Here is a 72089-nt window from a genome sequence, read left to right as displayed (position 1 = left end):
CCCCCACTCATGTCCCACTCATGTCCCCCAGCACCCCCACCCCCCAGCAGTGAGGGACACCTGCCAGCAGGCCCCCACCCATGTCCCCCAGCACCCCCACCCCCCAGCAGTGAGGGGCACCTGCCAGCAGGCCCCTACTCATGTCCCACTCATGTCCCCCAGCACCCCCTGCACCCCCATCCCCCAGCAGAGAGGCGCACCTGCCAGCAGGCCCCCATGCATGTCCCATTCATGTTCCCCAGCACCCCCACCCCCCAGCAGTGAGGGACACCTGCCAGCAGGCCCCCACTCATGTCTTACCCATGTCCCCCTGCACCCCCACCCCCTAGCAGTGAGGGGCACCTGCCAGCAGGCCCCACTCATGTCCCACTCATGTCCCCCAGCACCCCACACCCCAGCAGTGAGGGGCACTTGCCAGCAGGCCTCCACTCATGTCCCACTCATGTCCCCCTGCACCCCCTGTACCCCCACCCCCCAGCAGGGAGGGGCACCTGCCAGCAGGCCTCCACTCATGTCCCCCAGCACCCCCTGAACCCCCACCCCCCAGCAGTGAGGTGCACCTGCCAGCAGGCCCCCACTCATGTCCCACTCATGTCCCCCTGCACCCCCTGCACCCCCACCCACCAGCAGGGAGGGGCACCTGCCAGCAGGCCTCCACTCATGTCCCCCAGCACCCCCACCCCCCAGCAGTGAGGGGCACCTGCCAGCAGGCCCCCACTCATGTCCCCCAGCACCCCCACCCCCCAACAGTGAGGGGCAACTGCCAGCAGGCCCCTACTCATGTCCCACTTATGTCCACCAGCATCCCCACCCCCCAGCAGTGAGGGACCCCTGCCAGCAGGCCCCCACTCATGTTCTACTCATGTCCCCCTGCACCCCAACCCCCCAGCAGTGAGGGGCACCTGCCAGCAGGCCCCACTCATGTCCCACTCATGTCCCCCAGCACCCCCACCCCCCAGCAGTGAGGGGCACTTGCCAGCAGGCCCCCACTCATGTCCCCCAGCACCCCCACCCCCCAGCAGTGAGGGCACCTGCCAGCAGGCCCCCACTCATGTCCACCAGCACCCCCACGCCCCAGCAGTGAGGGGCACCTGCCAGCAGGCCCCCACTCATGTCCCACTCATGCCCCCCCTTACCCTTACCCCCCAGCCGTGAGGGGCACCTGCCAGCAGGCCTCCACTCATGTCCCACTCATGTCCCCCAGCACCCCCTGCACCCCCACCCCCCAGCAGTGAGGGGCACCAGCCAGCAGGCCCCCACTTATATCCCCCAGCACCCCCACCCCCCAGCAGTGAGGGGCACCTGCCAGCAGGCCCCCACTCATGTCCCACTCATGTCCCCCAGCACCCCCGGCACCTCCACCCCCCAGCAGTGAGGGGCACCTGCCAGCAGGCCCCCACTCATGTTCCACTCATGTCCCCTTGCACCCCCTGCACCCCCTGCACCCCCACCCCCCAGCAGTGAGGGGCACCTGCCAGCAGGCTCCCACTCATGTCCCCCAGCACCCCCAACCCCCAGCAGTGAGGGGCACCTGCCAGCAGGCCCCCACTCATGTCCCCCAGCACCCCACCCCCCAGCAGAGATGGGCACCTGCCAGCAGGCCTCCACTCATGTCCCCCTGCACCCTGACCCCCCAGCAGTGAGGGGCGCCTTCCAGCAGGCTCCCACTCATGTCCCACTCATGTCCCCCAGCACCCCCTGCATCCCCAACCCCTAGCAGTGAGGGGCACGTGCCAGCAGGCCCCCACTCATGTCCCACTCATGTCCCCCAGCACCCCCACCCCCCTGAAGTGAGGGGTACCTGCCAGAAGGCCCCACTCATGTCCCCCTGCACCCCCACCCCCCAGAAGTGAGGGGCACCTGCCAGCAGGCCCCCCTCATGTCCCCCAGCACCCCCACCCCCCCAGCAGTGATTGGGCACCTGCCAGTAGGCCCACACTCATGTGCCCCAGCATCCCACCCCCCAGCAGGCACCTGCCAGCAGGCCCCCACTCATGTCCCCCTGCACCCCTACCACCCAGCAGTAAGGGGCACCTGCCAGCAGGCCCCCACTCATGTCCCCCAGCATCCCCTGCACCCCCACCCCCCAGCAGTGAGGGGCACCTGCTAGCAGGCCCCCACTCATGTCCCACTCATGTCCCCCAGCACCCCCATCCCCCAGCAATGAGGGCACCTGCTAGCAGGCCCCCACTCATGTCCCCCTGCACCCCCACCCCCCAGCAGTGAGGGACACCTGCCAGAAGGCCCCTACTCATGTCCCACTCACGTCCCCCAGCACCCCCACCCCGTGAAGTGAGGGGTAACCTGCCAGAAGGCCCCACTCATGTCCACCTGCACCCCCACACCCCAGAAGTGAGGGGCACCTGCCAGCAGGCCCCCCTCATGTCCCCCAGCACCCCCACCCCTCAGCAGTGAGGGGAACCAGCCAGCAGGCCCCCACTCATGTCCCCCAGCACCCCCACCCCACAGCAGTGAGGGGCACCTGCCAGCAGGCCCCCACTCATGTCCCCCAGCACCCCCGGCACCTCCACCCCCCAGCAGTGAGGGGCACCTGCCAGCAGGCCCCCACTCATGTTCCACTCATGTCCCCTTGCACCCCCTGCACCCCCTGCACCCCCACCCCCCAGCAGTGAGGGGCACCTGCCAGCAGGCTCCCACTCATGTCCCCCAGCACCCCCACCCCCCAGCAGTGAGGGGCACCTGCCAGCAGGCCCCCACTCATGTCCCCCAGCACCCCACCCCCCAGCAGAGATGGGCACCTGCCAGCCAGGCCTCCACTCATGTCCCCCTGCACCCTGACCCCAGCAGTGAGGGGCGCCTTCCAGCAGGCTCCCACTCATGTCCCACTCATGTCCCCCAGCACCCCCTGCATCCCCAACCCCTAGCAGTGAGGGGCACATGCCAGCAGGCCCCCACTCATGTCCCACTCATGTCCCCCAGCACCCCCACCCCCCTGAAGTGAGGGGTACCTGCCAGAAGGCCCCACTCATGTCCCCCTGCACCCCCCACCCCCCAGAAGTGAGGGGCACCTGCCAGCAGGCCCCCCTCATGTCCCCCAGCACCCCCACCCCCCAGCAGTGAATGGGCACCTGCCAGTAGGCCCACACTCATGTGCCCCAGCATCCCACCCCCCAGCAGGCACCTGCCAGCAGGCCCCCACTCATGTCCCCCTGCACCCCTACCACCCAGCAGTGAGGGGCACCTGCCAGCAGGCCCCCACTCATGTCCCCCAGCATCCCCTGCACCCCACCCCCCAGCAGTGAGGGGCACCTGCTAGCAGGCCCCCACTCATGTCCCACTCATGTCCCCCAGCACCCCCATCCCCCAGCAGTGAGGGCACCTGCTAGCAGGCCCCCACTCATGTCCCCCTGCACCCCCACCCCCCAGCAGTGAGGGACACCTGCCAGAAGGCCCCTACTCATGTCCCACTCACGTCCCCCAGCACCCCCACCCCGTGAAGTGAGGGGTACCTGCCAGAAGGCCCCACTCATGTCCCCCTGCACCCCCACACCCCAGAAGTGAGGGGCACCTGCCAGCAGGCCCCCCTCATGTCCCCCAGCACCCCCACCCCTCAGCAGTGAGGGGAACCAGCCAGCAGGCCCCCACTCATGTCCCCCAGCACCCCCACCCCACAGCAGTGAGGGGCACCTGCCAGCAGGCCCCCACTCATGTCCCACTCATGTCCCCCAGCACCCCCGGCACCTCCACCCCCCAGCAGTGAGGGGCACCTGCCAGCAGGCCCCCACTCATGTTCCACTCATGTCCCCTTGCACCCCCTGCACCCCCTGCACCCGCACCCCCCAGCAGTGAGGGGCACCTGCCAGCAGGCTCCCACTCATGTCCCCCAGCACCCCCACCCTCCAGCAGTGAGGGGCACCTGCCAGCAGGCCCCCACTCATGTCCCCCAGCACCCCACCCCCCAGCAGAGATGGGCACCTGCCAGCAGGCCTCCACTTATGTCCCCCTGCACCCTGACCCCCAGCAGTGAGGGGCGCCTTCCAGCAGGCTCCCACTCATGTCCCACTCATGTCCCCCAGCACCCCCTGCATCCCCAACCCCTAGCAGTGAGGGGCACGTGCCAGCAGGCCCCCACTCATGTCCCACTCATGTCCCCCAGCACCCCCACCCCCCTGAAGTGAGGGGTACCTGCCAGAAGGCCCCACTCATGTCCCCCGGCACCCCCACCCCCCAGAAGTGAGGGGCACCTGCCAGCAGGCCCCCCTCATGTCCCCCAGCACCCCCACCCCCCAGCAGTGAATGGGCACCTGCCAGTAGGCCCACACTCATGTGCCCCAGCATCCCACCCCCCAGCAGGCACCTGCCAGCAGGCCCCCACTCATGTCCCCCTGCACCCCTACCACCCAGCAGTGAGGGGCACCTGCCAGCAGGCCCCCACTCATGTCCCCCAGCATCCCCTGCACCCCCACCCCCCAGCAGTGAGGGGCACCTGCTAGCAGGCCCCCACTCATGTCCCACTCATGTCCCCCAGCACCCCCATCCCCCAGCAGTGAGGGCACCTGCTAGCAGGCCCCCACTCATGTCCCCCTGCACCCCCACCCCCCAGCAGTGAGGGACACCTGCCAGAAGGCCCCTACTCATGTCCCACTCACGTCCCCCAGCACCCCCACCCCGTGAAGTGAGGGGTACCTGCCAGAAGGCCCCACTCATGTCCCCCTGCACCCCCACACCCCAGAAGTGAGGGGCACCTGCCAGCAGGCCCCCCTCATGTCCCCCAGCACCCCCACCCCTCAGCAGTGAGGGGCACCTGCCAGCAGGCCCCCACTCATGTCCACCAGCACCCCCACACCCCAGCAGTGAGGGGCACCTGCCAGCAGGCCCCCACTCATGTCCCACTCATGTCCCCCCCTTACCCCTACCCCCCAGCCATGAGGGGCACCTGCCAGCGGGCCTCCACTCATGTCTCACTCATGTCCCCCAGCACCTCCTGCACCCCCACCCCCCAGCAGTGAGGGGCACCAGCCAGCAGGCCCCCACTCATGTCCCCAGCACCCCCACCCCCCAGCAGTGAGGGGCACCTGCCAGCAGGCCCCCACTCATGTCCCACTCATGTCCCCCAGCACCCCAGCACCTCCACCCCCCAGCAGTGAGGGGCACGTGCCAGCAGGCCCCCACTCATGTCCCCTTGCACCCCCTGCACCCCCTGCACCCCCACCCCCCAGCAGTGAGGGGCACCTGCCAGCAGGCTCCCACTCATGTCCCCCAGCACCCCCACCCCCCAGCAGTGAGGGGCACCTGCCAGCAGGCCCCCACTCATGTCCCCCAGCACCCCACCCCCCAGCAGAGATGGGCACCTGCCAGCAGGCCCCCACTCATGTCCCCCTGCACCCTGACCCCCCAGCAGTGAGGGGCGCCTTCCAGCAGGCCCCCACTCATGTCCCACTCATGTCCCCCAGCACCCCCTGCATCCCCACCCCCTAGCAGTGAGGGGCACGTGCCAGCAGGCCCCCACTCATGTCTCACTCATGTCCCCCAGCACCCCCACCCCCCTGAAGTGAGGGGTACCTGCCAGAAGGCCCCACCCATGTCCCCCTGCGCCCCCACCCCCCAGAAGTGAGGGGCACCTGCCAGCAGGCCCCCCTCATGTCCCCCAGCACCCACACCCCCCAGCAGTGAATGGGCACCTGCCAGTAGGCCCACACTCATGTGCCCCAGCATCCCACCCCCCAGCAGGCACCTGCCAGCAGGCCCCCACTCATGTCCCCCTGCACCCCTACCACCCAGCAGTGAGGGGCACCTGCCAGCAGGCCCCCACTCATGTCCCCCAGCATCCCCTGCACCCCCACCCCCCAGCAGTGAGGGGCACCTGCCAGCAGGCCCCCACTCATGTCCCACTCATGTCCCCCAGTACCCCCATCCCCCAGCAGTGAGGGGCACCTGCTAGCAGGCCCCCACTCATGTCCCCCTGCACCCCCACCCCCCAGCAGTGAGGGGCACCTTCCAGAAGGCCCCTACTCATGTCCCACTCACGTCCCCCAGCACCCCCACCCCGTGAAGTGAGGGGTACCTGCCAGAAGGCCCCACTCATGTCCCCCTGCACCCCCACCCCCCCAGAAGTGAGGGGCACCTGCCAGCAGGCCCCCCTCATGTCCCCCAGCACCCCCACCCCCCAGCAGTGAATGGGCACCTGCCAGTAGGCCCCCACTCATGTGCCCCAGCACCCCATCCCCCAGCAGGCACCTGCCAGCAGGCCTCCACTCATGTCCCCCTGCACCCCTACCACCCAGCAGTGAGGGGCACCTGCCAGCAGGCCCCCACTCATGTCCCCCAGCATCCCCTGCACCCCCACCCCCCAGCAGTGAGGGGCACCTGCCAGCAGGCCCCCACTCATGTCCCACTCATGTCCCCCAGCACCCCCATCCCCCAGCAGTGAGGGGCACCTGCTAGCAGGCCCCCACTCATGTCCCCCTGCACCCCCACCCCCCAGCAGTGAGGGGCACCTGCCAGAAGGCCCCCACTCACATCCCACTCATGTCCCCCCACCCACTCACCCACCCAGCAGTGACATGCCCATCTCATGACACAAACCAAAAGTCAACTATGTACATCAACACATGTCCGTCACACACACACTCAGGTTGCCATTGATTGAGTAAACCCACATGTCGACATGCATGAACCCAATGAGCGAATCCCACACATTGAAGTAAAACATCAAAATGTATTAACATTAAAATCAATTTAAAGTAATTAAAGCATAAAATAATGGCAAACATGAAATGAAATGCATGTCCAAATAAAATAAAAAAATCCTCAAAAAATCCCAAGTAATCCAAAAGAAAAATGGCCAAAACTCTCTGTCCACCAAACCAAATCCAAATGAAACACAAAAAGGTAAATCCATTGACCCGCGGTGAAATGAAATTAAAATGTCAAAATAAATCTAACGTCCAACTATGTACAATCCAATTTGCAAGGGTCCATGAGCCCAACGAAATAAATGAAACCTATCTAATAACCTACCTAACAAAAAAACTATATACAAAAGTGTGGGGCATAGTACAAAAGCCCCAAAATAAAAAAAGAAAAGGAAACCTAACACTATAAACTATTTACAATGGCGGTGGGCAAGTCCTGCGGCTCATTCAGTGATGTTTTCGGCCAGGGAATCATCGAACTCCATGTCTATTTGCTGGAGGCGGGCCTCTGTCCTGGTGTAACATTCACCTGGTTCCCACGGGGGCGCTGGCCTAGTCTGGATTGCTGTGGCCTCTTCTAGCGTAATGCGCAGGACCAAGAACACCGATTGGACAGGACCTCCAAATCGTGCTTGCCTGGCCCGTAGGAATATCCTTCTGCAGATGAGAAAGGGGATTAACAGTCTGCAGAATAGTGTGCTAGCTCCCCCCATTCCCGCTTCCCCCTTCGTTCCTCTCTAACTTCCTCCAGACCCCGGTTTAAGCTCACCTTATGGTTTGGAAGGATGAACTCTCCATCCTGCTTCTGGTGCAGGGGCGCGTGTTCGTCCAGTTACTTCACTGGTTTTCAGAATGGCGCTGGCAAAATCCACTTGACTTTCCTGAGCGATGCGCCGTAAGTATGAAAGTTCAAAGTTCAAGTGAGGCCCCCTTTATGTTGTCTTTCTAACCTGTGATCTGTCCTTTATTTCAGGTGAAGAATGAAGGCGATGCGTCGAGGGGTTAAACTGCAGAGGTGAGTAGCGATGAGGGCGATCCCTCTAAATGTCCTTATCATTCCCCAGAAATGTCTCTTGTCCTTTCCCCATAGGGGCCGGGGTACGGTACCTGCCAACGGGGTGGCGCCGACCCGAAATGTGGAAGAAAAGCCGGTAAGTATTATGGCTGTTAATCAGGCTTTCCTTCTGTGTTCCTTCTGCTCACCTTTTGTTTCTTCCTCTCTCCCCTAGGTGCAGAGATATGGCGTCCGATGCTGACAGCCGCGATGGAGCCGGGAGATGTCTCGAGGACAGGTGAGTGAAGCGTGGCGCTGCAGCGAGCAACGCGATGCTTTTAAATGGAAGTCTTTCTTCAGGGATGCTGGCGAGAAGATTCCGGATGCAGGTAAGAAGTTTGAAATAGTCCTTGGTTTTCACCTTTCTCTTCTCTTCCTTCCTTGCAGGTCTTCCAGGTTCGAGGCGGGCATGGCTGGAGTCCAGGAGCAGGAGCAGACACGGTGTGCGTTAAGCGGCAGGAAGCAGAACAACGCGAAGCATGAGCTGCTGTCTGGGCGTGGCTTAAATAGCCTCCAAAGAAGTCCCAGGTATGTATCCTTCCCCAACTAGGTATGTATCCTTCCCTGGCCACGCCCGAGTGAAAAAATAGTCCCTATGAAAAAATAGTCCCTTTCAGGTCTCAGGGAGGCCTGAAGCATGCAGCATGGTCTGCATCAGGTAAGTGCACAAAACACCTCCCTTTATGACTGATGTCCAACATGAGCCTGGCACCAAAGGCGCCAGGACTGAGTCCAAAGAGCCCCTATAAGGGGCCGCTGGGCTTTTACCCGAGGGCATGATGCCTGCTTCTGGGGGTGCTGGGCCTGGCCTGGTGCTCCGGGGGTAGGCATCATGACAGCACTCCCCCCCAAGGTCCCTCCCAAGGTCGTTCCTTCTGGAGGTTTCGGTTTCTTTGGGAAATTCCGATGGAACCTTTTTACCAGCCGAGGTGCATGTACGTGATCACTGGGTTCCCAAGACCTTTCCTGAGGCCCGTACCCTTTCCAATCAATTAGATAGAAAAGTTTTGATTTTGAGATCTTAGAATCCAAAATGTTCTTCACCTCGAATTCAGGCTCCTCATCTATCTGAATCGGTTCTGGTGGCTTTGTTAATCTGGTTCCTGGGTGCACTGGTTTCAAAAGTGACACATGAAAAACGGGGTGAATCCGCATGTTAGCTTGTAGATCGAGCTTGACTGCCACTGGGTTGATTATAGCTTTGATCGAGTAAGGGCCTAAATACCTTGGATTAAAAGTTTGAGGCCCCTTGAGTGATAGGTGTTTGGTAGCCAACCATACTTGATCCCCTATTTGGTATGGAGGCGCCTCTCTTCGATGCAGATCTGCATTCTTTTTGTATTTCCCTTTCGCATGTTGCAAATGTGCAGTTGTATCCTTGAAGGCTTGAGTTTTCGTAGAATGAAAATGGTCCACTGCGGGCATTTCAAGGCTCAGAGGTGAATCCAAGTCTGAAGTACGAGGGTGATGTCCATATAGGGTATAAAAGGGGCTCTGACCAGTTCCAGAGTGTATCGAGTTATTGTATGCATATTCTGCCACCCATAAAATGTCCTTCCAATTACCCTCCGATTGGTGCAACATACATCGTAGATATTGTTCAAGGGTCTGGTTCGTTCTCTCCGTCTGACCATCGGTCTGTGGGTGGTGGCTGGTCGAGAGTCTTACGTCGATTTGTGCCAGTTGACAACACTTTTTCCAAAAATGAGAAATAAACTGGCTTCCCCGATCGGAGACTAGTATGGACGGGAATCCATGCAAACGGATGATATTTTCGAGGAATTCTTTGGCAAGAACAAAGGCTGAAGGTAATCCTTTCAACGGAATAAAGTGGCCCATTTTGGAAAATAAATCCACCACGACCAGAATAGTATTGTAACCATTACAAGAGGGCAGGTCCGTGATAAAATCTAGTGACAGGGTGTGCCAAGGTGCTGGTGGAATGTCTAAGGGCTGAAGAAGACCGGCGGGTCTTGTCTTTTGACCTTTGTTTTGGGCACAAACTCCACAGGACATCACGAAAGATTTAATATCCTTTCGCCAGGAAGGCCACCAGAATTGTCGTTTAACCTTTTCCTCTGTTTTGGCAATGCCAGGATGTCCTTCCATCAGGGTATCATGATGACGGGAAATAACCAGTTCTTGCAATTCCTTTTCTTGCAAAAATAAGCGTCCTTGGAAGTAAGGTAAGCCATCCTTGACTGAAAAGTTAGACCCCCTTTTGATCCAATCCTGCAAGGCTGAAGAGTCCATGAATTGTTTCACTCGTGCTTGAATGTCTTCAAGGGTTTGTAAAGTGGTTATCCCCAAAATTCTTTGTCCGGGAATTATCGGCACAGGTTCTGAGTTTGTGTCTATTTCTTCCATTCCAATTCGGGATAGAGCCTCCGCCTTACCATTCTTATAGCCGGGGCGGTAGGTGATTACAAAATCGAACTCAGCAAAGAACAAAGCCCATCGGAGCTGTCGAGACGATTGAGCCTTGGTAGTTTTTAAATATTGTAAATTTCGGTGATCAGTGATCACGGTAATGGTATGCCGGGCGCCGAGTAGATAATGCCGCCAAGCCTTGAAGGCGGACTTAATGGCTAATAGTTCCTTATCGGTGATCGCATTATTTATCTCCGGCGGCGGGAACTTTCTGGACCAAAATGCTACAGGGTGCAGTTGGTTGGTTTCACGGTCTCTCTGAGACAGGACAGCTCCCATGGCTAAGATGGACGCGTCGGTTTCGACTATATATGGGAGATCGGGACGCTGGTGCTTCAAAATAGGTGCAGACGTGAACTTAGCTTTCAACTCCTGAAAGGCCTGTTCTGCTTCCTCGGTCCATTCAAAACGTTTATTTTTTCGCAAGAGTGCAGTGATGGGTTGCACAACACGTGAAAACTCCGGGATAAACCTGCGATAAAGGTTGGCAAAACCAAGCATGCTTTGGACACCTTTCACCGAACTAGGTGATGGCCATTTGAGGATGGCATCCACTTTCTGTGAATCCATTCGGACCCCTTGAATCCGAGAAACTCAACCTCAGTGGTATGGAAAACACATTTTTCCAGTTTGGCAAACAGTTTGTGCTGGCGCAGTTTCTCTAGGACGGCCCTGACATGCTTTCTGTGATCAGATTCCAAAGAGGAGTACACAAGAATGTCATCGATATACACGACAACACAGACATCGATGAGTTCCCGAAGGACATCGTTCATGAAGAATTGGAAGGCTGCAGGCGCGTTGCACAACCCGAAAGGCATCACCTGGTATTCGAATAGTCCATATTTTGTACGGAAGGCCGTTTTCCATTTGTCGCCTTCTTTTACTCGTACCAGATGATAAGCCCCCCGGAGATCTAACTTGGTGTATACGCACGCGTCCTTCACCTGGTCAAGGAGTTCAGGGATCAGAGGCAGAGGGTAACGATTTTTAACAGTTATCTGGTTCAATGCGCGGTAATCGATACAAGTTCTAAGGTCGCCTTCTTTTTTAGGCACGAAGAACAAAGCTGAGGATGCCGGGGACTTTGACGGGCGAATGAAACCATTGGCGAGGTATTGATCTAAATATTGTCTCAAAAATCAGAACCATTGGCGAGGTATTGATCTAAATATTGTCTCAAATGCAGATTCTCTGGTTCAGTAAGGGCGTAAATCCTGCTACAAGGGGGTTGTGCACCGGGCACCAGATCGATTTGGCAATCGTACGATCTGTGGGGAGGTAACGTGTTGGCCTGTTCCTTTTGGAAGACGTCCTGAAAGTCTTGGTACTCTGGAGGTAGTTGCACGGGGACAGAGGTTACTGATGCTAGATTAATCTTTGGATTTTCTGGGTAGCAGGTTTGTGCACAATCCGGGAAGGTTATTCTCTTCACTCGCCAATCAATTTGAGGATTATGTGTCTCTAACCAAGGGATTCCGAGAATAAGCTGAAACTGTGGAGCCTTGATTACATCAAACACAACTGCCTCCCGATGGCCATCCGGACCTACAAGTGCCACCTCAGCTGTGGAATGTGTTACCGGTCCAGAGGCAATTTCGGTTCCATCTACTGTGGTGATGACATCTTTGTTGGTTTTAGGACGCAGAGCGAGGTTTATCCTAGAGACCAATTCTTGATCCACATAGTTTCCTATAGCCCCGCTATCGATGTATGCCTTTATAGCATGCAACCGTTTAGGCTGTTCCGGATCTACGAGGACCATTGGCACAATGAAATGCGAGGTCTGAGAGTTAGTTTTCAAGCTCGGCAAGCGGACCCCTACGCTTGCCGGGCGTGGTCGTTTCCCGATACAGAGTTTCCATGGATTTTATCAGCAGCTCCTACCACCTTCTTGGGCGGCTTAACCGGGCAATCTCGTAGAAAGTGTCCATAGGACCCACAATAAAGGCATAATTGCATCTGTCGTCTTCTTTCCCGTTCTTTTTGAGTTAGGGGTCCTTTAACACCTCCAATTTGCATAGGCTCCAAGGCATCAGCCCCCTTGGGGTTAGCGTGGGTCTTGGCCAACACCCGGGTTTCAAACTTGGACCGATCTGCTTTTATGTTTTGCAGCCTGTGATCCAATTGGACCACTAAGTCTATATATTCAGTGCATTCTTGGGGCGGATATACAACTTGTGCCAGGACATCTTTAAGTTCTCCACGTAGACCTCGATAGAATAACGTGATTCTTTTATCCTCTGGCCAAACAGTTTCCACAATTAGTCTATTGAAGGTTGCAATGTAGGATAGATGGTCTTGATTGCCCTGTCGCAGAGATAGAAGTTCGTCATCCAGAGCCTGTCCCTGGGAGCGTTGAGCAAATAACCTTTCCATGCTTGTTTGAAATCCTTCAAAATCACGAAGAATCGGGTCATCTTGAGTTACCAGTGGGACTGACCAATCGGCAGCACAGCCGCTGAGATATGGCAACACAAAGGCTACCTTGGTCTGATCATTAGGGAAGGCCCCAGGTCTGCATAGGAAGTGCAAACGACACTGATTCATGAATACGGCGAATCGTTTGGGGTCCCCAGCAAAGCGTTCAGGTGGGGCCAGCGCCATGTTTCCAGGTAGATTAATCTGCACCGGGTTACTGGAAACCACAGGAGCGGGGTTCCCCCCGGAACTGGGTAAAGGAGTTTGTCCAGCTTGACCTTGCAAAAGCTGTCTAGCCAGGTCATCAGCTCTATCCTTTATTACAATCACTTCCCTACTGAGGGCACTAGTCTCTTGATGAGCAGCGTGTACTTCGGCCCGTAATTCCCCCAGCAATTGGGCCAACTGGTCAGTTTCGGAAGTTTCCATAGAGCCTGGATGGGAATTTGTAGGAAGGCTTCGCATTCTGTAACGCTCACCTGGTTCCCACGGGGCGCTGGTCTAGTCTGCATTGCTGTGGCCTCTTCTAGCGTAATGCGCAGGACCAAGAACACCGATTGGACAGGACCTCCAAATCGTGCTTGCCCTACCCGTAGGAATATCCTTCTGCAGATGAGAAAGGGGATTAACAGTCTGCAGAATAGTGTGCTAGCTCCCCCCTTTCCCCCTTCCCCCTTCGTTCCTCTCTAACTTCCTCCAAACCCCGGTTTAAGCTCACCTTATGGTTTGGAAGGATGAACTCTCCATCCTGCTTCTGGTGCAGGGGCGCGTGTTCGTCCAGTTACTTCACTGGTTTTCAGAATGGCGCTGGCAAAATCCACTTGACTTTCCTGAGCGTTGCGTCGTAAGTATGAAAGTTCAAAGTTCAAGTGAGGCCCCCTTTATGTTGTCTTTCTAACCTGTGATCTGTCCTTTATTTCAGGTGCAGAATGAAGGTGATGCGTCGAGGGGTTAAACTGCCGAGGTGAGTAGTGATGAGGGCGATCCCTCTAAATGTCCATATCATTCCCCAGAAATGTCTCTTGTCCTTTCCCCATAGGGGCCGGGGTACGGTACCTGCCAACGGGGCGGCGCCGACCCGAAATGTGGAAGAAAAGCCGGTAAGTATTATGGCTGTTAATCAGGCTTTCCTTCTGTGTTCCTTCTGCTCACCTTTTGTTTCTTCCTCTCTCCCCTAGGTGCAGAGATATGGCGTCCGATGCTGACAGCCGCGATGGAGCCGGGAGATGTCTCGAGGACAGGTGAGTGAAGCGTGGCGCTGCAGCGAGCAACGCAATGCTTTTAAATGGAAGTCTTTCTTCAGGGATGCTGGCGAGAAGATTCCGGATGCAGGTAAGAAGTTTGAAATAGTCCTTGGTTTTCACCTTTCTCTTTTCTTCCTTCCTTGCAGGTCTTCGAGGTTCGAGGCAGGCGTGGCTGGAGTCCAGGAGCAGGAGCAGACACGGTGAGCGTTAAGCGGCAGGAAGCAGAACAACGCGAAGCATGAGCTGCTGTCTGGGCGTGGCTTAAATAGCCTCCAAAGAAGTCCCAGGTATTTATCCATCCCCAACTAGGTATGTATCCTTCCCTGGCCACGCCTGAGTGAAAAAATAGTCCCTATGAAAAAATAGTCCCTTCCAGGTCTCAGGGAGGCCTGAAGCATGCAGCATGGTCTGCATCAGGTAAGTGCACAAAACACCTCCCTTTATGAGCCTGGCGCCTATGGCGCCAGGACTGATGTCCAACATGAGCCTGGCACCAAAGGCGCCAGGACTGAGTCCAAAGAGCCCCTATAAGGGGCCGCTGGGCTTTTACCCGAGGGCATGATGCCTGCTTCCGGGGGTGCTGGGCCTGTCCTGGTGCTCCGGGGGTAGGCATCATGACACCTGGCCCCGAGGTCTCGCAGGGAGGCACTCATGGCCTGTTCCAACTCCCTGCGAGTCACCTTGAGGCACTCTGCCTGCCTCAGTGCCCAACGCATGGAGAACTCCGCCCTGACCATGATGAGCCGCGCCTCTTCCGCCCGCCGCCGCTCTGCACCTATACGCTGGCCCAACCGCAGCCACACGGAAGACACACCTATTCCAGGGTCCTCCTTTCCTCTGGCCAATGCCTGCACCCCTGATGTCGATGGCCCCGAGCCATCATTGCTCCCACCTAGAGCCTGACCTGCTGCTGCTGCTGCTACAGCTGCTGCTGCTGCTGTCCATGTGCCCTGTCCGATGATGCCTGCACATCCTCCATCAGCTGGTCTCCAGTTGTGGTGTCCACCCCTGCGAGACCGCCGACTCCCGACTGTGGCCGGGATGGGATCTCCACCAAGCTGGCTGTGTTGGTCAGGCCAGGTCCACAGGGGGCCCTGGTGGATTCTGGGCCAGAAGACGGCAGGAAGAACGACTGGCGCATAATCTCCACAGAGGAGGAGAGGTCCGCCAGAGTGCGCGTCATATGTAGGAACCTACCAACCAGGGCCCCTCACAACAGTGCCACGTTGCGACGCTGCTGTTCGTGATGGCATGCGTTCTCCGTCCAGGAAGAATGCACGTCATCACGAATGTCATGCGTGCGCAACGCGACACCAATCAGGACAGAGCCTATACGTTCATGGGACCCCTCGTCTGCAGGTAGTGGAGAGGCAGATGACATGGCACTCTCCCCTACCTGCGGACGGGCCTGGGACGGGGCATCCCTGTTGGTGCATGGTGGTGCAGTCACAGGGTCAAGGACAGCGACATGCACAGGCCCCTCTGTGGTGACCTGTGCTGCCTCGTGACCCTGGCCCTGGACTGCACCACTTGCACCAGTGGTACTACCACCACCAGGCCCCATGTGCGGCTCAGTAGCGGGCTCCTCCTCCTCTATGGAGACCACCAACTTGGATGTCTCCACACCATCTTCTGTCATTGCAAGCCCCTGTGGGGGCTCACCCGGCCCTTCTGCAAAAGCCGTAGTGGCAGATGCAGCACCAGCCCCCTCGCTCCCGGATAGGGCAAGTCCTGGGAGGGTGGCTGGGCCTTGCGTTGCCACCCGGTGGAGGCGTCCCCGCCGCTTGGCTCCACAGCGCAGTCTCCGCCCTCTTCTTCACTTGACGCTGCGTAGAGGGAGACATAGAACACAAGCATCAGGGTACAGTACAATATTCCCCTAGACAGGAAGCAATAACACATGATTGGCAGTGTCAAACGTCACTTCCATCCTGTCCCTCCACAACACATGGGTGAATGCACGCAACACACATGCAGAAACAGGCACAGCGCCTGCAATCAACATCAGCATCCATCTACAAGGGCCTCTATTAATGTTACCTTCAAACTCACATGCATAATGGCTCACACTAATCGCATGCACACACATCACTGGAGGGTCATGCATCATGGCTTGTACACCACAGACACAGTGGATAGACACAGTGCATACAACAGTGACCGCACTGTATGAGTGAATGTACACATCATCACAGACATATGTCATGCATCTATGGCGTTTCAAAGTCACACACACACTTCTCAGACTCACACACATGTGCACCATACATGTACATGACAGCAGCACCCAACCCTCACACCCCCTCCATGTCCAAGAACAGAGACTGGCATGCTTTCATGTGTGCATTTGGCATACAGCTCCCCATGTTGCATTGTAACAAATGCACCAACCATGTGGTTCACACATTACTGGTCTCACATGCATGACCATGATGTCCCTGCACACACACATCCATACATGGCCTATGTCACACATACAGGCAAGTATCAGACTACCAGTACACTGCAACATGCCCTGTCTCACACACCAATGCTTGGCCACTTACCGCTCAACTCCAGACGGGTCTTCCTCCTTAGGATCTGGGCATGGAGCGCTGGGCATACGCATTCCAGGACCCTCATCTGGATGTCACTCATGCTGACCCGGCCCCCCTCTGCGAGGCGCCGGGCCTTGTAGAGGGTCCTGGACCTGAAGTCCTCCCAGAGCTTCTTGACATGCTTGATGTCGCGGGTTGTCACTCCCTCCGTGTTGATCGCAACCACTACGTCATCCCAGATCCTCTCCCGTCCTTCCTTGTTGGCGCGTGATGTTCCAAAGAGGGCATCAAAATGCCCCAGGACATGCTCCACCAGGACACTAACTTCCTTCACACTGAAGCTGGTGGCCCTCTGCCTCTCTGGCTGGGGGTCGCCAGTGGTCTCAGATGGTGTTTGCCCCAACATGGCGACCCCTGAGGCAGGCGTGGGTGGGCAACTGGGTCCTGGGCTGTGGAGCGATGGTATCCCAGTCGGGAGTCTTCTGTTCCAGCAGGGGTGGGCACAGCAACTGGAACCCTGGCTGACGTGCAGGAACCAAATAGCAGGGCACGTGGGCAGCAGGCAGGCAGCAGCAGATAGCAGGTGGGAGCGTGCTCAGGGCTCTGGGGCGCAGTAATTCGGCCTTCTGGGCAGGAGCGTGGTCTTCCGTGTGTTGTTGTGTGGCCAGCTTGATACGGAGTGATTTGGCACGTGAAAATCGTGCACATCTGCGTAATTCGAGGAAAGGCCCTTAGCGCGTAAGCGAATCTGTGACGTTAAGTGCGCAGGCGTTTCCCTCGTGACGTGGGCATAGTGGTTCAGCGTGCATGAAAAAACTTCACGTCCGCGTGTGAATGCGTGTAATCCGAGGAAAGGGCCTACGCGCGTCTGTGACGTTATTCACGCGGGCGTTTCCCTCAACACGGGTGCATGTTCATCGTACATGTGCAAAAACTGCACGTCCGAGTGTCAGCTCATGTAATTGGAGGAAAGGGCCTTAGCGCGTACACGGGTAAGTGACGTTGTACGTGTGGGCCGGTTTAAAAGGTACGTGAAGGATGCCATTTACTTGTACGTGCTTTTTGTGGAGAGCGAGTGGGTGAATTTTGTACTTCTTGTCGGTTCACACGCGATTACTTCACAGCGTTTCAAGTTCGTACTCCCTGTTACCTCTGACAGCGTTCCATTTTTTGGTTGGCCCTGTTTCCTCAAACAGCGTTCACTTCTTCTTTTGTCCTGTTTCCTCAGACAGCGTACATTTCTTCTTTTGGCGGGGGTGTTGCCAAAGCGCACACGCGTGTCTTTTTCACGTTTTTTTTCCAGGCATACGGTGAGTCGCGCATGTATTTACCAACTGTGCTTGCCCCATGTGTCGCGTACCCCTTTAGAGGTCATTGTAGGCTATGTGCGTTACCCGTACGCTTATTTTTGTGTTTCTGGGTGCCACAGCGTAGTGCGGGTTCATTTTTCCATGCACGTGGTCTACGAGGGGTTGTGTGCACGTTCATTTTTGTTTTCAGGGTGCCTGTGCGTTGCGTGACCCGTCATCTTCCCCCAGGGGTCACAGACAGCCTTGCTAGAGCACTAGGGTACGAATTCCATCTATTACCCTACCCCTTTCACCCACAATTGCCCAGGACAATAGTTTACTGCTACTCCCATATGCACAACAACATCAGTGCCATGGTTGGGAGGCGACCAAGCGGTAAGGGAGGCAAAGGTGGCCGACCTTCAAAAGGTGGGCACGGTATGGGACGTGGCCAGGATTTGAAGGGTGCCCCTAGACCCCATGTGTGGAGGACCCATCAGGGACACCCATGCCCCACCCCCCCATGGTTGTGGGAAACGTAGCTGACACCATCCCAGCTCAGCCCTTGTTGGACCGGCCCATTGTGGCACCTGAACCGGCACAGGAAGACTCCCAGGCTGACTTCCAGGTCAGCAAGTCTAAGCCACGTGTGGCGGTGCAAGTTGTTGTCACCAGGCTACGTGGATCTGGGGCAGCAATGTCATCTGCTGCCCCAAGTAGACAGGGTGGGGAGGCTGCAGGGGCAGCTGCAGCTCTATCCACCCCAGCTCTGAGTCTCCCAGCCGGGACAGTGTCTGTCCAGGTCCATCAGACCGACCTTGCCCCTGCCAACATCACCCTGCAGCCAATGCCTGCACCAAGACCTATGGTCATTGTGCCTTCGCACACTCCTAGTACACAGTCCACCGGCGCTTCTGCCCCTACTGACCAGAGCGGCGTAAGCCACACAGGATCCGCACCACCTTTGAAAAAGAAGAAGAAGGGTGCTCTGGCACTACAGGCTGAGACCCCAGACACGGCTACACACTCTGGCACGTCGAGGAAGCCTAGCTTTAATGACGCCGAACTTGATGCACTTGTGGTCTATGTGTCGGAACATAGCCGCAAAATGGTGGTGACTGCAGGGTGCAAGACCACACCTGGTCAATGTAGGGCACACTGGCAGACCATCGCGGACCACATTAGTGCCCTTGGATTTGTGAGGCGCACATCTGATGATTGCTACAAGCGGTGGGATGGCCTGAAACGCAGAACAAAGAACAAGCTGGCCTCAAATCATGCCTCTACTCTGGTGACTGGTGGTGGGTCTCCACCAGAGGACAACCAAATCACTGAACATGAGTCTGTTGCTGGAATCTTCGTCACAGAGGAACAGATCCAAGGCGTGGGAGACCTACCTGATTACGACGCATTGTCCGGTGAGTGCCCATGCATGTGTGTGTAATCCATGTGTATGTTGTTTGGGTGACGGGTTCTGATTGAGTGCCAGGTGAGGGTGTGTACTCCAGAGTGGTATGGGTCACCCATGTGCTTCCTCCAATACATTCACGTGCCTTGGATTTGGGTATGACAGTATCCCTTCTGCCCACAGTACCCAATTAGCGCCACATTACTGCAGTTGCCCTTGACCTGTCATCTTGCAACAACATTGTTCAGATTTTTTCAGTGTTCATTCTGGCTGATTGTTTCAATTCTCCCATTTTTGCTACGCATTTTCCCACACTAATGCCACATATGTGACATGCTTCTGTCATTGATTACACCCCACATTGGCCCACATTTGTTGCCTTGTTATGTGAATGATTAGACCATTCAGGCTGATTGAGTATTGGCCTGCTCACATTAATTTTTGGGGCCTGTTTGAATGTGGAACATGATAGTTGTTTGTTGTCATGTTAAAGTGACCAACCATTGATGTGTACATCTGCCTACAATCACTGTATTATTGTACACTGGATGTGTTTCAGTGTGTGGCACATGCATCTTTTGCCACACTATTTAGCATTTTTCATCTCATCATGTCCATCTCACATGGATGGGTGACAGTACTCATTCACTGACATATCGCTGTAGTTGTGTAATGTACCATGGCTATGCTACATGCCATCTGTGTGCTGGCATGTGTCATGTATGTGTATTGGACATGCCACTCACAGGCTAATGTGTGATGCCAGTTCTACCCACCATGCAGCAAGTGTGTTGCTTTTCCATCTTGGTGTCCTCAGTGTCTGCTTTTTGCCTCCCCTTCCAACTCATTGACAGTGCATGCATGCCAGGGTTATAGTCATGTGGGACATGTGTAAATCATGTACAGGATCTCTGTCTTGTCAGGCCTATGTATGTGCTATGGTGCTCATGTCTGTTTGCATTTGTTGTATTTCATGTTTTTGCAGGTGATGACGCACTTGATGCTGGTGAGGTTGAGGAGATGGTGCAGACCCAGGAGGGATCTCAGCCACAATCTTACTGCAGACCATTCTGTACAGGGGTGCCTCTGGGTGCACCTCCCCAGACCTCTATTCAGGTGCTGAATCGGATGATGAGACTTATGTGCTGTCGCAGGTGAGTGCTTCTGGCATTGATTCTGTTCTGTCCAACCAACCTGCACCAGGGGTAGAACCCTCTATGGGGATATCAGTGTTGGTAGGTCTGCCTTTGGCGGTTACGGATGCAGGGTCACACTCCACAACATCTGATCCTGTTCCTGGGCCAGCAGATCAGAGGGGGAACGCAGTCCTGCAGCCTCAGGCAGTGCCAGCACAGCAAGGTGCAGATCGCCTTGCCCCAAACAGGAGTGGTGCCCGCCGACGCGGTGGCCGTGCGCCACCAGGCAATACTGTACGGGAAAACTCCATGTACGGTATGGCAACCCAACAGGCAGCATCAGTTGAAATGATGGCTCAGGCAATGGAGAAGGTGGCCACTTCCATTATCCCCCCTGAAAGGCAGATGGAGCAACAACAGCAGGCAACAGACTCCATTTGCCAATCACACAGGGAAGACATGTTGGCATGCAACAGGGACCGACGGGCGGCACTGGAGACTCTGCGCGAAGCCATATCAATAGAGTCACAGGGCCACAGGGGAGCCCTGAGGGTAGAACTCCATAACATCAGGGAGACTCTGCTTGAACTTGAGGCTTCCCGAAATTTTAGGGCAGAACAGCAGCTGGAGTAGCTCACACGTTTGCTCTCAGCTGAGCTGCAGGCAACCCGTGAGGAGATCCGGGCATCACGCGAGGCCATGCGTGCAGGAATGCAGGCAACCCATGAGGTGCTGCATGGGGATCTCCGCACTATCATCCTCCAGAATCAGACCTTCCAGACCCGCATGCTTGCTGCCATGGAGGACCATACCAGGGCTTTGTGTGGGCTGCCTCCCATTGCACCACCACCTCCTGATGCATCAGCAGAGGGTGAAGAGATCGACAGCAGTTCTCCCACAATGGCATAGCCGTGCAGGCCATGAGCCCCTGGAGTTATTTCCTTTCCCCAACATCCACGCAGGTGGTTGTCGGTGTGCACCCTGTCCTCGAACCTCCTGGGTGCACCCCCCCTGGCCTCCTACATGGGCATTTTTTTTAAATATTTTTTTTTACAGTGTGTTGCCTTGTGTGGCTCCTGTGGGCATAAACTGTGTATTCCGGCTGGGCACATGCAGGCTTGTGTCCTGAGTTTGGGTTAGATGCTTGGGTTCGTGACACACACACCCCTCCTGCGTCCTGTTTCCATGGGCTTGCAAAGGGTGTGACCAAGTGACAGTGACTTACACAGTGACATTGGGCTCCCATGAGCTGTTTAGGCAGTCTGTAGTCAATACTGTGTGGACATCCCTAGTGTGTATTGTTGTTGTATTTAACACTACATGGTGTATTGATATGTGCTTGTGCATCCATGTCTTCCTCAAAATTTGCAGGTACTTTCTTCATGTCTTCACAAGCCGTCTCCTTTGCAGATGGAGTTCATGTTGTATGCAGTACACTGACACATTTGCGTGGCAGCAACACTCTGCAGTTGGAAGGTGTCGATGTGCTAGCTTATTCAGGTTGTAAGACTACCACTACTTTGGCTTTGTACTGTCATGTTTTTGCAATGTTTCATGCTGTGTTGATGTATTGTGTTGGTGGTAAGTATGTGGTCATGTGTGCTGTTTGTTATTGATTACTGGGAGCATATTGTCTGTGGGCTGTTTCCATTTGGGACAGTGCACTTTGTGATACTTGTGTCAGGTCTTGTGCATTGCTTTGTTTGCTTTCACATTGCATGACATGCCATGGTGTGTTGGGTGGCGGAGATGGGGAGGGGTTGTGTGACATGGCACTATTTACATATTGGCCCTCATTATGACCCTGGCGGAAAGGGTTTTACGCCGGCGTAAAGCATGGCGTACCTTTCCGCCAGACTACGAGTTCCCGTAGCGCCATGGTGATTTTTTCGCCTGCTTTTCGCAGGCGGAAAAATCCATGGCGCTACGGGACTTGTTGTTAATTACGCCACCGTAATTTACGGTGGCGTAATTAACGCCTTCCCCACTCCCATTATACCCTATGGGGCAAAAATGGGAATGGGGAAGGGTAAATGGGGATTGGGGACTTACCGCCCCGCCAACCTCGGAATGGGGCGGTAAGTCCGCCAACCCCCATGGCGGAGTTGGCAGCTTTGCGCCATGGACCATGGTGCTAATTGCACCATGGTCCTCCGCCAGGGTCGTAATGAGGCCCATTGTATTTTGCTAGGGGGTAGTCAATCATGCTGCATGAATGTATGTCTTTTAATGACACAGCATTGGTTGCCTTTGGGTAGGTAGGGATGCACAAAATGTAACACTTCCAGGTGACCAATCTCAGGCTAGTATGGTTGTGACAGTTGACTGTCCCTTATGTCATCATCATTGATTGTCAGCTGGTATGTGCCAGGGCTGTGTGCACTCCACAGGGGTGTGATTTAGGTGAAGTAATTAGCCACCAGCTGCGTACGGGCTGCCTCACCACGTGCCCTTTCCCCTCCCATGCGCAGCAGGCGTGCATGTGGTTGGGGACGTGGGGGCACCACCATGTCCACCGGCAGGCCCCGGCGTGTTGCAACATTGTGCAGGACACATGCTGCCACTATGATCCTGCACACTACTGGGGAAGCGTATAGCAGCTGCCCACCAGAACGTTCAAGGGAGCGAAAGCGTGACTTGAGCACTCCGAATGTGCGCTCCACTATGCCAAGGGTTGCAATATGGGCTGTGTTGTATCTTACCTCGGGTGGTGTGGTGGGGTTCCGAATTGGCGTCATCATGTGGGTGCTCAGAGGGTAGGCACTGTCCCCTGGGGAGATGATGATGGGTATCATTAGTGGGGTTGTGACATTACTCAGTATCTGACATGCAGGCATGTGCAGTGGCATTTATACTCACCAAGCAGCCATGTATCGCCATGCCGCCCAGCTTCTAGGTCCCGGTTCATGGTTGACATTCTGTATATGAAACTGTCATGGGTGGACCCTGGATAGTTGGCATATACTGAGGTGATGATTCCCTTGGCATCACATACTACCTGCACGTTGATGGAATGCCAGTGCTTGCGGTTTCTATAGATGTGCTCTGATGCCCTGGGAGGACGTAGAGCCACATGGGTGCAATCAATGGCACCTAGCACTTTGGGGAAGTGTGCCACCCCATAAAAATCCTGGGCAACAGCCTGCCTTTCTGCAGGTGTTCTTGGCAGGTATATGGACCTGCAGACTGAGGGGCGTGCAGTCATGATGGCCAAGACCTGGTGTAGGCAGCGTGACTGCGTGGCCTGTGACACCCCCACCACTATGGCACTTGTCCGCCGAAATGACCCAGTAGCCAAGAAGTGCAGTACAATGAGCACCTTTTCCAAGGGGCTCAGTGCTTGGGAGCACAGGGTGGGTGATGTGAGGTCATCCTCCCACTCACTCACCAGGTCGAGTATTATGTGAGGTGGAAACCTGTACCTCCCATACATCTGGTCATCAGGCATCCCAAAAAGGCTGGATCTGGGTGTAAAAATTCTGGCCCTGACTATCCTCCTCCTCCTCCTGTGGTATCCCACGACCACTGCTGCGAGGAACTGTATATTCATCGTAGCGTCTGAGCTTGTTTGTTGTTTGTGCGCACTTTTATGCTGCACGGGTCCACGTACGCCTGCTTCCTGCTGGCGTACGTGTTTCTGGATTAGCGCGTCTTTTTTGGCGCACGCGTTAGCCCCGTTCGATTCCATGAATACGTGTTGTAGGCGCACCTGTGGGCGTTCCGCGCATTTGCCTCCTGTACTTCCCCCGTAACATCCACATTTTCATGCGTTGTTCCCCATTCCGCATGTTACGCCCCGTGTTCCGCCTACTTTTGTTGTGTGCGCTGCGCTAAGTGCGTTTTTGCTGTGCACGTAGCGCACGCTGTTTGATGACGTGTGCGCCTGTGTGCGCCACGCAGGATTTTTGCGCACATCCATGGATTTACACGCGCACGGACTTCCATGAATCGCTGTGCGTTGGTTTTTCTGCGATTTTCGCACTTGTGCTGCGATTCGCACGCTTTCGCACGCTTGCGTGGGAATTTCCAGCGCACATTAAATCCATGAATCGGCCTGTAAATAATCTGATTCTGGGATGTGGATTAAAACTAATCAAACACCTCTTTTATAGACAGATTGTTGAGAGCTGTGTCAGACAAGACATTTTTTATGAATATGTTTGACACATAAAAAATTGAATTAATGCTAAATTTCATTTAACTATGTGTATTCACAATCTGTCAATCCACTTCTGATTTATAAGCAAATTCATTGAGAAGTACCCGCATATTTGCCCACCTGATTTATAATGATGCTTGTATCATTTAGCAGAGCTGTAATCGCTCTATGTTGAAAATTAGTAAGATTATGGAAGAAAGTTTATAAATAGGGGATAGTTTATTGAAATCTGCCTCAACACTGCTTGTGAAAGGAATCAATTATTCTTTAACTGACATTTTTTCTTGAAATTATTTCCAGGACTTCGGGTATTGTTTGTGTTCCTATGATATCTTCAAGTTCCAATCATACAACATTCACAGTGAAAAATATATCCCTCTCATGAATGGTACAATCAATCTAAATGTGTGTCAGAGCAGCCGATAACATGACCTAGCTCTTAAAATATTTCTTTGATGCTTGCAATTCCTCACAGATTTATATAGATAATTGCATCTTCTGGTACATTGGAATGATTTTCGTACTGACTAAGATTGTCCCAAATTCAAGAGACATTCATCATCTAAGGTCAAACCCTTTGATGAAATATAGTTTGCAGTGGATTCTCTGGAGTTAGTGTGATTTCCTTCATGGTGACCGTGTTGTACATCTAATGTCATAATTTCTTTATGTGGCACCTTTAATCATTACCGCCAAACCCGCTTACCATTACTGCAAATCGCTCTAGCAGAATTACAGCCAGGTTATGGGTGCCGTGTACATTACTTTTCGTGTCATCCACAGGACTCCAAGTCTCAGTGTTACTGATTTCTAACACCTCTGCTTCTGGGGAAATGCAGTGGTATTATTCTATACCATACTGTCTCACAGCTGTTCCGATTTACTGATGTTATCAAATTCACTGGTTTAGCACGGGTACCCACTGCCCTCATGCTGGGGGGGAAGCTTGCCATCTATGTCTAGGGTGGGGACCTCTCAGACTTCGGAAATAACCCATTTCTTTCTCAAGTCACTCTGACTTAAGAAAGAAATGTTTCCCATCGGAAACAATTGCTTTCTGGAAGAAAAAAAACATATTTATTTGTTAACTGGGCTTTCTATCCTGCAAAACAGCAAGCCCTTCATCTCAGAAAACAACTTCAGATATGGTGTCCGATCATTGGTCCTCTACCACCTGGATGGTGGCAATGCCCTTTTGGGAGACCTTTTGCCAACAACAGTGGCTCTGCTGAGATATGTTAAAAAACTAAAGGGCTCCTGGCACTTCCCTGATCCGTCCAGGCAAACAAAGGTCAACACAAAAACTAATTATCAGGGACGAGCCTGAATATATTCTGCTCTAGAAGAATTTTCGATTGAGTTTGCCTAATTTGGAAATAGTAAACATCAAAATTCACTTCATGAGTCTAATGTGAGTCAATCAAATACAGTTATTGAGCAAAGCGCAAACTGGAAAACAATATACATCAAAAATACGGTGCAAACATAGACAAGTAATGGTAGAATCTGCAGGGATTTGTTTATACAAATGCAAGGTGGTCCCTTTACAATTGTCTTGGAACCAAATAACATGTTTCTGCTGAATAAGCCAGCTTGGTGAGCAGTGTGATCAATCAAAACTATATAGAAATTTGGTTGTTGACACAACTGTGTTTTCACCACAGGGAGCAGTTGAAATGTGCTGTGGATGGAACGCCCTTAATCAGGATGGACTAATTAGATGAGTATTCACTAAATGAGTTCTCCTGTGCAAGTCGTGCAAGGAAATTTGTGCACGACAGACAGTGATTCACTAGTGCTTATTATCGAGGATCTGGAAGGTGTGGGTGGCTGAATGACGGTTTGAAACCTTGTTTTCAACAAGATGTTGCTTAATAGGCCACTGCTAGAATGTATCCCCACCTGGGTAGGGGATGACTTGATCAATACACGTGGTGCCGCAGTGACTGGGACAGTGAAAGCTGAGATATGTCCTGCATGCAGCAAAACTCATCACCCCAACCCTCATTGAACTGCACTAATTCCTGCTGCAAGCCCGTATCATTTTCATATTCTGCTGCATCTTATGCATGGTTGCTACCCTGAAGTCCCCAAGATACCTCCCTGAAACACTCAGCATCTACGATCCACCCACTGTGAAGACATGTGGAGACTTGAACTCTGTCAGTGAAGGAAGGAAACAACAGAACAAAGGCCTTCTCTGTCTATGCCCAATGATGCTGGAACCTCCTCTGCATCAACACCTGACTTACCCCATCGCTTCTTCAGTTCAGGAAGGAGCTCAAGATCCTCCTCTTCAAGCAATGGCTCCCCTCTAACACCTATGTTCATACAACCTCCACTCCCCATCTTACCTGAGACTGAGTGATCTACTCACCACTGTTTCCTCCCTTTTTTACTTGTAGGTCCATTGCTGACTATTTCCCTTCCTCCCCTGTTGTTAAATCCCAACTCTGTTGTTTCTATGCTCCCTAACCATATTCTTCACCCTATGCTTGTAAAGCAATCTGTTGCTTCCAGAAGCTATGTCTGCGCTTAAAAAATACACTAACAATAATTATGATAGTAATATTAATAGCTCAAAACGAAATAATTTCTTTCTGAAGTCAGAGTGACTTAAAAAAAACATTTCCATTCCGGTTGGTGCGATATATAGGCGCTCCGGCTCCCCTGCACATGACAGGAAGCACGAAACCTGCTTCCACAGGAGCTGGAGGCCTGCGCTGGAGTCATGACAGAGAGACGTCCCTTCAAGTTATTGATTCAGCAAATAGGGCAATACAAAAAGGTTTTTTTCTAAATGTGTACGTGCATTCGTGCAAGAGTGTTGCATGTTCATGGTGTATGTATGTGTGCATGCAAGGGTGTGTTTATGTATTATGCAATGTGTGAGTGAATAAGTGAGCGATGTGAGTAATGTATGGTAGGCTGGGTGCGCCTATGAATGAGTGATTGTAGGGTGAACAGTTGTTCATGTAAATGAGGCAGTGAATTGCATGTAAATGTGTGTGTGCTTGTGTCTACTGCTGGGCAAAAGAGGTGATTTGGGGAGTTGGGAGTCGGGGAGGGGGTGATAGGGAGAGGGGCCCGGTTGGGGACAGCTGGGGGTGCACTAAAACATAATTTGTAAAGGGCATCCATGATAAAACAAGCATAATACGTTATTTGTGGCCAGACTGCCATTTTGGTGCAGCCAGTCTAGTAATTCTTTACTGTGGCATGACATTTTTACTGGGCATCTATAATAAAGTCATTTTTATTTATTTATTGGGTATTTACAATGGGCCCGTATACATCGAGGCGCAAGCATGGTACATGTTATCATGTGGCGAGACTGGAAGTTTAGTGCAGCCAGACTAGCCACTTCGTACAATGGCATGACATTTTGTACCGGGCATCTAAGATAAAGCAAGCATGATAAGCATAATTTTCATGATTTCACCATTAACCTATTTTCACCTAACATCCCCACTCCATGCAACCATTTGATGTCTGTGGCGCAATTACCCAAGCATTTTCTGGTCTTCCAATATAATTTGATGAGGAGAGAGGTGCCATTCAGAACACATCATCATTGCATTGAAAGCAAATCTTATTAGTCTGAGAATGTGGGTGTGTACATGGTTAGTTATTTGATTTTGTTTGGCTCAAACTGCAGACTCTGCAAACAAAAGTTAATGAAAGATTGACTGTAAAGGAGAAATTGCAGTCGTTGGTGCACATCCTCTGGACACATCAGAAAGGCAATGCCTTGAGTGAGACGGATCGTTTTCTGTCAACATTCATTACTTTAGCTGTGAATGATCAACTGCGAAATGACAATTCATTCTTCTAGGGTGGCCTGTTTTCTAAACAGTGCTCACATTTCAAAAGAAATATGACATTTTTTGAACACGCCTCATTCACTTTTCCGAATACGATTTCCAGCGTATTACTTTTATTTCAGCCTTTTAGCCCCTTTGACCTTTGAATGCCATACCGGTTCTTTATAATGTGCTGCAGAATGTTGAAAGTTAACCCACCAAAAGCCGTGACAGCAAAAAAGGAGACACTAATAAGTACCATACACGTCGAACGTGTGGATTACATAAAATGTGGTATACATGTCCTGTCTTGTCATGCTTTGCTACGTGAGAGGAAGTTTATATAGTGCTTCAGAAGCTGCAATGCAGCTTCAAAGCACTTTTAGCATGGATCCGTCCGTGTAGTCGGCAAAGGATGAAGTTAAAGGGATTATTTAGAGAAAGCTTAATGGACAATCTTGGACTTCATGGCTGTTTCTGCCCACTTAACAAGGCTGTTTTGGCGACATACATATAATATTAGCTCAGAAGCAATCAACCATGCGTTTATAGTCCACCACAGGATTCTGAGACACATCTGATAGGCAACAAGAGCAAAGCTGTGTTTGTCTATGATGTGACCTGGACGCGCAAGGGATATACCTCCGTTTTATTTATTTATGATGTATATTTTGCCCATTGTTTGGGCACCAAGGTGACATAGTGTGTGGTGGGGCGAGGGGTGATGGGGTTTGAAAGCTCAGAGAGAGGTGGTGTGTATGCCGGACATCCAGATATATTGTGTGCATTATGTGGCTACGTCCTGCTGGTATAATACAGTTTGATACATGTTGCTTATCAGGCACAATCAATATTGAATTTCGCATACATTATTCGACAATCCTTTCATGTTATGTGCATTAAGGAAAGTGGGGGAGAAGGGTGTATGACTGTAGCTAGGTTCATAGCTGATTGACACACTATCTACCCATCTGCAATTGTATGTTGTTCCTGTAATGTGCATCTTTTCTACCCTTCTAAAGTGGATTACAGGAATGTAATTTATGGTCCTAATATTACAATAAGGAGCGTTCATGCCAGAAATATGCCTATCCGTCTGGTGGAAGTCAGTCACATGATAAACTCGTATGAGTCAGCATTTGATCTCTTTGACATTTATTTAATTAGACAGTTCATGTTCCAATGCAATGAGTTCATGGCATCCCTCTACCAGTGCACTAGAACTCCACAACAAGTACTTTTTTTTAGGATTACACTGTTTGCCTGCTTTCTATTTTAGGCAAGCTGCCTGCCACAGAAACTGCAAGTAATTAGTTAAAGGCATGGTCTAGTAAACATTTTTATTTAAAAAATAGGCAACATAAAAAAATAAATACTAGCATTCTCTTTTTTAAAACTTCCTATGTAAACTTTTGAGCTATTCAAGCTCAAAATTCGCAAAAGCAAGCACATGGGCGCATCCATTTTGTGAAATGGATGCCCTCCTGTGCTGGCTTTTGCTTTTGCGGCACTAATGAAGGAAAAGCCAGCCAGCTGTAGTAAACAAAAGCTACCGCCTTCATTAGTGCTGTACGCGGAGGACGGGGAGCGGAGACCAGAGCAGGAAAGCTGCAGCTGAATCTCGGTAAGTGCTATTTATTTTTTTTTAAAAAATAAGCTCTAGCTGCGGTTTTTTTTCTAAGTTTTCCGGGCTGGAGGAGCCCGGAAAACTTAGAAATAAAACTGCAGCTTTAAAAACGTTGTATTTATGTTTGCGGTTGCTTTTGAAGCGACCGAAAACATAAATACAACGTTATTGTGTTGGAAAACGCTGCGGTTTTTCTTTCCAAGTTTCTCAGGCTCCTCCGGCTCGGATAAAGTTACCACTGTGATAAAGTTACCACTGTTACTTAAATACTACCTATGAGGTGATTTCCTGTTTTGGCTAATTGGGTAAGTCTCTCGTAACCAGGACTAATGTCTGGCAGAGGGACTCCCAGGACCCCCCTTGTTAATTTGCATATTTAAGTAACTTTGGGTCTCACCCTAAGTTACTAGGGGAATCCAGACGTGGACCCCTTGCTCACTATTCTTAGAGAGGCACAGATCCACCCTACTGATGAGGTCCAACCAGACCGAAACACGTGTCTGGGGTTTCTGTTGGTTCTCTTGTTCAGAGGAGAATTGCCTAGCATTTCGGTGCTGGACCGCCCCAGGGCAGGACAAAGACTGATATGTTTGGGATATTTCTTCTCTGTGAAAGATAGTGAGCTGAAGACTCTGGGTAAGTCTCGTGTAACCAGGACTAATGTCTGGCAGAGGGACTCCCAGGACCCCCCTTGTTAATTTGCATATTTAAGTAACTTTGGGTCTCACCCTAAAATACTAGGGGAATCCAGACGTGGACCCCTTGCTCACTATTCTTAGAGAGGCACAGATCCACCCTACTGATGAGGTCCAACCAGACCGAAACGCGTGTCTGGGGTTTCTGTTGGTACTCTTGTTCAGAGGAGAATTGCCTAGCATTTCGGTGCTGGACTGCCCCAGGGCAGGACAAAGACTGATATGTTTGGGATATTTTTTCTCTGTGAAAGATAGTGAGCTAAAGACTCTGGGTAAGTCTCTCATAACCAGGACTAATGTCTGGCAGAGGGACTCCCAGGACCCCCCTTGATAATTTGCATGCTTTAAAGATTACATGTTAACACAAAGCATACACCTGTCTCCCCAATGTATCAGATATTCCACAAACACATTTTTGGCGTAATTGGAATCAGTAATGATGACACGTTCCTGGTTTACAGCAATGAGGACGTCTTGATAAATGGCCTTCAGATCTACCACATGAATGAAATGGGGATCGATTTCTTCTCAATATCCACTCTGGGATTTAAATATTTCTCTTTATTTGCTCTGGGGTGTAGTTTGCTTCTCACTCCCCACCCTGGGGTCTTATTTCTTTTTGCTCCCCACTCTGGGGTTTCATTCTTTCCCTCTCTCCACTATACAAAATGTCCATCTTTCTGCTTCCCCATGCTGGTGTTTCTCTCTCTCCAAGTTGATCGCTTATCTCCCTCTATGGTTGTGCGACTGCGTACCTGACTTCCACTGGCAATGCTCCTCGGGAGGGCCACCGAGTTTCCCCTTCTCCTCTTCTGGAACAGCGCCACTTACGCAACTCTTACACTGGGTGCTGCACCACCATTCTTGGGCTTCTCTCATACTTTATGGCATCCGTTTGGTGCTGCTCTCAACAGGTGTCTGCTGCATGCTATTGAGCAACTAAATACCAGGCGTACTGCGGGAGTGTACTGCAGGAGTGTTCTTCGGGAGGGCCGTTGGGTCTCTCCTCTTCATCTGCCAAAGCAGAGACACTTACGTGACTCTTTCTATGGGGACAGTGTCGGTCATCTAGTTGCGCCTCACTACACTCTCCTGCAGCAATGTCTTGCCCCAGCACGACAACGCTGGTCTTTGATCTCTGTTCCCAGCCACACCCTCTTTTGTCTATATTGCACTTCAAAACTCAGTGATTGGTCATCTCAAAGACACGCCTCCAGGGGTATGGCTCACTCATCTGCTCTCATTCTTTGTGGGAACGTGGGCATATCTATAGTCAGAAGCCAAGTCTGCCATGAGTAAAGAGTGTAAACGGTTATTACAAAACGTAGCCCATGTACCCCAATAAAGTTGTTGGTAAGAGGGGATGGAGGTGATAGTGTATACTCCTATTAGGTTATTTATCCCATAATTGGGGAGTTACCTCCTCAGGGAGCCCACTTACCCTGTTCTCTAGGGGTTGTTATGCATAGCAGGCTCACCTCCCCACTCCCAAATGGGATGGCTCCCACTTGAGGAGAGGTGACTATCTCCCTGGATTTGATACACCAGGTGCAGCACATTAAGGAGCAGGTGCAGCAAATTGGTTACTAAAAAGTATCAAAACCTCCCAAAGAGACTTCAAAGCAAAACAGAGCCCCCTACTAGATCTCAACTATCGCCTTGACAACCTACCCATGTACATTGACCTGCACAAGTGCATAGCGGCCAAGGAGCCCAGCACACTCAAGGCAGAGGAGACACGTGTTGAAGACTCTTCCCATTCCTTGAGTTAAACTATCCCCCAGGGCATTCACTGAATGCCAGGTGATCCATTTGTATTGCCTCAACTATATGTCCACTTGGATCAGAAGGTCTCGAATGATGTAAAAGTGGGATAAACATTAGGACAGAATCTCTCTTCTGTTAAACTGTATTCATTCTGCACTTCTTTGTCACTGACACATTTCAGCATACCATCGGCATGCTGCATGGCATGTCACAACCAACATTCTGCAAACTACTAGGAGAGGCGCATCCTTCACTTATGCATTATGCACACTACCGCCTCTCCCTTCCCACCACATTGACTGAGACATTTTCCACAAAAGGCAGAACCAGTGCAGTACACCACCTGCCCAATGTTTTTTCAGTATTGTATTGTTTGAATGTGGATTTGGTTCCACCCAAGCAGTGGATCAGGTGTACATTAACAAAAAAACAATGCATTCACTGAATGTACAGATGACATGCAATCCAACGTGTGAAACTGCCATGCAGGAGTCCAAGGTTCAACTCATTATGCAATTGTGCCACGGAACAGCACCTTTCTAGGACACACAGAAAGCTCAACTACAGGGAACAGTGTTGCTGGATTTTTGGTATGTAGGCAAACTGAAATTGTAATAGTCATAGTTAGTAATTGAAGGTAGAGGGAATGGGAAGAGAACAGAGAAAAAAGATAGCATACATTTCAGATATACAGACCTACACCCTGCATTGTGCATGATGCATATGGCTACATGGATACAACCTACCATGGCCCACACCTTCCAACCACAGTGTGCATTTCAGTTGCAGTAGTCACCCGATGACCCATGCACACTTGTGCATGATAGCACTACATGTACCATCCATTCATTAACTCACTGTGATCTGCTTGGCCTCCATCTCTGACTTCTGATCCACATCCACCTTCCAGGTAAGCCATGTGGAGGATGGAGCTGCCTATCTCCTTCCATGGGGTTACCTTGAGAGGCTTAACTGTGCTTCCTCCTACCACTTCTGCCTCCAGGCTTTTGTGTGCTTCCAGTGTGTGTAACTAGACTTAAGGTTGTTTCACCTCTTTCTACTATTGTCAGTTTCCCAGCTAGTCTACCATCTTGTCCCACACCACATTCTAGATAGATGTCTTCCTGCGGTGTGTGGTTTTCCTACTCTGAGTCTGAAAGAGTTCTTTGGAATGGGCCACTACCTCCTCTGATATTATTATCGGGTCTGCATCAATAAACTTTGCCTTCTTGACCCTCATTTCAGGCACTTTGCTGCTCACGTTTTCCCTTGACATGATTGCACCGCACTTCACCCTTGGATGGCAGCAGAAAATTGATGATTTGCAATTGATTCCGATTTTAAAGATGGTCTCTGCTCAGCTACCCATTTTCTATATGGTGCTGTTTTCACCAAATGTGACTGGCAGTAATGATAAACCCCCCAAACTTTGGCAGGATTAATGCTTTGTAAGGTTTTTCGATGGTAAGTCCTCCAGTCTGAATTACTGTTATGCCTGTCTGATTGGGGCACATCAATGGGTTTGTAGTATAGCAGTAATTGCCTGAAACACACTGCCATTAACAATGGCACCACGTGGATAAATTACCACTATATTTGATCACAAAACACTTAATGAGGCCCATTGGGCCTCATTACGATCCTGGCGGTGACGGTATGAATGGTGCTAGTAAGGCAGCGGCACCGTTCATAACGTCCCGCCCCATTACGAGTTCTGCTTGCGGGTTCCTGACAGCCCGCCAGGTCTTTCAATTGTCTTTGTCCAACTGAAACTTAGATTACCCCTGATAATTCTGTTACTCCAGTCTCCGTTCATACTGCTTTCACTTCGTTTTCCCAGAGCGCTCACCCATCCAGGCGCAGTGGGGCTACTGGGATTCTCTATAACTCTTCTGTGACCCTTTTAACTACCCCTCACAGTCTCCGAATCTTTCCCTTTTTCGACTATAATTTTGCTTCTTTTTCCAACCCTTTACAGTTTCACTTCTTGTTATCTACTGTCCTCCTGGTCTAGCTATTGATGTTCTTGAACATTTTGATCTCCTCTTATCGGTCCTTCTTCCTCACTTCTTTTTCTTTTTGGAGACTTGAATCTCCCTTCATCTAATTCGTCTTTCCCCTTGCTGCTTTCACTCACCGATTCTTACAATCTACATTTTCTTTCTTCTCCACTTTCTCATCAGTCTTGTTCTTGTATTGATCTAATATTTTCCTTTTTCCCTTTTCTTTTCCCATGTCTTCTGCCCCTTTTGTTCTTCTGATCATTTACTTGTCTCTTTTTTTCTCTCTCTTCCTGGAGCTAATAGTGGTCAAAGGGACGCCCTAACCAATTTCCACTAGGACGTAAAATAAAAATAATAAAATGCAAGGGTATGAAATGGGTGGATGTCAATGGGGTACCATTTCCTTAACCTGGAAAAATAAAACCCTCACTCCCACCCTGCTTTCTGTCGTATGCCCAACATTTCATTTATTTGTTTTATGAACTTAGGTCTGTGTTTTTCTTCCATGCTGTTGCATCCTTCCGCTCATCACAGATTTGTCCATGCTCTCCTCTGCTTCTATCTGCAAACCTCCTATTAGATCAGCCTCAGGGTCAGGGAAATGCTGCATTTGGATCCCCTTTGATAAGGAAGGCAGTATAATGACTTCAGGTTGGATGTTGTGCACTCTTCTAGTTTTGCATCTTTAGGTCTTTAACTAACCCAGTTCAGGCTATGGCTCGCTGCAGAACTGAAGCCCCAGCTCTCAGAGATGATGGGATCAATGGGATCTTGCATGAACCTCAGGCCCTTATGAGAAACATGTGTGATAACATGACCCTTATTCACTGGGAGGGGTTGTTTTAAAAAATGCAATATCAAGATGTGTTGCCTTCTTGGGATGTTTCGATAAATCCTGTTAGAGTTTTATTAAAATGAATATCTCCTTTAACCAACATGTGAGGAGAATACTATTGCTTTCAGTGAATGCTGTTGAAGTTTGTATTCTTATAGATATATAATGTACACTGCATGCTATGAGGAGAATACCTATTGCACTCATTATTTTGTGTACAAGTTAGGTCTGGAACATTTTCAATTACAGACTACTGGCATAAAAAGAAAATTCCTTTTGAAAAAGTGTCCAGTTCTCATGTTTCCTACATTTATAAATGTAATCAAATTAATATATCTGAGCATATATTAATTCTGAATTTTCCTTAATTGAGGGAACCCAGGCCCTACTGTGAGTGTCGTATGCCGATGAATGATTTTAGCTATGTGCCGGACCAGTGCAGCTGTATCATCTGTCACCCTTACTGCACTGGTCCAGATCATTGTGCAGGTAGAGATATTGAAAGATCCCTCTACCCCTTGGGCTATCGGCCTTTCCTCCATGGTTGCCACTTTGGCATGTAAATGTTGTTTTCCCGCATTGGCATTGTTCAGTGAGTCCTTCAGAGGGTGATTGTCAATCTCCTTATGTTGAGCTGGTTTACACAAATGTCTCAGCTCTCCAATCATTTCTCATGGTCTGCAGTCTTAGATTCACCAATTTTGTTCATGTCAAAAAGTCTAAACATTCTGTCAGTACTCACCACCCGTTTTTCTTGGTGCCAAACTTGTAAAAGTTTATTCAGTAAGCAAATCAGGCAACTTACAGAACTCCAGATCTGGCCAGTACATGAAGAAATTCTTTGAACTACATCTGGCCCTGATCTGCAAACTCCCACAGGCTATCATGGCAGTTAACACTTGGTAGGCCACTTCTGTCATTTGTACCACACTTCAGGCCTAGTTAGAAAAATATAAATATGATTGGTGCCTGCAACTGGTGAAGGTGGATGTGTCTGGAGCTGGTAATGTCTGATGGTGAGAATATATTTCTGCTGTCAGCAATATGTTATGGTCTGCCTCTTGCTCAGGCCCTCATAGAATGTTCACAGCTATATAATGACCTTCCATCCTTAACCATATTTAAATGACCCCAGCAAAGACTGAGATTCGCTGGAATCAACCTGGAGCCAAAACCCATCAACTAAGTCTGACACCCAGCCTCATTTTTACTGACACATTGCCTTTCATTAGGCTCTTTGGTAGATATTGGGCCAGCCTAGACATGAACCTGTTCCCCATTCACCACTGTTAGGGTGTAGAAGAAGGATACTGACAAGGAGAGATCCTCTTGTGGGCTACACACTTTTATTAAATCAATACAGAAACCTTTCCCTCCCTACTTCTAAGGGGCTTGCCCTACCTCAACCTAGGAAAACTTTAGTGAGTTATCAGAATGTCAATAAAAGTTAAGTGTTTTCCATCCTCTTTCAGAAAGCAACTAATCCAACACTACAACTATAAACATAAGTCTTTAACTAAAATTAAGTTTGTGTTTCCTTCACCAGGAGAATTACTCCCTTCCCCTTGTTTCTTGCTTCTGTTTTATAGTGTTCCATCACAAAGGACCAGGGGAATGACTCCCTCCTCCCGGTCCTCCTATAAACGTTCTCCATAGTGGTCTTTGAGCACTCTTGCAGAAAACATGGATTAGACTTTTTAACTCCCAGGAAGTAGAAAAACTCAAAGCATTATTTGGCTTCCATGTACCACTCTGATGAGTGAGATGGATACCATTCCACTCTACTTGGGCATTCGTATTGGGTAGACCACTGCAATGAGGGAGATGGCTCATGGCACAGTCTGCTTGCTCAGTGTCATTGGGTTGATGACTGTGTTGAGGGGGATGACTCCCGTGCCATCTGCTTGGGCAGTGCTGTTTGGCGAACCACTGCAACTAGGGGGATGACTCCCAATACACTCTTCTTGGGCAGTGGCGTTTGGCTGACCACTGCAATGAGGGAGATGATTCCCAATACACTGTGCTTGAGTAGTGGTATTTGGCTGACTACTGCAACAGGGGAGATGACCCCTGATGCACTGTGCTTGGGCATTGGTATTTGGTGGACCACTGCAATGAGGGAGAAGACTCCCGATGCACTCTGCATGAGCAGTGGTATTGGTTTGGCCACTCCGATGAGGGAGATTACTCCGAAACACTCTGCTTAAGCAGCGGCATTGATTTGGCCACTGCAATGATAGAGCTAACTCCTGATGCACTCTGTCTCAACGGTATGGTTTAGGTTGTCACCACTGTGATGAAGGAGATACCTCTTGATGCACTATGGATTCTTGGTTTGGCTTCTCGGACCCCCCCGCCCGGTCTTCCGACCATTCCTGTTACCTTGTTCCCCATTAGGACAGGGCTCTGGTTCTTCCCGGGTCGCAGATTCCCTCCTCCATGATTTCCGACACCTGCACAGCTCACAGCAGGCTCCAGCTGGTGGTCTCTGCACTGTTTCCAGAGCTTATGGTCCACCTGTCTGTGGGCATGCCACCACCTTCATTGCTTCTTCCTTCTGTTGAGTCAACTCCCAGCCTGATCCTGGGGCATTGTTACAGCATCCCGTTCTTTGGGTCCTCTGCCTGGAGGAACAGTTTCTACGTGTCTCTGGTCCTCCCAGTTTAAATCTCCCTGGCAGGACTTGCTTGATGCTGGCTTCAATGATGAGAGCTCTCTAGTCTGTTCTTACTTTCTGCTTTATATTGTTGACTCTGCCCTTGCGTAACTTCAGCACCATCTTGGAAAGTCTCTTTGGCACTCTTCATACCTCCATTGAGCCACATCGGTGCAGTAGTTGGCTGGCTTTGGATATGGCTTCTCATGTTCTTCTTTCATTCCAGTATGTTCTACATTTGTCGGATTCATGGCTTTACAATAACACATGGTTCCAATATCAATGGTGGGAGAAAAGGATGCCCATGAGAGTAGGGGGTTCTGTGAGAGGGCTGTAGTGAGGCTTTTCTCCAGGTGGACGGCCTTATCCCCGGGAGCGAGTCCCTCCCTATGAGATCCTCTCAAATATTACTACCCCTAGGGGGACTATTAGGTAGCAGCCTCTCCTCCCTAGCCTCATAGGAAAGGGCTCCCCTCTGGGGACGAGTAGCGAGACCTGGTGAATCGTCAAACTACTGAGACATTGCTGTGCAGAGGCCTTACCAGGCTTCCCCATTCCTGCTCTAAATGCCATAAGAACTGACAAATGGCATAACCCTGTGGCTCTGTATCATGCTTAACATCCCAGGGCTGTTGCCATTTAGCTCTTCCTTCTGCTTGCACAGTTTTAAAGCCAGCCACCTCCATGCTCCATTTTCTTAACATCAGATATTATAGAAAGCCACATGGTGGCTTTTCTTTAGTCATCGTGGTGTCCCCCAACCTTCCTTGCATGTAACGACTTAAAAACTTTGGTGGACCTTTTGGTGGCATATTATATAGCCTTGACTAAGAGGTATTAGATGTAATGGAAACTATCAAAGCTATCAAACGAGGCCTCAGCACGCCAGTGCAATACATAAAGAGAGCAATACCCCAATAGCCTGAATTGTCTGTGGTGCGCTTCCACTGAGTAGAACGTTAGCATGGCTGCTGATTAATGTGGCTATATGTTGTCTACTCTATGGTAGAATTCTAGTGCAATGCCAATGCCAATAGCGCTACAGGAGATGAAAATAACAATTAGAAATGGTTAAAAATGTCACAAATACAAATAAATTCTCTGGCAGTGTCCTGCCATGACAGTGGGTTCAAGATGATGGACTGTTATACATCATGTGGCCATAGCAATATATCAGGCCCTAAGCTCTCAGCCCAACTCACCGGTCATCGAAAGTGTTGAAGCATGTAGCATCTCCCTGCCTAGGCGTTGGCCCTGTTTGAATCTCAAGGAATACAGGGCAGTGGGAAAAGTGCGGCGCATTACAGAGAATAGGGCCAAAAGAAAGAGTGAGTGACTGACTAGCACTGGAGGGCTGTTGTAAATCCCAAAAGACTGTGCAATATTGAGTATTGAACAACAGCTCAACGAGATCTTGATGCCAGAAGCAGACAAACTAGCATACGCTGCACTTCAGCAGAAGCCTGCACTGGCGCAGGCCGCATCCCTCACCCCGCCATTGGAACAAACAGAGGCGGGGCCTTCTTTTTCCCAAGCGCAGCAACTCAATGAAAACAATAGGTACGTGTTCTTGCATTGTACCAATAAACCTAACAAAGAATATGAAGTGGTTCTTCAAAGTATTATTAAAAACAACTCATTATTGCATTGGGGTTGATTGTAGACAGACCTCTTTTTTTACAAAGAGCAAGGCGAAGATTTATATTACACCTCTTTAATGCAATTCAGGGTATTTGGATCGAAATAACTGAATCATTTGATCGTTATTGAACACAGGGCAACTTAAGTTGCAGCAATCGGTGTCCAGACATTTGGTCGACCGAAAACTGGTCGAAAGACATTTGGTCGATGCAATTTCGTCAAAAACCAAATGGTCGATTTTTATTTTAATTATATATTTCTTTTTTGGGTTTTCGTTTTTTTAAAAAAAGGGGGGTTTTAGCAAAAAAAGGGGGTTGGGGGGGGCTTGGGGGGGGCCCCGACCCCAACAAAAAAAACGGTGAAAATAAAAAAATTAAAAAATTCGACCATTTGGTTTTCGACCAAATTGGTTCGACCATTTGTCTGGTCGACCAATTTTTTTCGACCAAATGTCTGGTAATCGCAGCAATCAAACACATGGTTAACTGTCAAGCCTTCTCCAGCAGCCAATAGTATAAAGCTTCTATTTTCCTGTCGTAGTTCCTCAGATTTTCAGAGAGATTCACCCTATTTTCTTTAGTGGACCAATTAAATTCTCAAATGAAAAATTGCTTTCTACAGTCAGACACAGTGACCACTGCTGCAAGTCAAGGCAGCACATACCACACTTGTCAATATGGAATGATTTCCATCAGTAGAGCAAGGAGCAAATGTACCCAGGTAATAAGCTATATTAGTCAGCATGCAAGTTAGCAACTATTTCCACCTGTGCTGAAATCGTTTGACAGAAAGATGCTAGCATTCTTGTGCCCAAACACTGCACTGGCATATATTGGGTACAACAAAATGAAAGTTTGCTCATACAAAGGCAAAACTGGCATATATGTGCACAGCCAGCATAAAAAAAGTTTTACAATAGCAATACTGGTCTATACTAAGTGCAGCGAGCAGGAGAGTGGGTTCTTGTTCTGGCAATACTGCTATATATTAGGCACAACCGGCATGGACATGTTTTACTGTGCCAATATAAAGATTTATTGGGAAACACCAGCATGAACATTTTCTTACAATGACATGCTGGCATATATTGGACAGTCAGCATAAACATGTTTTACAGTGGAAATAACGGAATACAAATGGGATAGAGCATGAAGATGTGTTTTGCCCAGCAATTCAAGTATATCATATATGGTTGAGAAAGGTCCCTTGGTTTATCATTGGAAACAGCCATTGAAAATTTGTTTTGCGACATACTTTTGTGTACTGTTCGTGACCTGGCAGGTATTGCAGTTAAAAAGCACCATCTCAACCAATTATTTATGACCTTTTCTCACGGGGATAGCAGACAACACAAAGCCCCCAAAATGTTTCAGGCTCATGCAGCATTGTGCTCGGTTGATCCCATACCATTACTACCCCTTGACTTGGACATTTCCAAGCTGCCACTTATGTGTGTCCTCCCTCTCCATCTGGAACCTGGCAAAAGAGTCAATTGGGTTTGCAGTGTTCACAATACAAAATATAATGGAAATAAACAATATTATGACATTGTCATTTACACAGGGTATGGCTGCATCCTTCCGACTACTCATCGGTTCATCTGTAGCATTCCTATCATATTTCCATGAAGACGTTCAAACAAATAACACCTGCTTGATTCTTCAAAAGTGCATGGTAATACCTTCAGCCATCGTCGTCTCGGGAGAATAGGTCAGGGGTACGTGCTTGCCTTGTAAAGCAAGACAACACGGAACAACACGGGTTCGATCCCCGGGCCGGTGCTTACACATCTCTGTGTTAAGATCGTTCTAAATAACCAATTACAATTCCTTTTGCACTTTGTTTTGAAAAGAACAGCACCGTTTGCAGGAACCATCTCGCGTTGAGTTTGCTTTCTGTAACCCCAAAGAGCCTTCTTATGACACCGTGCATACTTTTATTTGACCAAATCATTTTTTTTTCTAAATCTGCTCGAACTGTGTTTGCTTATTGGAGCAGTAAAACCCCAACTTCCACAACAGTGCATGGCTCGACTGGAAACCTATATCTGTTTACTCACACGATTACATCTTATTTTATAAGGAAAAAAAGATCATGTATTATAAATGCAATGCAATCTAGCAGGAGTTGCATGTGTCAGTCAGAATCGAATTTCCAGGGGGTGGAAGCCACTAACTAGGCCCTGTGACCTCATGCCTCATAGCACCTCGAGGCAATGTATAATTGGTAACAAGTATACATTTTGGTGACACCTCATTGGACAACACCCGTAGCACATTAAAATAAGTGTTTGAAATTAACTGTCAAAAAAGATGCTTATTAATAACCGGTACATTGCTTGAGACAATGGATTGCCGTTTGGACAACACTTTTGCATATTCTGACGCCAGCACTTTAAAAACATAAGGTAAATATGGTGACTGAGGATAAAAGGTACAGTTTAAACAATGAACGAATCAGTGGTAGAAGGGCTGGGATTATTTTTTCCTTCTCACGCCGTACGTCCGTTTCCATGACAGACAAGACATACTAATATAGAGCTGCTAAAGCAACCGTGAGATCCACGGGGGCCTGCCGCTCGTCAAAGCTGATGATTCTTGTCTCCTGATACCCACCGTCGATGCAGGATGATTCGGTGACTTCCCGAACTCTGTCTGATTGGCGTTCTCGCGGAAAAAGGATAACGTTCACGCTCCAAAACTGCCTGTCTCACTGTGATAAATCCCGCCAGAAAAGCGGAGGACGCTTGAGGACAAGGAGAGCAATATGTGTGATGTGTATGTAACTGTGCAGCTGTTGAGCATATACGCGTTCTCTTTTAAATAGCGGCCTTTGCTTTATTGAATCCCTATACGTGTTGGAAATAATTGCAACTGAAAAGATGGAGACATGTATCTATCGACATTCCAGTAATATGCGCACAGTGGAAAAAATATTTCCCATTTGTCACTTGAAATCCTACTGCATATCTGCTGAGTGCTAACGCATTTTACTGTGAAATTGTTCAAGCATTAATTGAGAAATTTTAAAATTGAAATTAAAATGGCGGCACTATTGCTTACTTATCCTGTTGAATGTACAGTGCAGCTGGACATACCATGGGTGATACAGTACAAAGATGAATAGCGTTTTGTGTTTGTCATTTTGATCTGGAGTCAATGGTGTTATATTGCTTTAACGAGAATGACGCATGCAGAAGATTCCCTTCAGTGGTCTAAAATCAGATGCTAATGGATCACAAATACACATTACCATTCTTGCCAGAGCCCATATGTATAAAGAGGGTCTTCACATACATATGGCCACTAGGACAAGGACGTTAAGGGCTCAGTTTAATGATATGTACTGGTAATTAATCAGGACAATACTTACAGTGATTATCTTCTTCTGACAGATTAAAATTGTCTACATTTTCTTATTTCTAAGACAAATCCAACAAGAGAAAGAATTTATTTCCCAAAGCCTGTTATTGTCTATTTCCAAAAAATGCTATCAACTGAGGTGAACAGCAGCTTTTCTGTAGTCTGTTGGATTCTGAAGTCAATAACCTTATGTTATTTTGATTTATACTGCGCACCGCTGCCATTTTCTGGTCTCCAGGCACGCATGCGGACCTGAAAAGGAAAGGGGGTTTGGGTGGGTTTGTTTGTGGGAATGAGAGGGAAAAGCACAAGATAGCTTTGATGTGCTGTTGGTAGCTTCAGTTTGGAAAAACTGGTCACTGTGCTTTTTTGTTTGTAGTAGATCAGCGTTGTGTAGTGTTTCATGCGTGGTTGTGTATGGGTGATAAATATGCATCTTGGGTTTGTGGAGTATCAGTGGATTTCTTTTATTTTTAGTGGCAGAGGCATGTGTTTTGTTTCTTCAGTGTTGGGGGATGGGTATGCACAGTATTAGAGATTTGTTAGTCGGGTTAGTCGCCGGTTGTCGAAGTCTTTTTCTGTGGGTTGAGTTGATCCGTCGGATTATTATTGTGCAGTGTTGGGGGTTGGATGTATTATTGCTCTGAGTGATCCGGTTTCAGAGTTTCTAATTGTTTTGTGTTGGTTATTTTCCTTTGCTGATATTATCCCTTTAGCTTGGGGAGTTAAAGAGCCATGTTTATAACAGTTTCCTGAAATTCAGGTGCCCTTCTGTTGTGTGTATTTCCTTTGCGATCGAGTTCCAAAGTTTAATCGCTATGAAGGAGAATGCTTATCTACCGAATTTGTGCTTTGCGTATTGTTTTAGTTCCAGACGGATGTTGTTGCTGGACCTTAGTGTTTGTGTTTGTGTTGGTTTGTAGATGGAGATTTATTTACTGTATGAATTCCGCTCGTTGGCCGTGGATTACTTTGTGTGTTATGCAGAGTGTTTTGATGAAGATTCTTTTTTGACTGATAACCAATGTAGTGTTCTCAGTGCTAGTGTGATGTGTACTGTCTTTGTGAGTCTTAGGAGTATTCATGCTGCTGCATTATGTTTTCATTGTATTTCCCTCATAAGGTATTCTCGCATTCAGAGGTAGATGCTGTTGGTGTAATCTATTTTTGGCATGATGAGAGCGATGACAGGTCCTGTTCTGTGTGGGAAGTTGAAGAAGGGAAGCAGCCTCTTGATTGTGTGCAAGTGAAAGAAGCATTTCTTAACTATTGCGTTGACTTGTGAATCTAGTGTTAGTTTGTTGTCCATTAGCATTCCGAGATTTTTTACCACTTTGGATAATAGCAATTTCAACATCCTGAACTGCACGTCCTGTTTGTCTTTGCAAACATATACTAAAATCATTATGAGTTCCGTGGTGTCATTTGCTTTTCCTCCACTCTGTTTAACAACATTTGAGGTGAAGAACGTAAGTAGATGACTTGTAATGAAGACTACTGTCTTTATTTTTACTGTGAATCATACATTGAAAAACATGAAGCCATATGTAATGTGATTTATATTTCAAAGAAACTTCTAGTAAAGGGATAATTAGAGGTGTTGGGCAGAGCCAACCTTATGATCTGTGATGTGCAGAGAATATCTTGTGCTCTGGCACTCAGGAGCAAGTCAGGCCAGTCAGAAGAGTCTGGGGACCAAAGGTAAAAACAAATTGTGGGGGCCAGCTCTACTCCCACCTTTGTCGTACCTGGGTGAATAAACAATAAAAATCCTATCTCTATCACCAGCAAATAGTTCACTTCAGAATATGTGAAAGCTAAAATGAACGAGCTGCTTAAAGAAGAAAGAAAACGTATCCAACTGTGAACTTTCAAATATATTTCATATTTTATTTTTCTCACCCTTTTCAATTTCTGACATCCTGTTGCCATCTTTATCATTGCTAGTGGAATTTGGTACAAGTTTGACATATATAAATTCACTGAAAACTAACGAGTTAAGGTGCACTTAAGGTGATCAGATTTCTCATCTTGAAATTCAACGGATGTGGGAAGTCATGATCATCTTAAGTCGGTGCATTACTGTTGATGTCCCTCATTTTGCACATCATTGTGAATCCCTTCTCTTATAATAATTATTTGCTCATGGGCTTTGCAACGGGAGAGCACAAGTTAAGATGGTCATGACCACCCATCCGCTGAATTTCAGGGGTTTTGTTACGTTAAATCTGATCACCTTAACTGCACCTTAACTAGTGTGATTCCAAATTGCCCAGGCGGCTGGTGTACGTCAAAAGCGGCCAGTTCATGAATGTTCTGCTCTGCGAACGTGAGCTCTGAACTCTGGTGCGGATTGACGAGTAGGAGAGGTGCCGTTTCCCGGAGCTGATTGAGGAACCGTATTGAGGAGCTGAGGAATCGGAGGGGCCGGCGGTCTGCCCTGCCTTGCGGGAAAGCTGCGGGTGCCGCTGCCTTGGTGTCCTGGTGTCTTGTGCTGCTTGGGCAGCGGGGGAGGAGTGGCCCCGAATATATGAGGCTCGCCTTTCCCTGCCTTTTCCTGCCTATGGGAATGAGCACTGCTGCAACCGGAGAAAATCTACTAACCAGGTAATTTGGCAGCCGGCAGCCGCCTGCAGGCAGCCTGAGGCCATAGCACCCAGGTGGGTCCATTAAGAGGAGGGAACACAGAGGATTGCAATGGGAAAAGGGGATAGGGGGCCTTCTCTATTTGCCTCCTTTCTGTCACTTCCCTACTACCTTCCCTCCCTGCCCTCCTCTCTGCCCCCCTCCTCCCCCCGTCCATTTGCCTCACCAAGCGACCAAATGTCTGGCTAACTGGCACCACATAAGCATACATTCTTATCTATTCGTCTGTCTATGGTGTTACCACAGGCACCTGGGTGGAGAGCCTAGTAAAGCAGACAGTATCAACGTTGGCGGAATAGCGACAAACTGTATTGTTTCGGGACTATCACGATTTGTCCACAAAACTATTCGTGAACGTACCTGAATATTGCCTAACTCTATTTCAGGAGACTGCTGGCTAAGTGCCTTTGATCCTGAAATTCATTTTATCTAAGGTATGGAACTTTGAGTGTTACCGAGCTTGAGCTGCCACTGAACCTCTGTGGGTTTTTGACCAACAATATAATCTGATTCACTTCAACAAAGAAGTTGTCTGAGACACATCTACTGGGTCTCTGATTAACAGTAAAATTTGACCCACTCTAATAAGACGTTGCCTGAGGTGCATTGAGTGGGAAGTGGACCTAGACATATAGCCCACCACTAGCAAATTGGCAATGTCCCTGGGAAAGGGTTTGGTACAGACCAAATACAACCTGCGCAAAACCAGAAAACAATCCAGCAAGGTGAGCACCGACTCGGCTCCCCCGGTGACCATCACAAGATCAAAAAAGAAACTTAAGAATCCCATCCCCACGGACCAAGCCATGATCACAGGTTTTTTCCCCCGAACTCTTCGATCCCTCCAGTGGACATCAACACTACCAGTATTGAAGAGATTGTCGCTCCAGGACCCTGTGCCAGCCGAGTAATGAGCTCGACCAACTACGAGGACATTGACAATAATTCACTATTGGAGCTATGTTTAAATATCCAAAAAGGAATGTTGTCACAAATTCCATTGCCAGCAGTTAATTGCATCCTGCCCCAGGCTGAGAATTATTCATGTGGAGGGACGGAACTACCAAATCCGTCTGGGAGCTTCGGTCGCCTATCTGCTTCACCCAACCTGGTCTTGACCTCAATGGAAGACGGACCAGAGAAAGAATCAGAGGAGTCGAACTGCCCAGCACTCATAGCAAACCAGATCGCGGAGCTACAGTCTTCAGTGGCATCTATACAATTTGCCCTCAAAATCCTGCGGCAAATGTCAGGTAGAATTCTGGCCAATACCATCACACGCACGCAGACCCAGGATCAGCCGGAAAACGAACATGAAGAGGCTGATGTTAATTTGTCTGAAGCCATCCAAATCGCAGAGGACAATAATGAACAACAAACCAATGAGATCTCTCCGGATCTTGAACAAAGCCATTTGGTCTACTACTCCCAGAAACAGCACCGTCTGGCAAAGAAAGCACTAAAGAACACTAAATCTAGCACACAACCAACATCGGAGCCAGATGTGTCATCCCCCATAACGCAGTCCAAAAAAGCCAGGAAGAGAGCGGCCAAAGCAGGAAAAAGATCCCTCCAGCCAAGGGCAATTTAACTAGCTGGCTGCTCAAGGAGCAAGTGAAGTTGGCTGACTTGGCTGAAGATGACGAATTGCTAGACATCCCAGACCACAGTGAAGAAGAAAGTGTGCCTTATGCGCCTTCCAAATCAGTAAAATCGCCAGATATAGGTGATAAACCGACGAGGACAACTCCAATTTTGCTAGACGAGTGTAAAGAGCCATCTAACAATCGTGCGTGTCTTATAAAGAACCTATATCAGAGTGGCAAAAACAAATGGCTAGCATGATCTGAACTATTGGTGAGGTTCAATTCGGTCCCGGAACTTCAAGTCCTCACATCTGAGGATTTCTTATTTGTCGCGCCACTCAAGGGTCCTAACCCGAATGTTTTTGCGCTACACTGCAAATTTGCATCCACAGCTAAAATCAGAAAATACAAAGATGACCTGAGGCTAGTGGACATTGATATTGATGTCAATCTGAACGAGGCCGACCCTAATGCAGTACCAGAGGAGCCGATATCTCCATCTAAACCCTTAGCATCCCCTACTGCTATGGAAGGGAAGCGAGTGGACATTGTGGAACTACAGCAAACTTTAAAACGGTTGCTGGACTCTCTTCTGGGTGTGGTATCCAACAACTGAGAATTTACTATCCTCACATGGAACTGCAGAGGCTTCTCCCACTTGCTGAGAGCGGAGGGATCGGCCAAAGATTTGGATAAAAAACATAGCTGCTTCTGTCTGCAAGAAACCTGGGCGACTAACTCCCTGATTTTTGATGGGTATGTGGTGCATCAAGCTTTTGCAACCAGAGGAGAAAAAGGCCATCCCTCGTGCGGCCTACTAATTGGCGTGACCAATTCACTGGCCTCTAGTCGGGTTAATTGTTATCAAGAAAATAACATTATTGTAGTCGAAGTGGAGCTGGGACATGAATGTATACCAGAAAGATTCCTCCTCGTGAACGCAGCAAAAAGGGAATTAATCCAAGAAGCACTGCAGGAGTTAATGACATCTTGGTCAACAAATTTTGGGAACTCAGCAGTGGTAGTGCTTGGTGACTTTAACTGTCATATAACAGGGGCAGAAATCTCTTCTTCGAACCCCAAGCTGAAAAACAAATGTACAACGATGCATAATAAACAGGATGCCGAGGGGATGGGTTGGTTACGGCTGTTTGATGGTTGGGAACTGGAAATGATCAACGGCCGTACCCCCGGAGACATACTGGGTAAACAGACATGGACAAACGACACAGCAGTTAGTACTTTGGATTACATGTTTCTATGCCCCAAAATGTTACAACTAGTTGTTGATATGGCAGTTACATTGAACAACTGGAGTGACCATGCCTTCCTCCGATGCACTTTCAACATTGTGTGGGACAGCTGTGCGCAGAGTAACATGGGTACAATTAAGGTAAATCAGGCAGGGAATAGAATACGTTGGTCAGGCAATAACATCAGCCGGGCCACTAAAGCCTTATTTGATGAGGAAACCTGTAGCCTGCCTGATTTCTATTCCATGTCCATTAACTCCATTGAGGAGTGGATGACGGCCTTTTCTATTAAACATGCCACATCTACCAGAAGACCTATGACAAGAGTGAAAGGAAATGTGCAACCATTTAACAGTGAGATTAGAGATGCCAAGAGGGGTCTAAGAGCTAATCTTCGCAAAATTAAGGTACAGAATTTACCCATCTTACAATATGATGCATTAGCAAGGAAAATAAAAAATAGACATAGTACCATCATTAAGAACATCAAAAGGGCGGTAAGAAATCGCGCTCATCAGCAATCAGTCCAAACCATCTGCTCTAGAAATTCCCAAAGCAATTGGTCACTTCTAAGTGACTCTAGAGGCAAAAGTAAAAGCTCGCTAGATAATCCAATGAGTAGAGCTGAATGGGAAAAATATTTGGACGATCGCAACTCTGCATTAGAACCAGACAAGATTAATTCTAACAATGAAGCGCTGACATATCGCCCTTTTGATGTTTCATCAGGAGCTATACTAGCCAAAATCAAAGATCTAAACTCCTCAAGAGCACCTGGCCCTAATGGATTGGCCAATGCTGTCATTAAGAACTATCCTGACTTTTGGGCCAATCTATTAGCCATCCTGTTCGATAAGATCTTAGAACATGGAATAATCCCCCACTCCTGGAAATCTGCAATACTCGTCCCTATTTTCAAAAAGGGAAATAGATTAGATCCTAATAACTATAGGTTATTATCTATGTTAGATGCAACAGGAAAATTATTTGCATCCTTGCTATTTAGTGAAATTCAGAAATGGGTGGAGCACGCCAACATTCTGTGTAAATTTCAGTGTGGATTTAGGCGAGAATATCCCACGACACATAATCTTGCTGTGATGGTCATTTTACGCACTAGAGCGCTCACCAAGGAGCAGCCTCCACTCTACGCATTGTATATAGATTTAAAGGCAGCATTCGATTACATCCCCAGACAGACAGGCTGTGGCTCAAACTAGAAACCATTGGGTGCCCAAAGGGATTACTATACTACCTGAGACTCCTCCTTCATAACACTACGGTCAGGCTCAAATTAGATCAGGAAGGGCATCTGACTAATATGGTTTACCAAAATAGGGGAGTCAAACAAGGGTGTGTCACTGCACCATTGGTCTATAACCTATATGTGCATGACATACCAGTTGTAATCGAGGCTGCTAACAACTGCCCCCCTAAAATTGGAGATTCTCATTGTGCGGTGTTAGCCTATGCAGATGACTTGGTACTGCTGGACAACACCATACGCGGCCCCAGAAGATCTGCTATAGCACTATGGGAGTATGCCAATAACAACAGGCTGACGATTAACCTTGACAAAACCAAGGTCATCAGAAATATGCATTAAAAGAGTCAGTCGGGTCAACCTCATGGTGGGCAACACGAGTATAGCATACACACCATGCTATCGATACCTGGGGATCGAATTTGAACCACTTGGTTACTATAACACATGCAGACAAACGCGTATAACCAAAGCCGTTCAAGTGTCTGCCCTTAAGGCTAGTATCTCCTACAAACAGGGGGGATTCACAATGTGGGCTACACGGCACTTATACATCCAAGTGTTCTCTCCAATGATCACCTACGGCTTAGAGGCACTATGGACATCGGACCTGGCTTGGCTCCAGGTTATCGAAGGAAAATTTTGGCGGCCGATCCTGGGGTTACCGCCTGGAGTCTCAATGGCCCTTATACGGCTTGAACTCGGTCTCCTCTCTTTAAAATCTACTGTCCTAAAAAAGAGAGCAGACTTTTTTTCTGAGGACGATCGGCGGCTCCACCAACCCACTATTGATAACTATACGACAGGAACTTGGAAAAAGCTGCACCACTAGCTCACTGTATGAACCCATGGTCAAATCACTAACAGAGATAGGATGGAACCACAGAGGAACTAACTATTCAAAAGCAGTGCAAAATGTGCCCCATAAGCGGGTAACCTTATGGGACTGGCTAGAAAACTATGCCCATTTGAGCCAGCTAAAGAGATACCAGTTTGTCCACCACAGACACTATGATTTCATGAAGCCCCAGGCATACCTAAATCTCTGCCCAGCAACTCGACTGAGGCGATTCATCTTCTTGGTAAGACTGGAACAACTCTCCACTAGGATGAACTTGAGATGTAGAGCAAAAATACAGATAGAAGATCGAATTTGTCGACTCTGCAAACAAGCAGAAACTCCTGAGACTGTGAGACATTTATTAACTAATTGCCATGTAATGGCTAAATCCATCCAGGCAATGTTAGCCAAATATGTACATAATTTAGGAACCATTGGCGATCAATCTTTTTGGCAATATTGCATAAACTCTGGGAATATGAGCCTATAAGTGGTTTTATACAACATATGGAGAAGGATTGAATCTAAATTGGGCCCTCTGCTATGAAGTGTGATAAAAAATAACCATATTAATTGTGACTTAGGTTATCCTGAATAGATTATCAGCATGCCTTTTTACAGGCAATATTCATTTCTTCTTTTTAACATTTCCTGTGGTTGATACAGGAAGGTTTTTTACCTAGATAACTGTAATCATGTGAAGATGAGTATATACCGATATTGTGTACTCTATTTTTTATTCTGTTTTATCTATTGTGTATTGTGTATGTTTGTTTTTTGATATATGTAAAGTTTAATTTACTTAAACTAAATCACATTAAATAAATTAAAGTGTGATTTCAGTGACTTTCAAGGGTTTTGTTATATCATCGTTTTTACAGGCCACTACCCATGCACTTCAGCCATGAGCAGTGGCAATGGCATTCAGGTGTGTCACTGTAAATGTTCCACCAATAGTTTTCTTTTGGGTCCGCAAAGTGGTCACAGCCATTGACCGCTCTACATGTTACAACTCTAGATTTCCTTCGGGCCCTCTAGCCAGGGCCTCCGGCCTTAGACATGCCCACTGTATCTTTTAAAACACTACCTTTCTTTCCCAATCACTAGTCATGCCATGATCAATCGGCAGAGCCTTTGGCTGTGGCCACTGTACATGTTTCACCAATAACTTTTTTAGGCTCCACTAGCCCTGGCCTTTGGCTGTGGCCACTGTCCATGTTCCACCAATAAGTTTCTTTGGGTCCCTCTAGCCATGGCATTCGGCCGTGACCACTGTTCATTTTTATTATTTTACTTTTGTATTTTTTGATGTGACATAGAACCCAGACCCAGAGGTATCACAGCGCTTGTACATAGTAGGTGGTTACAGGCAAAAGCAGGTAGTGAACACAATAAGTTGCATGTTATATATATTTGTTAAAAGGACAGGTTTTTAAATGTTTTTTGAAGACAAGGAAAGAAGATTTGTTTTGGAAATGCTCTGGAAGGGTGTTAGACAAGTTGGGGGCGGTAACACACAAGCTAGCACCCCCTGCTTTCTTAAGGTTGAATCTGGGCATGAGCAATGCAAGGCTGGAGGTTAAAACATAGGGTGGAAATCACTGGTTTTGCTGAAATGTGTGGGGTGAGGCAGAGTGGGGCATTCTTGTGCAGATCAGTGCATTGTGTGTCAATTTGTGCTTTTATTGGAAAGCTGTGAACTTCCCTTCTTGTTGCTGAAATGTGGGGCGAGAGATTTAAGACCAGGGCTGCTCTAAGGGGCTTATTTTGCAGGAGTTGCGATTTTGGTAGGTTTTTGGCAGAGGTCAAGGAGAATAACACTTTGCAGTAGTCGTGATTACTGCCAATAATGGCTCGTGCGAGAGTTCAGGCAGTTTTGTGGGGAGATACATTTCCTGCTCAAGGAGATGAGGTTAGCTGTGTAGGCGGTAGAAGAAGCTAGCGCGTTGATATGGTGGGACATGTTTAGCTCAGCATCAAGATAAACCCCTAGTGTCTTCACGTGCGTGGAGAGCTGGATAGTTTTTCCGGCGATAGGATAGGAGGCGTATGAAGGGACTATGGAGTTTAGGTGGCAAGCAGAGCCCACAATGAGGAGCTCGGTTTTATCATCATTTACACAGAGTTTAGGGGCTGCCATCCTGATGACACTGCAGGTCTGGTTGATCATTGTCATATCCTGGGCATAAGTTCCTGATATTGGAAAAAGCATTTGCGTGTCATCAGCAAAGTTGGTATTGGGACTGCCCAGTGCGTCGAGGTGGTCGAATGGCTTGGTGTAGGTGTTATAAAGGGCAGTGGAGAAGAAGGAACCCAGAGGACACCGCAAGGAACTGGAAAGGGGTCAGCTGTAAAATTGCCTTTGAAGATTGTATATGTGCTCTCACTCAGGAATCACTTGATTCATTGGGTTGCCTGGTGAGAGAAGTGGAAGTTTGAATGAAGGTGTTGGCAGAGAATGCCATGGTCGACGAGGTCAAAAGCTGTTGATAAGTCACGGAGGAGGAGGATCATGATATTTACAGAATAACAGATGCTGTCCAGTTGGATTTTGAAATCCAACAGTGCTGTTTCGGTGCTGTCTTTGGGTCTGAAGCCCGATTGTCTCGATCCAAGAAGCTGATGTTGTTCAAAGTAGATTTGAATTTGGGAATAGGCAACACAGTCTACGATTTTGAGGAGGAAGGATACAGTACTAATGGTCAGTAGTTGTTGCGGAGGGTGGGATCAAGGCAAGGTTCCATAATCAGTGGCAAAACCCAGGAGGTTTTGAGGCAGTGAGGGAAGTCGTTGGAAGCGAAAGGGGCATTTACAGATTTGGTTATATCAGGTGCTAAGGTGGCTGTGCAAAGTTTCACAATGTGGGCAGGACAAGCATCACCTTTGCAGATGAATGGCTTGATGTGCAGAATAGTGTTGGTAATGTCCTCTCTGTAAAAAGGGGGAAGTGGAAGGGGATTAAAGGGGGTAGGGAGCAGTCAAGGAGGGTGTTTGAGAGAGAAGTTTGGCTTGGTGTTGGCATTTCTTGGCGTCAATTATGACTTTCATTTTGACTTTAATTGTGTTGATTTTAACAGAAAGGGCTGCCTGAATAGTAGAGTACCAGGCTTTGCCGATATGGCCTGGGGAGGAAGTGGGAGAGGGATTAACCGCGAATTACGCTAAAAAGTGCAAAAGTCATCTTCATCCTCACAGGTGTTCCCTATGTGCATCCTTCCCATTCACATTGTCCCCCACATTCCTGAGCGATTTCTTAGCTCTCTTAACACGTCCTTTTACTCTGTCATTGTTTTGTGTGGCACATTTTTGTTTCCAAGTGTGTCTTCCATTTTAACTGCAGGTATCTTGCGAGATGAACGTGGTATTCCCTAGATAAGCCAAAATAATTTGTTCTGTAAATTGGTCCCCATGCCCTCCAAAGTCTCCAACTTCACATGGTGTTCTTGCCCCCATCCCCAACTCCAGCCTAATGCTTTTTTATCTTCTTTCCACATCCAAATAGCTTTTTCAGTGCTTTCCATTTTTGGCAAACCCCGATATAACTGACCCCAACTAATTCTCGGAATCGATCGAATAAAAAGAAAAATGGCGGGTTTTAATTTCTGAAAAGTCTCTCTGCTGCAATGCACCATGGGAGATATAGCTATAATTTTTGGAGAAGGGGGCACACCCTGCCTGCCCTGTCAAATATTGGGATAACTGCTGGACGAAATAACCCAGACCCCTCCTGGAGATGCAAATAAATAAATAAATAAACAGTTTGTGCCCAAGTTCTTTCTTATTTGGTCTAATTCCATCCAATGGTTTTTGTGCTTCAGCACGTAAAACTGTGAACTGCTGCACTATAATGTATTAAAGTGTGGCAGTCACCACACTATAGTTAAGGTGTGTACCTAGTTCCATAGGAAACTTCAACATTTCTGTGCAGGGCAGGGAAAAATCAGCTGGATGGAATTGGACCAAATAAGAAAGAACTTGGGCATGAAGCGTTGACTCATACATTTTGACTTTTTCTCTATAGGAAAATGAATGGCCGTAGGCCGAATACAGCACATTTATGATTTTGTAATAACTATTTCATTTTTTAAAGAATCTTTCCAAACTGTCCAGTCTTTGGGGGAAGGTGGGTACACAAACCTTTTGTTTGCAAAATATCAGCCAAATCTGCCCTGCAAGTCAAAAAATATTAGCAATTTAATTTTCAGGTTTTGTATGGAACTATATACACACCTTAACTATAGTGCAGTGACTGATGCACTTTCATTCATTACAGTGCAGCAGTCCACAGTTTTGCAGGGTATGAAGCGCAAAAACGACTGTATGGATTTGGACCAAATCTAAAACAACTTAGGCACGAAGCGTTGACTTAATTTCTGGGACAGCTTTTGGGGTTATTCTGTCAGGTAGGTTTGAAATATTTTACAGGGAAGAGGAGGTCCCCTTCTCTAAATAAAATATCTATATTGACATGGGCTTTGCAGCAGAGAGGATATTCAGAAGTGTAAAACAGCAATTTTTCCCAAAAATGTTATTGCTAATAACTGTTGACTTGCTGGATGGATTTGGAATGCAAATAGTGGGAGCAATACCTTATAAAACGAAAAAGTTATTAGGCGAACAAAACACCACAGTTTTCAGCCAATTTATTTTCCCATAGTGAAAAAGTGAAGTTTTTGAACAGGGGGAGCACGTAAACCACTGGGCAGATTTGTGCCAAATAAGAAACAATTTGGGCACAAAGCATTGACTTAATTTTCTTGATTTGAGGTAAATCCATCCAGTCATTTTTAAAATATTCAACAGATCAGGGGGTGCCTCCTGCTCCTTGAAACCTTTATATCGGCATTAGTGCTTTGCAGCAGAGAATCTGAGAGAGACCAGTAACATTTGACTTGCTGGGTAGATTTGGATGAAATTGTCTAAACACAAGGTTTGTTAAGGAAATCTTGGGAACAATTTGTTTAAAAATGAAAAAAGTTATTAAGAAAACATAAACACGCAGTTTTCAGCCTACTCCCATTCATTGTTCCATAGAGAAAAATCACAGTTTTGGAACAGCCGCATTTGGCAGATTTGGAACAAATAAGAAACAATTTAGGCACAAAGCATTGACTTAATTTCCTTGACTGGTTTGTGGTAAATCCATCCAGTTGTTTTAAAAATATTCAACAGCGATATAGGGGTGCCCTCTGTTCCTTAAAACCTTTATATATATTGGCCTTGATGCTTCGCAGCAACGAGGCTGAGAGCATTTCTAGAAATGAAAAGCCGCTGTTTATTTTTTGTTGGATGCAAGTTATTTCCTTGATGTTACCAGGAGAAGCTGCAAATGAAAGAACTCAAAACGCTATTTGGAGGTGGAAAAAGAATGCCATCAAACTTTGGAATGAACTACCCACAACCTTTCAGAGTTTAATAATGTTCTCAACTTCAGAAAGAGACCCAAAACTCTTCTGTTTATGGAGTCACTGTTAGAGGAAAACGGATTGTTTTGAACAACAGCACTTAGATGGCCAAGCCATAGGTGCAATATAAGTACCAATACCAATAGCAATAGCTATCATCACATGCTAGATGTCGGTAGTGACAAAGAAGGCACCATGTGAAGTTGAGGATTTGAGGGAGATTGGGGAGTCAGTTACGGGTAGAACGTTTTCAGCTTATCTGGGGGAGACCGCAAGAGTCTCATAAGATTACTGTGGCAACGCCGCAAGACGTGCTCAGAAACAAAAGTGTTTTGCATGAAGTGATAACTGATAGAGGGTGACAGAAGAGGGTTAGGGAGGGAAGTAGCAATTGAGTGGTCTGAGGAGACCTGTAAAAAAGAAAGGGGAGACCTGTTGAGTGCCTGTGAGGAGATGGAAGACTATTTAACTCTCAATTGTTCCCATTATGACGGGATTCGTCTAACCGCCACTCTATGTTACGCCTCGGCAGGCACGGAGGAGGATTATAGCCCTTCGGAAGGGCATGCGTCACATCGCCAATCCTTTCTACGCCCACTGGCAACTGCCCTGGAAAATAGTGGCCTCGGCTCACTCCGCGGCGCCCTGCGGCGAGTTGAACTACGATTCCCAGCATTCCGCCTCCCGCTCTCAGCAGAGGGGCGTGATGCGTGAACCTCGGTTTCGTCCGGTTCCGCCTTTCCCCTTCCCGATTTAAACTGCACAACCTGGAATATCGCTGCTTCTGATTAAAGTTGCATCCCGGTGTATAGAAGTTCCGTCTTCGATCCTACTATAATTACCCGTGTACCAGACCTATTTTCTCCCTCACGGACTGCCTCTGCCTGCCGATTTGGTAAACTACTCTCCTGTGTACCAGACCTATTTTCTCCCTCACGGACTGCCTCTGCCTGCCAATTTGGTAAACTACTCTCCTGTGTACCAGACCTCTTTTTCTCCCTCACGGACTGCCTTTGCCTGTCACCGAAACCATCACCTACAATTCATATGGTTGTTGTTCCCATCAGCTCCACAATCAGACTTCCATTGGACATCCTCCAGTAGTGCACAGGGACGCCTTGCAGAGAGTGCACCCACTCGACTCTAGCGCGGCCCTCGTTCCGCCCGGGTTTAGTTCCCTAACTAACCTTCCCCGTTTATTATTTTGCACTTCCGTTTTTGGACTCCTTTGGGATAACTCAGACTCAACAACATCATCCGTGGTAAGGGTTCTCTAATTTATGATTCTATACCTCGTAGCCTAGAGACAACTATCATTAGTATAGGTTACATTCTCCTTTCTTACTTATAGGTGGTTCCGGTTGCCTTAAACAAGGGGAGGGCATAGCTCAGGTACTACTAGAAAGAAGTATCAAGGGAAAGGATTCTCCTTAAAGTTCCAATTGCTCACCTCTTGTTTTTTCCTTTACAGCTGGGTTCTTGGCGGCGTGTCCTCCCCGCCCTTTTGAGCGATCAGTCCATCTGCCTGGTCCTACCCAGCAGAGGGTCATATCGTTAAAAAGGTCTTGTGCCCTCACAGAGAGGAGGCTAGGTTGGAGGCCCCGACCTAGCTCTTCAATCAATAGTGCAGCCCTGTGTCTTCCGGCCACCGATTGGTTTACTTCCCGTCCGGTGAGTAACAAAATCAGAAGCCATGGAAGAAGCGGATCCGTTGGCCACTTTAGTTCATTTGGTATCTGAACTACGGGCAGACATGTCTGCCGCACATGATGCCTTACACCAACGGATTGACAACATAAGGCCCTTTCCTGCACCCCAGACACTGGGAATTGATCCGTCTGGTGCTACTGCCTCAGGTTCCGGTACCCATTCGGCCTCCGCCTCGGGGTTTTCTTCGGGCCCTGTTCTGATGGCCACCCAATTCCCGTTGGCTCCTCCGGAACGCTTTACGGGTGACCCAAAGCAGTACCGGACATTTATCAACCAATGCAAACTGCATTTTCTTTGCCGCCCCTCGGCCTTTCCCAATCCCACTACAAAGGCGGCCTTTATCCTTTCGCACCTTGGAGGGACGGCGGCAGCATGGGCTAATCCCTTGCTTGAATCCAATAGCTATGTTTTGTATGACTGCGATGCTCTTATTACAGCCATGAATAGGGTATTTGATACCCGGTACAAGTCACAAGCCACGGATCTAGAATTCTTGAATTTACGCCAGGGTACGTCTTCCCTGTTTACATACCTCACTAGGTTCAATCAGCTGGCAGCCGAGACGGATTGGCCGGAAGAAAAGAAATCTGCGGTATTTTACAAAGGATTGTCTGAGGAGCTAAAAGACATCCTTGCTACGGTGCCGGTGATTCCTACTACATTCGGGGAGTTACTTGATTTAGTACTACAAATAGATGCTAGAAGATCTGAACGGAAGGGAGAACGGAAAAATATGACTCCAGTTCCCCTTCCCCTTGATTCTGTTAACCCTCCTTCCTCTGCTTCTTCTGAGCCTATGCAGATTGGGGCGGTACGTGGTCCGTTGTCTCCTGCACAACGTGAACACCGTCGATCCAACGATTTATGCATGTACTGTGGTTCGTCGGAGCACCACCTCAAGGATTGTCCAAAGAGACCCGTTAAGAAGGCGGGAAACGCCAGAACCCGGCGATAGCAGGAGTCCCTATGCCGGGGGTGTTATCTTTGGACTCGAATATGGCAGATACCGTGCCTGTCAGTCTGCCAGTGGTATTTACCACTTCAACTGACTGTTCTTTCTCTTCTCAGGCTATAATTGATTCCGGTGCTACTGGGAATTATATGGATTATGATTATGCCCTGAGCAATAACGTTCCTGTGGTTACTAAACCACAACCTGAAGCCGTACATGCGGTTGACGGCTCTTCTCTGGTCTCGGGTCTGGTTACTCGAAGCACGTCCCTCGTCCGTATGCAAACGAACGATGGACATACCGAAACACTCACTTTTGACCTAATTAAGGCCCCCCAGCTTCGTGTAATATTGGGCATTCCATGGTTACAACATCACAATCCTGACATTGACTGGGCCAGGAAGGTGGTACAGTTTCCTTCCTCTGTCTGTAACGAAAGCTGTTTTCAGACTAGTAGCATTTCCGGCACTTCCTGTCAAGCCCTGGTGGCCTCAATGGCCTTGATTGGTGCAATTACCAATGCCCTTGAACCTAGCATCCCTGTGGAATACGCTTCTTTTCGGGACGTCTTCGATAAAGGTGGAGCAGAACAGTTGCCCCCACATAGGCCGTATGATTGTCCTATCGACCTGGTACCGGGGGCTAAAATACCTGCCGGCAGGGTTTATTCGCTCACACTGCCAGAAGACAAAGTGCTAAAAGAGTATATTGACAAGGCATTGGCTACGGGGTTCATCAGACCATCGAGATCACCGGCAGCGTCTCCACTGTTTTTTGTTCCTAAAAAAGAGGGTGACCTTCGCCCTTGTATTGATTATAGGGCATTAAACGCCATCACAGTCAAGAACCAGTACCCTCTTCCCCTGATCTCAGTACTCTTGGATCAGCTGGGTTCCTCCGTAATCTTTACCAAACTTGATCTGCGGGGTGCTTACAATCTAGTCCGCATAAGAGAAGGGGACGAGTGGAAAACCGCCTTCAAGACCCGGTATGGGTTATTCGAATACCTAGTGATGCCCTTCGGGTTGTGCAACGCCCTGGCCACCTTTCAAGCCTTCATGAATGATGTATTTCACAATTGTCTGGACCGGTTTGTTGTGGTCTATCTAGATGATATATTGATTTACTCCTCATCCAAGAGTGAACACACCCGACATGTGAGTTCCGTCTTACAAAGGCTGAGAGAGAACCATCTCTTTGTCAAAGCCGAGAAGTGTATCTTCAATTCATCGGAGGTTGAGTTTCTAGGTTATGACCTTACCAACCGGGGTATCCGGATGAGCCAGTCTAAGGTTAAGGCCGTTTTGGAATGGCCTGTCCCTACTACAACCAAAGCCCTACAGTCATTCCTGGGGTTCGCGAACTTTTACAGGCACTTTATCTTTTCATTTTCTACCATCTCAGCTCCTTTGACGGCTTTAACTAGCTCAAAAAAGCCATACCGATGGACACCAGAAGCGCAATCTGCCTTCGAGACCTTAAAAGCGGCCTTTTCTTCAGCGCCAGTGCTACAACATCCCGATCTGCTCCTGCCATTTTTTGTGGAAGCTGATGCTTCTGGGACGGCCATCGGGGCTATTCTGTCGCAACCCTGTCAGGATTCGGGTGAGATCCATCCGGTGGCGTTCTTTTCGAGGAAACTGACACCTTACGAGCGCAACTATCCTATCACGGAAAGAGAATTGCTGGCAGTCAAGGACGCTTTCGCCGAATGGCGACATCATCTATTGGGGGCCAGTCATCCGGTTACTGTCTTCTCTGACCACCGGAGTCTATTGGCATTCAAATCAATGAAGTGTCTCACTGCCCGACAGGCCTGTTGGCACCTCTTCTTTTCCCAGTTTAATTTCACCATCACATATAGGCCAGCCCGTCTCAATGTTTGTGCCGACGCCTTGTCTCGTCTACCCTCTCACTCGGAGCAAAGCAAACCCGAATGCCCTCTTCTTCTGCCTTCTAGCGTCGTATGTGCATGTACTCCACGCCCTTTGCTCCGTTCTTTAATCTCGGATTGGGTGAATACACATAAAGAAGAATGCGTAGTCCTAAACCTTGATGTGGTACAAGGACTTCCTTATATTCAGGGCCGCCTGTTTGTGCCTCCGGGGAAAGCACGTCTCCAAGCCCTTGCTTTGTCCCATGACTCTTTGATGGCGGCTCATCCAGGTCAAAAGAAGACTCTGGACTTGCTTCGGCGTTGGGCCTGGTGGCCGTCTATGTCACAGGACGTGGTTCGTTATCTGGCCTCCTGTTCTGTGTGTGCTCAATGTAAGGTCTCCCGGTCTAAACCTATGGGTTTGTTACAGTCACTTCCAGTTCCCCACAAACCATGGTACATGGTCTCTATGGATTTCATCGTGGACCTACCGCCTGTGGACGGTTTTGATACCATCTGGGTGGTAATTGATTATTTTACAAAAATGGCACTCTTCGTTCCTTGTATGGGTTTGCCCTCTGCTCCAACTCTGGCCTCGTTGTTCCTTAGGAACGTATTTCGTTTCTTTGGTCTGCCATCTATTGTGGTTTCAGATCGCGGACCGCAGTTTACAACCCGTTTCTGGAGGGCTCTGACGGCATCCTTGGGCATTGATGACAGGTTCAGCTCGGCCTTCCACCCTCAAACTGATGGGCAGACTGAACGGCTCAACGCCACTCTCGAGCAGTATCTGCGCTGCCTCACACTTCGTTTCCAGTCATCTTGGTTGGCGTTGTTACCACCTGCTGAATTTGCTTATAACAATTCTCTGCATGCCGCTTCTGGTGTATCACCCTTTTTTGCACTATACGGACACCATCCACGGTCCTTACCCCTGGATCCTGATCTTCCAATTGACAATCCAGCGGCTCATGCGTGTGTTCGGGACCTCAAGTCCATTCATGAGGTCGTTCGTCAACACCTGCTGCATGCTCAGGCCAAAGCTAAGAAATTTGCTGACAAACATCGGGCACCGGCACCCGACTACCGTGTAGGTATGAAGGTTTGGCTGTCGTCACGCAACCTGAGAATGCCTGGAAAACGGATGCTCTTACCCAAATTCGTGGGACCTTTCACTGTCACTAAGGTTTTGAATCCAGTTGCTGTACGTCTTTCATTGCCCTCGTCCTGGAAACAGCATCCTGTGTTTCATGTCAGCTTGCTGAAGCCTTGTCCGGCCAACATGCGATTGCCAATACGCCCGGCCCCGGTGCGGGTGGATGGTAATGATGAGTACGAAGTGGCAGACATCCTGGATTTCCGACTTCGGAGGGGTCGTCCTTTTTACCTGGTCGACTGGAAAGGATTTGGCCCTGAGGATAGATCTTGGGAGCCTTTATCTAACATACATGCTCCGGCCCTGCTTCGCCGCTTTCATGCCCGTAGGGGGGTGGTGCCGCCTTTGGGGGTGGATGCTGTTACGCCTCGGCAGGCACGGAGGAGGATTATAGCCCTTCGGAAGGGCATGCGTCACATCGCCAATCCTTTCTACGCCCACTGGCAACTGCCCTGGAAAATAGTGGCCTCGGCTCACTCCGCGGCGCCCTGCGGCGAGTTGAACTACGATTCCCAGCATTCCGCCTCCCGCTCTCAGCAGAGGGGCGTGATGCGTGAACCTCGGTTTCGTCCGGTTCCGCCTTTCCCCTTCCCGATTTAAACTGCACAACCGGGAATATCGCTGCTTCTGATTAAAGTTGCATCCCGGTGTATAGAAGTTCCGTCTTCGATCCTACTATAATTACCCGTGTACCAGACCTATTTTCTCCCTCACGGACTGCCTCTGCCTGCCGATTTGGTAAACTACTCTCCTGTGTACCAGACCTATTTTCTCCCTCACGGACTGCCTCTGCCTGCCGATTTGGTAAACTACTCTCCTGTGTACCAGACCTCTTTTTCTCCCTCACGGAGTGCCTTTGCCTGTCACCGAAACCATCACCTACAATTCATATGGTTGTTGTTCCCATCAGCTCCACAATCAGACTTCCATTGGACATCCTCCAGTAGTGCACAGGGACGCCTTGCAGAGAGTGCACCCACTCGACTCTAGCGCGGCCCTCGTTCCGCCCGGGTTTAGTTCCCTAACTAACCTTCCCCGTTTATTATTTTGCACTTCCGTTTTTGGACTCCTTTGGGATAACTCAGACTCAACAACATCATCCGTGGTAAGGGTTCTCTAATTTATGATTCTATACCTCGTAGCCTAGCGACAACTATCATTAGTATAGGTTACATTCTCCTTTCTTACTTATAGGTGGTTCCGGTTGCCTTAAACAAGGGGAGGGCATAGCTCAGGTACTACTAGAAAGAAGTATCAAGGGAAAGGATTCTCCTTAAAGTTCCAATTGCTCACCTCTTGTTTTTTCCTTTACAGCTGGGTTCTTGGCGGCGTGTCCTCCCCGCCCTTTTGAGCGATCAGTCCATCTGCCTGGTCCTACCCAGCAGAGGGTCATATCGTTAAAAAGGTCTTGTGCCCTCACAGAGAGGAGGCTAGGTTGGAGGCCCCGACCTAGCTCTTCAATCAATAGTGCAGCCTTGTGTCTTCCGGCCACCGATTGGTTTACTTCCCGTCCGGTGAGTAACACTCTACCAGAGACATTCTTGTTACTGGAAATGATTACTACGAAATTATTGCGGGAAGAAGGAGCTACAAAAAAAAGGTTTAACATCTGCGCTGCCTGCATGTATTGGGCAGTGGGCAATGGGGGCTTGGTAACAATTAATGGTTTGACGTGGCAAGTGGGCCGAAAATAAAGCTATAGGTGCAACACGTAAAGAGGCCATGGCTGAAGGCTAGCTAGAGACCTCAAGAAACTATGCAACATGTTTGGCCGTGTCCACTGGCCAAGGGTGAAGTCTGTGGCTAGTGGGCCCAAAACAAAACTATTGGTACAACATGTACAGTGGCCACATCCAAAGACCATTGCTAGTAAGACCTCAAGAAACTATGCAACATGTTTGGCCATGGCCACTGGCCATAGCTAGTGGAACCAAAATAAAACTATTGGTGCAACATGTACAGTGACCACAGCCAATGATCATGAATAGTGGGCCCTGAGGAAACTGTAGTATAACAAAATATTTGAAATTCAGTGATAATATGTTAGTTAAGAGATAGTTAAGGTGATCATATTATGATGTCTTACAAAAAAATCATCACATATAATATAAATGGTGTGCCTGTGTGCACTATAATTGTATCGAATATAAGAATTCAAAGTTTGGATAATATACACAAAACAAATCAGTTACTTACACCACATAATTACATTTATAAAAACAATGAATGTTAGAAAATAAATATGATACTGTAGACATGGCAATTATATTACTAACATTTTGAGCAATGTCTTTCGAAAATGCAATATGATTTTTAATTCCAACATAACAGATTACCTTCCAAAGTACGTCATGCTCATATACTATTATTCAGTGTAATAATCTCTATATGCACCTACAATTGTGCACTGTACACAACATTTAAAGAGACAAGGGTATAATACAATGCACTGTGTAAGTATGACATATGTGCATAATGTTATTTAACAAAACAGAAATGTCATAATTCAAAATGTAATTAATCAAACCATGAATATCAGTGATATCATGAATGACCCCATCAGTGATGTTGTCATTGATGCCATCGAGATGTCATCAGTGATGTAATTACTGGCCATGGCTAACAAAGAAACCTATTGGTGCAGTATGTACAGTGGCCAAGGTCAAACGCTGTGGCCACTGGACATGGTCGACAGCCATGACGATTGGGCCCCAACGAAATATATTACTGCTTCACAGACAGTGGCCATGGCAGAAGGCTATGGCTAGTGGTCATAGACAAATGCAATTGCCAGCGGGCCCTAAAGAAACCTATCTGTGCAATTTGTACAGTGGCCAAAGCCGAAGGAAAAAGGCCATGGCTAGTGGGCCCCAAAGAAATGTATTGGGCCAACATGTGCAGTCGCCACCGCCAAAGGCCATGGCTAGTGGGCCCAAAAGAAACATATTGGTGCAACATGTGCAGTGGCCACAGCTGTAGGCTATGGCCACTGGTCATAGCTGAAGATCATGGCTAGTGGGCCCCAAAAAAAACCAATTGTTGTAACATGTACAGTGCCAAGGATTCCTATCAAGCCCCCTGGTCATGGCCAAAGGCCATTGCTAGTGGACCCAAAGAATGCTATTGGTGCAACATGGACAGTGGCCAAGGGAGAAGCCCATGGCCACTGATCCTGGCTAGTGGGCTCCAAAGAATGCTATTGTTGCAACATGAACAGTGACCAAGGCTGAAGGTTGTGCCCACTGGTTTCTTTGGGCACCACTAGCCATGGCCAGTGGGCACCAAATAAACATATTGGTGCAACATGTACAGTGACCACAGACAAAGGCCATGGCTAGTGGTGCCCAAAGAAACCTATTGGTGCAACATGTGCAGTGGCCACGGCCGAAGGCCATGGCCACTGGTCATTGCGGAAGGCCATGGCTAGTGGACCCCAAAGAAAACTATTGGTGTAACATGTACAGTGGCAAAAGTCGGCGGGCGTGGCCAGTGGCAAAGGTTTAAGGCCATGAATAATGGGCCGCAAAGAAAGCTACTGGTGCAACATGGACAGTGGCCAAAGCAAAAGGCCATGGCTAGTGGGTCTGAAGAAACATATTGGTGCAACATGTGCAGTGGCCATGGACGCAGACCATGGCTAATGATTCCAAATGAAACATATTGGTGCAACATGTAACATGGCCACAGCCATACTCCGTGCTCACTTGTCATGCTCGAACGCCATGACTAGTGAGCCCTAAAGAGACCTTTTGGTGCAACATGTACAGAGGCCAAGGCCGAAGACTATGAAGATTTGGCCATAAAGAAACCCATTGGCGCAACATGTACAGTGGCCACTTGCTATGGTGGAAGGCAAAGGCTAGTGGGCCCCAAAGAAACTATAGTATAACAAACCCGTCGAAATTCACTGAAAAAATAGTTAAGATAAACAATACATTGCACCAAAATCTTTCAAATTCAGTAAAAAAACATCAGTTGAAGAGACGTTAAGGTGAAAGTGAAAAAAGTTCAGCAGACAATTCAGGCAAAGCCATCTTAACTACTCGCCCCTTGTTTCTCAGTGTATGACCACAATGATGAAATCAAAGATTACATCCCTGATGTCATCAATGATGACATCACTAATTACATCACTAATGACATGAGACATCTGATCACTCATTCTGTAAGTTAACATATTTTTCAGTCACTCTCTTGGTACATACGACATTTTATACACTTTAGAACATGACAGAGGAAAATAGACGGGCACCCATGTATGATATGAGTACTTGTGGAACATTCACCTGTAGTATTTATTAAAGGATGACATTTAAAATGTAAATATGTCATATTTAATAAATATCTTTAATTTCGTTTTAATAGTAAGCAACTCAGATAGTCCATTCGATAGAGTGTGCGATTGTGGCATGGTGGCATATGTACTTTAGATCGTTGTAAGATAATATAATATGTATCTACAGTAGTAAAAAAATGATGATAGGAATAAATAGAAATAGAAACATGTTGAATAATGAGTGGTAGGAAAATGGTAAATGTACAGATTTATATTTTCTATTGAGTTTATTATAAAAATAATATATAAACATGTTGTTTTCTAACTGAGAAGTGTTAAAAAGCACATGTAAAGCAACTACATGCACTTATGTAGTGTGATATAGTATAAGAACTCTCAGTTTTTTTTTTTCTAAATTGATTATGACTTTGTATTCCACTTTAACAGATGGCATTCCAAAGGAAATTAATCTTGTAATCATTTTTGTATGTACTTCAAATTGTGGACCATACACTAAATTTAAAGAAATGACAGCAGAAAAAAAACGTAAAACGTACTTTGGCTGTGGCTGTGTAGTTATGGTTAAGTTGCTGTTTCCATAGGAAGAGCCCTTTTTGGGTGGCTTATATCTCTGCTCCCCCTGGACGAATCCTCACCAAACTTTGCAAAAAAAGTATATGGGTCACTCTGAATTCTGGTGAGATTTGGTCCAGGGGGGAGCAAAGTTATAGGGGCGGGGTCCCAAAACTTATTTTTTTCCCATAGACTGAATGGGGAAAAAACTTGTGGACCAGGAGCAGTGGCTTGGTCCCGAAAGCAGGCTTTTGCAAATTTGGTGAAAATTTGTCCAGTAGTTTTTTTTAAAATGACCAAAAAGTAGGTCACAAAAAATTAGTGATATCTATGTTCGGTCCGCTGACACATTTCCCTGTTCGCACCACAGACAGTGTCCTGATTGGCCAACAGGCTTGCATCATGTCCGCGGACATGCAATGTGTTCGCTGATTGGACGGTGAAGAGCGTGAAGCGCATCAGATTTTCGGGAACGCCCGCCATCTTTGATTCGCAGAAGTCCGTGGACAGCGCGGTTAAACTTGGTGGAAAAAATACTATTTAGTAGAGTGTGTTGGTGTGTAAAAGTTTTTGGGGAAGGCGGGGGAGTAAGAGATGGCTTAAATGTTGTATTTATTTAGGTGGTAGACCCCCCTGTTGTGTTCGCTTTGTCCGCGGACAACGCGGATGTTCTGAAATGTTCTAAATAAACGAAATGGGCGTGTTCTGAGGACACTACGCCTGTACGTATTGTTCGCAAGCAAGCTGAAAGTGTTCTAAGAACAATCGCGCTGTCCTGAAATGTTAGAAAATAAACGAAATGGGTGTGTTCTGAGGACGGTAAGCCTGTCCGTTTTGTTATCAGGCAAGTTGAATCTGTTCTAAGAACACATCATGTGTCCTGGGATGTTCGTCAATAAATAAAATGGGGGTGTCCTCTGGACGGTATGCCTGTCCATTCTGTTCGCAAGCACGTTCAAATTGTTCTAAGAACACATGAAGTGTCCCGGGATGTTCGTAAATAAACAAAATGGGGGTGTTCTGAGGACGCCACGCCTGTCCGTATTGTTCGCATGCAACTTGAAACTGTTCTAAGAACACTTGCGGTGTTATGAAATGTTCGAAAATAAACAAAATGGGTGTGTTCTGAGGATGGTATGCCTGTCTGTTTTGTTCGCAGGCAAGTTGAAACTGTTCTAATAACACATGCAGTGTCCTGAAATGTTCGTCAATGGACGAAATGGGGATGTCCTGAAATGCTGTCCCTATTGTTCACTGGCAAGATGAAAGTGTTCTTAGAACACATTATGTGTCCTGGGATGTTCGTAAATAAACAAAATGAGGGTGCCCTGAGGACGCTATGTCTGTCCGTACTGTTCGTAGGCAAGTTGAAACTGTTCTAAGAACACTCATCATGTCCGCGGACATTAAAAGTGCCAATATGGCATAGTTAAAATGTTTGACTCTATGGTTGTGGCCAGGGCCATATGGCCATGCTCCCAAGACTCTATGCCCTGGCCACAACCACCGCAGTTTATGGCCATGCTCCCAAGACTCTATGCCCTGGCCACAACCACCGCAGCATATCACACCCATAGTGGCTTATAACTTTAGGATCCAAGAACAAATTTATAAGCAATGAAGTAATAAACCACTATGGGTGTGATATGCTGTGGTGGTTGTGGGTAGGGCCTATAGCCTTGGGTGCATGGAAAAAATCAAATTTATAGGCAGCAAAGTTATAAGTCACTATGGGTGTGATTTGGTGTGATGGTTGTACTTAATATAATATACTTACTGTTTAGTTTAGTAACTGGAGTACATGTATTTCTTGTTTATTTCTGTGATAAAAAAAAAGATCATGTTAGTATTGGTATTTTGTAACAACTTATAACATTGTATAATCAACATTTTTTTTTGACGCTCCTATTTAGTAGATTACAAACCAGTGTACTGTGCAATTTGCTCAGTTTCTGTGTTTGTTGCTAAAATCATTGGCTCTGTGGGAGAAAATAAAATTCATGATGGATTAAAAAAAACTTTTTTGTTATGCTACAGTCTATTTGTTTGTTTGTTTTCAGTGTTCACTTGTTGTTTCTGGCTAATGCTCTATATATTGGCTTGTTGCAGATTTTTGGAGCAGTTAGATACCTGTTGACATATTCTAACAGTCTATTTTTTGTTATAATGAAGTGGTATTGATTTATCTGTTTGGTTATTGAAAATCTTGGGGTAGTTAGATGCCAGTTGGTGTATTCTAATTGTCTATTTTTAGTTATAATGAAGTGGTATTGATTTATCTGTTTGGTTAATGAAAATCTTGGGGTAGTTAGATACCAGTTGGCGTATTCTAACTGTTTATTGTTTGATATAATTTAGTGGTGTTCATTTATCTGTTTAGTTGTTGTAGAATATTGGGTCAGTTATATAGCTGTTGGCATATTGTAACAGTTTATAGTTTTTAATAGAAGTTTAGTTAATGTTTAAGTACAGTTTAGTTAATACATTTTGGTTTTAAGAACATTACATAAGCGTTTGTAAGATTTGCAGGTAATCTCTGCTTTAGAGTAATGGTACTATCATTACATTCGAACCATCCACATTTTTTTTATATATGCAGTATAGTGACCTGCATTGGTTGTGGCTCCTGTGTGGTTATTATACCTATTGTTATGAAGGTTTTTTTACCAAGTGATACTTGACCATGTGTGAATCCAGTCAGCTTGCAGTTGTTTTTGGTACCATCTGCATTGTAACGTAGAAGCATTAGTATTACGTATTTACTATGTGTTTGTATTAGTAAGGTGGAGCGATTATCCGAATTGCACGTAGTACATAACCTACCATGGTTTGCATTTTGTACAAGTTGCTGAAATGGACCGAAATCACAATTAGGTATTGATACATACACAAAGCGCTCATTGGGGATTTGTTCTTGTGTCACATTGTTGCACAGAGTGCATGTATGTTTCCACATGTATGAAATCTGGAAGATTTAATTTATAGGTATGTTTTTGAATTCCAGTACTTGTAGTAAGTACATTAGAAATTCTTGTGGACCTTACTGTGAGTTTATAGTGAATTTCACCATTCCAGCACAGTAGTCCAATTGTTGTCTTATTCCATAAACACTATATGTGTTGTCAGGATTGTTTGTTGTGTTTCTATGAAGTACTAACATTTGCAGACATAATTGGTCTGTACTGTGTAAGTAAATGTTGTCAACTATTGGTGGTAATTGAAATAGAATATTCATTGCTACATTTGCGCAGCAACTTACACCAATTACATTTGAAAGTTTAAATGGACCAGGTAGTTCTGTATCTGAGTGCTTTTTTTGGAGTTTGTTTTCCTTCTTTGAAGAAGTACCTGGTTTACTTTCCCTAATAGGATCTTTTTTGATTGTGGTACTTGATGAAGTATTAGTTTCTTTTAATCTCTTTGGAGGATTTACAATGACATCTTGTTGCATTTCTGTTTGATTTAGTTTTCTTTTAGAACATTTTACTTTTTATGGAATAGGATATGTTTTTAGATGGGGGGTGTATAGTGAACAAAGTCTTTTGTATTCTGAAATGCAAAGAATATCAGCGTTTACTTTACTTGTATCAAAGTTGATTAGAAATAGACAGTCAAGTGTACGTAAGCGTGATAGTGCTATGTAGCTCATGCCTTCTTTAAAGACTGTGCTACCAATATCTATCAATGCTTTGTCTAGGGTAAGACCTTGTGAATTATGAATGGTGACTGCGTATGCAAGAGTTAGAGAATATTGTTCTCTTTGTACATACATGTGTTTGAAGAGGAGGAATTGAGCTGTTGAGCGTCCTATCCCTTTCACTTCTGAAAGTTTGTCAAAGAGAATATTGACAAACTGAATGTTGTTGTCACATGGGTATGTTTGAAAACCAACAACTGCACCCAGTGCTCCATTAACTAGTACTTGATCGACTTCAAGGTTACGTTTAAGCATTACTCTGCAATTTAAGGATAATTTTAATATTTTTTCCAATCAAGCTGTGTTGGAGATTGAATTTTCTAAACTATTTAGTCTCGCTGTGGCTTGTTCACACATGGGTAGTGTCATACCATGTATGTCTAGTTTGTCTGTGGCACTAATTTCAATTATTGGTTGCATTTCTTTTTTTAACATTGTTTCATTGAATTTTAAACAGCTTGCAAGAGTTTGCATTAAGGCCATACAATTGACATTTTTGTGGGCTAATTGTTCCATAACATCCGTAGCACATGCATTATCGCCACAAAGTGCATGAATGTGCTGGGTTTTCAATATTACTTGTGCTTCTTGAGATAATATACCAACTCTAATACTTTTTAAGATGTTGGCATAAGTGAGATCTGCAGATGTTGCCAAAGGTTGACATGTCCAATGCTGCCAACAGTTTTACGGCAGTTTGTGTCCTAAGGTTTTAAAAATAGGCTCACCTTTCACTGGTGTCAATTGAAGAAGATCTCCGAAAACAATAATGTGTTTTCCTCCAAAGAGCTCTTCGTAGTTTGTTTTGAGTACGTCTTGTAATCTGAGGTGAATCAAGGCCAACATTAGGTTGGAGACCATGCGCACTTCATCTATTAGTAGCATTTCCATTTGTTTTAATACTCTGCACAGTTCCATTGCAGCTTCTGTAGAAAGTTTGCAATAGTATAAATAGTTTTGGTGTTCTACTGGCAGGAGTAGTAATCGGTGTAAAGTGACACTGCCTATGTTGTAGGCAGCTAAACCTGTGGGGGCAGTGACAACAGCTGACAGTTTGTTGTTTGTCAATTTTTGAAGGAATTTACGGATGATTTTGATTAAGAATGTTTTGCCAGAACCAGCTTCACCACTGACGTACAGTAGTATAGGTTTGTAATTTTGGCAGGTGCATTGTTTGTTTTCATGTTGTACACAATGTGCAATTTATTTTGGTACTTCTTCAAAAATGGTACGTTGCTCATTGTTTAGATTTGATTGTAGTATAGTTAAGTCTTCTTTATTTTCATACTGACACATGGCGTTTTCTACTTCTGTCATAGCTAATTCTGCCTCATTTGTTATTAGTGGCTCTCCCATTGGTTCTTGGCTTCCTGTTACAGAAGGTTCACTACTGTCAGCAGTGTCCTTATCTAGTTGGGCCTGGAGTTCTTTTTCGTGTTGCTGTTAATTGTGCAACATTGTTTTGTACTGTGTAAAGTGTACATCAGTTATAGTGCTTTCATTTGCTTTGAAAGTGTCTTCATAGGAGTCATAGTTATCTAGTATTTCTTCTTCTTTTCTCCATGGTTTAAAAAGTTATAGCAGGGACATGTAATATAGTTCTTTATGTTGAGGAGTCTTTAATGACAATTGTACATGATTAAATTTGGTTTGGTAAATTTTACTAAGCTGCCTTCACAATTTGTCACTCTGTATTTACCTTTTTTTTCATCAGGTTTTATATCATTTTTGTATGTGAAGTTTTGGGCTTTGTGGTATAGAAACATGGTTTCCAAAGTGGTACTTCTGTTTGGGTAGTATGTGTCCAGTAAATTGTTTTTTTAAAATGTCTTGGTTTTTGGGATCATGTCTGGCTATTGTTTCTATATCTTCGTATGATTTTAGAACTCTTTTTCTAGATTTAGCAGGACCAAGACTTAGCCATACTATATTTTCAGATTTTCCATACAAAGCAGTACCAGTTAAATGATCTGCTGCTTCATAGGAGCCACATTCTCTATGGGAGAGCATTTTTATGCCCAAGCTGTATAATTTCTGAGACAGTGTTTTGTCTGATGACTGGTCATTCCAGAGGTATTGGAGCTCTGTTGTTTTTTCTGCTTTGGTTAAGCATGCTGTAACATATCGTGCA

This window comes from Ambystoma mexicanum, chromosome 4p (assembly GCF_040938575.1).
Source record: "Ambystoma mexicanum isolate Mex_15411 chromosome 4p, UKY_AmexF1_1, whole genome shotgun sequence".
In the NCBI taxonomy this organism is placed as follows: Eukaryota; Metazoa; Chordata; class Amphibia; order Caudata; family Ambystomatidae; genus Ambystoma; species Ambystoma mexicanum.
Note: the sequence above shows the minus strand (reverse complement) of the source record.